This window comes from Pelmatolapia mariae, linkage group LG16_19, assembly GCF_036321145.2.
Source record: "Pelmatolapia mariae isolate MD_Pm_ZW linkage group LG16_19, Pm_UMD_F_2, whole genome shotgun sequence".
Taxonomy (NCBI): domain Eukaryota; kingdom Metazoa; phylum Chordata; class Actinopteri; order Cichliformes; family Cichlidae; genus Pelmatolapia; species Pelmatolapia mariae.
In genome coordinates this window covers 23,506,198-23,578,286 of record NC_086241.1, presented here as the reverse complement: position 1 = coordinate 23,578,286, position 72,089 = coordinate 23,506,198, and the positions used below count along the sequence as shown (strand labels likewise).

The 72,089-nt window shown below is 40.4% G+C and overlaps 1 protein-coding gene across 1 annotated transcript; it reads left to right on the top strand.

Moving 5' to 3' along the window:
• Window positions 1-28,751: 28,751 nt before the first annotated feature.
• Window positions 28,752-38,868, top strand: tmtc4 (transmembrane O-mannosyltransferase targeting cadherins 4). The gene is made up of 18 exons (XM_063499585.1): window positions 28,752-29,168; window positions 29,266-29,467; window positions 29,555-29,670; window positions 31,446-31,662; window positions 33,134-33,221; window positions 33,407-33,507; window positions 33,716-33,808; window positions 34,009-34,170; window positions 34,475-34,677; window positions 34,931-35,105; window positions 35,466-35,597; window positions 35,747-35,826; window positions 35,919-36,026; window positions 36,123-36,264; window positions 36,709-36,823; window positions 38,083-38,195; window positions 38,338-38,407; window positions 38,615-38,868. The coding sequence occupies exons 2-18, from the start codon at window positions 29,306-29,308 to the stop codon at window positions 38,761-38,763; spliced, it is 2,226 nt and encodes a 741-aa protein (XP_063355655.1). The 5' UTR covers window positions 28,752-29,168; window positions 29,266-29,305; the 3' UTR covers window positions 38,764-38,868.
• Window positions 38,869-72,089: the final 33,221 nt, after the last annotated feature.

Here is a 72,089-nt window from a genome sequence, read left to right as displayed (position 1 = left end):
GGCCGTGTGATGACCTGGCGACCTGTCACGAGTGCGTCTTGCCGGTGTCAGCTGGGGTGGCCTCCAGAGCCCAGTGACTAAAATATATAACAGCTTTATTCAAGAACCAGAAAATGCTGTCATTTCTGGCATTTGCACTCACTGCCATTGCCATTTTAGAATAGGTCACTGATGTCTTCAGTGGAATTGCCAAACAAGTTAAGCTTTGAGTACATGCTGTACAGTATGATGTTAAAATATATTTAAAATTTCAACCTTTCAAACTTCAGACTCCAAAAAGCATCCAATAAATTGAAAACCTGATCTTTTAAAAGATCATTTTAAATGCCAGTTTAGTGTCATATGATACAAACTCAACACTGAAACAGAAATGTTGAATTTTTATTGTTCTGAACATTTAATTATCAGGAGCATACATCCCCTCCCTTCCTATCATGACTTGTTTTTAATTCCAGACAGTTCACTTTATAGGAAAATTAATTAGCCTTCTATCTAACATATGATTAGACTAGCAACGAGGGTAATTGACTGAACAGATGCTGTTTAATGATTCTCCTCATATGGATCTGCTAAAAAAAAAAATGGTCTCAACACTGTCTCTGGATTACACTGCCCTCTCCTGGACAGAAGCGGTCCTGATGAGCCATACTGTGCAACTTTGATCAGTCTGGCGAATTCTACAGCTAGGCTGACGGGAGGAAGCGAATGCATTATTTACTCCTTCTCGCTTTCTCCTTTGCATATCACCCCTGTTGAGTTACTGCTTATCCTGGTGCTCAGCACTTTCTCCGTTTCACAGCGATGACCTATGATGACAGCCCTGTCGTCTGCTATAAGCAGCTTGCTGTGGATCTAGATGAGCTCAGTTTCTAGCCAACCATCCAGGTCAGTGTGTGTCCACAAAATGAAAAGTAGCCGGTCTACTGTGAGCACAGGAACCAAACAGATAAACAGACGTGAGCGTATAAGCCTCTAATTTATTTCTTGTGTTCCTTTGATGATGTATAATGACTCTGGGTCATACTGGAGCTAATTGACTAATGCTCTCAAATTCATACTAAAGTATTTTCCCTTAACAAGGGTCCTTGTTAGACACAGAATTAGCCTATTAAAAGAGACTGGGTCTTCATTTGTCCATTCAAAAGCCCAGTAAGTTTCACAGTTGATGGAGTGTGTATGGGGTTGGCTGGATAATGAATGCAAGGGAAAGCAGAGAGAGAGCAGAGAATCAGCTGCCTGTGGGACGCCTACTTGCTCTATAGAAAGCATGACTTACTCACACATTCCACTCTCTCAGTGACTGAGTGCTCTCCCCGACATATGGTCCTGTAGGGAAACAGTGTGACATCAACCTTCTTGCCAATCAACTGTCTTTATCTTTTCTCACTCTTTCTTCTCTTCAACCATCACCTCTTAAGCTCCACTTAGCTGAAAGCTAGTTCATCAAAGGTTTTTTTTTTCCACTTTTTTTTTTTTTTGCTCATTTTCGCCCTGCGTGGTAGAACTCTTTTTTTGTCTTTTAATTGCCTCTGCATCACACTGGCTCTTATAGGGCCTGTTGTTTTTACCCTCTCTGTTGTAATTTGCCCACCTCTCCCTTGTGCATGTCCACTGCTTATTTAGGGCCTAATTGAGGCACTTTGGTAATTGAGGAGGAAGTTCTTAAGAGCTGAGGGAGTGGACGAGTGTCTGTGAGTTGAGATTACCTGTAATTAAAGTACATGATGGCTTTGATAGCTTGGTTCCCTCCTGTAGAGAAGCCGCATTCAAACCCTGGCACTGGCAACACATAGACTAAAAAAATTCCTTCCCTGTCTGTACTACAGTCTTTGAGTATTATATATATACACACACACATACACAGATGTGAACACTACATGCATGACAGTCAATAAAACAGACACATGCGTACTGTATAGCATGATAAAATTGTTGATGATGCTTCATGAAATAATTAAAAACTGGTTCTAAAGGAGGAAACTTTGGAAATAAGATAACATTTCTAAGATACTTGTCATAATTCCCACCTCACAAAGGCACACTTATGAATATTAACCAAAAATGAGGTGAGAGGTTCCTCTCAAATGTGCTTAATGCTTTCAAACAACAAACAAGTGAGTCCTCATAAACCTTTGATCTGATCTGAGGAACCTCAGCACATTAATGCCTCCTAACACATCAGCTACTGTCCAGCTACTGGTTTTTACCTCATTACTTCTCCGGTGCAGAGTTGGAAACACCAGAGAAGCGAAGGAAAGCTTCACCCGATTTGAAGTGGAGTGTACCTGAAGATATTGTCATCTGCATTTAAGAGAAACACACAAAAGGAAAGAATGCCAAAGATGCCATACGCTGAGCAAAGAGGTGAGACCATATCAGAGAGAAGAGCCGTCTACACAACCAGGGACTTGAGCCTCAACTGTAAGATTCATGAGAATAAATATGAGGTCAAGCTTTCGGTAAAAGCTTTCGCTGATCTCCTTGTGACTGTTGTCCCTTTTAGGCATTAATGAAAGCATCTGAGTGCAGTTTTCACCAGTTAAATAGACAAAGATGGGTTAGAGCAGTTTGAGCCGCAAAAGGAGCCCATTGTTGTTATTTAAAAAACATTAGTGACTGTTCATTTATCATTATGGTACAAAACTACACAAAGAAGCGTTATGGATGGAGGACTATAGATATGTATATATTTTATATATGCACTCTTTGCTCTTCATTTTAGGCTCTCATTGTGACGATTTCCTCCATTCGACACATTCTTGCCCTCATAAATAAGGTGGTGGCGGTGCAAATTAGCCGCCTGTATCTCATGTCAACATCCACCCCAGGTCTAAGCCTGATCCTGTCCTTGTGTTTTGAAACAGATGGCTACTACTACAATAAAAAAAGTAGCAAATTATTTTAGCAGCAGGCGGCGAAAGCAATTAACAACTGGCATAATGTGTTGATTAAAATCCAATCCAGTCTCAATGAAGGAAAAAAACCCCAACTTTTTTTCTTTTTTTATTCAGTCGCTTGGCGTCTATCCACCCCTCAAAGTACGCTGACCTTGACCTGATCACAGCTGTTGTTCACTTACCGTAGAACTGAAATATGATTTGTTGAGTTCATCCATCACCACTGGTGTAACTGCAGCATGAGAAGCTTACCTTATGAAAGAAGTTGTCTTTCATGTCATTTTATAAAGACTATACTGTTTCTGCTGAAAACCAAAGTCAAGTTACGGCTCACCTTCCCACACAAATTTTCAAGCTACCATTTTTTTCTTGATTCTTTTTACTCTTCTCAGCCGATTCAAGAGTCTGATTTCTCCCCAATTAAAATAAAGACCTTCCATTTCATCAAAAACACTTCAAATTAAAAATGCTTGAGGTGTGTCTCTCAGATTTACACTCCGACTTTGACGCCGCGACTCCTCTGCTCCAAATATGATGAATGCACAAAGTCATTTTCAGGCTTTTACCTCATGTACCTCATCAACAGCAGTCAATTGCCACCCCACTGAACAGTGAGCACCGAGTGAGAGGCTTTACTTTGTCTTTGAGCCAGAAAATCTCATTTTCACTAAACACCTAATCAGTCCCATTCATCCGGCTATGGTTCCCTAGTTCCCCAGTCCTACACCTGGCTTTGCCGTCTTTAATTACTAGGAGAGTGGCTTTGTCTGATCTGGAGCCAAGATTAGAATATGAGTGGCAAATTCGGAAAGAAAATCATACAGGGTAAAACCAAGTCAATTACCCACCAATCAAAGTAGAAAGGCCTGTAATTGCAGGGAAACAATGAGAGCCTCTGCTTCAGTCTGAGCGTTGAAGGTATTATTAGCAAGAAATAATGCCCACCTGCAGGGGGTGCTATGCTCAAACTATTAAATTTCACTGCAGCGAGCAATCTTTGAGATCACTGGAAAAGCATTTTTTAAATGCGACTATAACCCTCAGTGAGACCTTGCATTATAATTTCATGTTTTTACTCTGCTATTATGTCAAATTGTGCATATGGCACTTGTGAGCAAGGATGCAGAAAATGGTTGAGACATTATAAAGAGGCAAAGCTTTTAGACTGCAATGTGCAAAATAGTCAGGCAGAAATAGTACATGGAAATTACTTTTGCAATGTACTAGCAGAAGCGGTGTCATTGTACAGAAAGAAACCGTCTATCACAAGAAAGATACGACTGTAAAATCAAACGATTCCTTCATTTCTTTGTTAAGTTCGATGTCTTGTCCCGTTTTTCTGTCCCAGTATCCTCTCTAGGGATTTTTGGAGTTCTGTATCAGCCTGAGAAAGTCTTCAAAGAGAGGAAAAGAAAAACAAATAGCAATGCAATGTTACACACTACAGTGGGTTGAGCTAAAGAAATCTGGCTCAGGAATATTGTTCACACAAAAGAACAACATCTGTGTAAGTATCCATATGTAGGTTCTTACTAAAATACAAAAGAGTGCATATATCATTTCCTCTGTCAATGATTTTAATGCTTTTATAATGTATTTGTCATGTGCCCCTTAATTTTACTGTGCAGTCACTGCAAGCCCAGACCCTGAGATAGAGTATATAAAAGCCCAGGAAAAGAAATGGAGTGGCAGTGACAGATAGGCTGCCAGCTGACAGAAACCCCCACCAGGCTGCAGAATGGGATAGTTTGGGACAACTCAGGTACAAACTGACAACTTCAATTTTGCCTTTCCTTTGTTTCTTCTCTCTCTCTTTTCACTTCCTCTTTGTGTGGTTGCATTTGAAGATTCCCAATTGCAATATCAAAAGAGAGCGCTGTTGTCATACAGTTTGTTTTCCAAATGTAACCTTTTGCTGCTCCGCAGTCGCACTCAATTTTTCAGAATTCAAAAAAAAAAAAGGAAAAAAATCTATCTCATGTGCAGGGCATGCAGATGCACATGCCTACATACAAACAGACGGGTACACGGACACACGCTCCAAACAAACAAAATCAAACAACATCAAACGGCATCAAAGTGAAAATCAGTGTCCTTCATGGATTGTGTGATGTTACAGATTATTTTCTGCTTGGCTTGGCATGGCTCTGATTTTTTAAGACAGTGTAGATCTGATCTGAAAATAACATTTTGAAATTGGCATGACAACTTCACAGCAATTAATTTCACACTGGGGACAGGACCTGCCAGGAAGTGAGAATACTTAAATGGCTGACTACAAGTTTTTTTTAAGGGTAAATACACATTTTAATTTGCTTATTTAATTTGCTAAATACTATAACATAATATATATAATATATATTTTCTGCTTTTTTTTTCAATGTCATTAGATTTTTCGTGCAGCTCTCAAATGAGATGATTGGATCTCATTCTAAGACACTACCTCAGCATGCAACACACTTACTTAAATTTCATTGAGCAAACCCAATTATCACAAAATACTGTTGTGCCCATCAATATTGTACTTAAAATCTATATGTATCTTCCAGAGGAGGTTCTGCCTTATGTACTAGAAACGGTAAAGAAGGCAAAGAAGCGAGTCAGTGAGTGTACCATCAAATGGTTTGTTAAGCTTAACCCAATCCTTGAGGATAAAGTTGGAGCAGTGTTCACGCTGCCAGAAACAGACCTCTTCAGTCTCCACACAGCTCATTATTGCTGATGTGAGTCGGCAAAAAAATAAAAAATAAAAAATCGTGGGATTAGCTTGAATGTTCTGTAAGTTTGCTGACTTTGGGCGTGCTGTATATGAATGACTGGACTTACCATAAAACAGTGCAGGAGTAATGGAGACCAAGGGATTGAGGCTCACTGGAGCGCAGACAAACACAGTCTCCGGGTGGGAGAGGGTGAAGCATCTTGGAGTTCAGACCGGCTCGCTTTTTCCTGTTTGAAAACTTGAAATCATAGGATAATGATTGTAGAAATATTATAAAATGAAATAAATGTATCTCTCTTTATAAATGGGTTCAAAAAGAATTGAAATTTAAATCACATATAATTGATTGTGCAATCATTTATTTCCTATCGTGACCCTGCTGTAAATCAATCATGTGACTATTTTTCTGTCTTTTTTTAAACTCACATAGAATAGAAATACTCTGCGCACACTATTAGTCCTGTAAAGTGCTCATATTTAAACTGACTGTTTGCAATAGCTCGCTGGCAGTTCATGTTTACACAGTAACTTACCACAGTAAATATTTTATTGGCATTTCCCGAGTTAGGGTTAAACTACCAAAAACTTGAAGCCTGCTTGTTACAGTATCTCCACTGTAAGTGAAGGGCAGGTGTCTGACCGCTGGCCACACTGTACAGGACCAAAAATGACATCCTTTGTACATTTTATATTTTGATTTATGTGGAACCTGTGTTGGCCCTTTTTGAAATAAACTCAGTAGAGTGATATTTTTTGCTGGGAAGTATTATATTGTATTATATTTCCTCAGAAAAGCTGAGCGCAGAGGCAGAAATATGTGAAAAGTGCTGATTGTTTGTCTTCCTGTCAGCAAGATTATGCAAAAACAACAAAAAGTGCAAAGCCATAAGGAGGAGACCTTTAAAATGTTCTTTGCTTTATTACCAAGTAGCTCAGACTGCTTTTTAGTTTACCGTAACAGATTTCTCTCTCCGGTAGTTTTGCTGCTGTTCAACTTCTTCAAATGTGAAGTAGGTCGGTAACTTTGCTCTTGCTCTTCAAGTACTCCCCTGAATGCTGCCTGCATATAATCAGTTTGTGCTGCTTTTTCTGACCACACAGTGAGACCTTCAAATAGACCCCCCCAAGAGTGAGAGAAGCATCTCAACACATTACCCAACATGTTATACATTTGGCATGAATGGAATGATGATAAGAACACACAGTAGTCAGTCCTCTCTAAAGTGACATTTACTGTTATGTGGTTTGTGTTTCAGTGACTTGAATCTATAAATATTCTCATTACCGGTCACTTTTTAATATCGCTTTCTTTTGATTGACAGCAGTTCTTATATATAGTAGAATATAACCCTGCAAGTTGATTTGGGAGTTATGTTTTGGCATTTTCCATTGAATTCTAAAATCCACAGTTTTTATGTGTTCCACTATTTCACCGTAGTAGTATTTCACTTCTTTTGCAGTTTCCATTTTCCTGGTTAGTTTTCCTTGTGTTTTAATGTTTTTACATTCCTTGTGTATGACCTCTGCCTGTTCCTTAACTCTGTATTTGCTTTTTTCTCTCTTTTTTTAAGTTTTACTTTTCTGCCTACGTCCTGTCTATTCTGACTGCACCGCTGGCTGCCTACCTGCGTTTGATCCTTCTGTGTGCATCAAAACTTCAGATTTTGGACTTTTACCTGCCCCTGGTGTCACGTGTTTCGATCCTCTCCTCTTTGAACCATCACATCGCATATGGATTCATTATCAGCCGACATATTCCGCATGATCTTGGTCTGCATGCAACAAAGAATACTTTCTTTTGTCATTTTTTTCCGGTGTGACTCTGCTGCTTTTGAATAAAACATGATTGCTAAAATAATGTGCAATGGCGCTCTGAGCACTGAGCTAGCTAGGGATTCATTAGGATGAGTTTGAAGATAATCCAGCAGTGGAAGTAAATGCCAGCATCTAAAAAGTGTCTTTCTCACAGACAGTGATTCAACCACAGAACAACCAGCATCAATCAAAAAAAAGAAAAAGAAATAAATCTGTATAAACAATGTTCAAAACCACTTACACACATAAACCCTTCAAACAAACATCCAACTCATTGTTTAAAAAAAACTGGAATTGGAACATTTAGTGTTTCAGATACCGTGTCTAACAAATTTATTCAAATGTTTGTAATTAATCTACAAAATTATATTTGCCTAATATATTGACTATTTATCAACCAAAATACCCCAAAGTAACATTAAATGTGTTATCATTTAATTTTTTAGGGAAATTATAGCACATGTAAGTAAAGTACTACATAGCACAGCACATAAAAACATAGAAGTTTTGGTATAAAAGACCTTAAAGATCATTTCTCAGTCACTACGCCTGATGAGACCCCGATAAAGTTTTATATCTTTGAGCGCTGATGTGCTTAAATGTGTCCTTTCTGATCTTCAACATTGTTATCTGTTTATTAAAGGATGTTTAATGTTCATGTTTCAAAGACATCCATCCATTCACTTCCGCTTATCCTTTTCAGGGTCGCGGGGGGCGCTGGAGCCTATCCCAGCTGTCATAGGGCGAGAGGCAAGGTACGCCCTGGACAGGTCGCCAGTCTGTCGCAGGGCTAACACACAGCGACAGACAACCATTCGCACTCACATATTTACACCTAGTGGCAATTTGGGATATCCAATTAACCTATCCCCACAAACTGCATGTCTTTGGACGGTGGGAGGAAGCCGGAGTACCCAGAGAGAACCCACGCAAACACGGGGAGAACATGCAAACTCCACACAGAAAGACCCCGGCCTGATGTTGGAATTGAACTCAGGACCTTCTTGCTGTGCGGCAACAGTGCTAACCACCGTGCCACCGTGCTGCCTGTTTCAAAGACATCATACTTGAAATACTCAAAGTTACGTATGTCTGCTTGCTAACTCCTCCCAGGCACGTGAATCGAACGGGATGAATCTTAAACCATATAAAGTACCAGGATTGTTATCGTGTGCGTAGCTTTTGGAAATATTTCTATAAAACTCAAATCCTTGCAAATTATTTATACTAACTGATTACGTCAACAGTTCAGCACATCTGTAAATTGTCGTTCTATGGCAACATTTCGTGTACGTCACATGTACTTTGTTGGCATAATGTGTACGTTATGGGTATGGGTATATGGTACATGTACGTTGTTATTTGTAAATAAATTTTACTGAACGATTTTTAGTGCAGCAGCATTTTGGGGTAACTGGAATGTGTTGCGATGGATGTCTAAAAAAGTATATAAATATAAAAAAGTGTTCGTCAAACAGTGAAACTGATTACTTTGTCTTATACAATGAATATGTAGCTTGCGAAGAAGACGTACAAATATATGTATTGTTCATTTGTTTGGTGTTTATGGATAGCTATTTTTGCCATCTGGCTATATACGGTACTAAAACCAAGATAAAAAGAATAACATTAAATCACGTGAGCGAAGCGAACAAAGCGCCACATGCCTGGCAAAAAAAACTGGGCGGGTTTTTGCTAGTGTATATAAATATATCATTTTTAACTCTTGTGAAGGAAACATAAAAAGCGTCCATGGAGAATGTAGTAATGAAGACTTTCTTTTTAATAGACACTATGGTCTTTTATCTACATTGTAATGTCTCTGATGTATTCCCACTACATCATCGTTACTGTTGTTCAAGATAACTTCAAATAAGGACGTTCTTCAAAACACAACTTTCAGGAGAATAAAAGCAACTTAACAAGGAAATGTCATGTCATATAAGGATAACCACACATGTGGTATGATGCTATACAACACTTTCTTAAATCCAGTCGTGCCCCATGAGTCACTTCCCCTGTATATCTGTGTAGTGGTTTTAACACTCGTGTACTGACTGCACACATTATGAACACCACGCTGGAAAAATCTTTTTTACAACTCAAGCTTTTTTTGTGATAAACATTGCAAAGAAGAAATGAACTGGAATTGAACTCGATTACAACTTCCATATACCAGTCACTCATCCTTTGCGAATAATACTTAAGACTCATTAACCCCTAATTTTATCTCCTAAATGTATGATTTCAGCATCTTAGGTCTGTTTTCAGCACGACATGAAACACCAAAAAACCAAAGCATAGCTCGACACAAGTTCTGTCTGAATCAAGTGGTGATTTACACCATTGTGTAAAAGATTTTTAAAAATGCAGGTCCAAGACCGATGGCAGTTTTTGATGATCTTAACAAAGATTTCTGCCATGTACAGTAATAGACCTTTGTGGCCAAAGCAACTCTCAGCTGTACGCTGAACACTAATGACTCATAAAGCCTCACCGCCACCTCAACTTGACAAATGGCAAATGTCAGCGGCATATTCTCCTGGTAGGCATAATTTTATTAAGTGCAAATATCACTGTGCTCCTTAGGAGACACTCAAAGGTTAGACCAACAGCTGTAGCAGTTTCATGTGTATTAGCTGGGATTCTGCAGCAAGTCAGACTCCCCTGAGTTGATGGACACAACCAGTCAAGCATGAGGACGGATGCTCTAACTAAATGCAATAAGGAGAGGCTCGGGCTACGATCATGTTTATTTAAAAGTCTGGGACAATAACGTAATGGAGGACAGTAAGGTAAAGGGTTTGGGCGGAAGAAGGGGGGCTAGTGATGAGAGAAAGGCAAAGACAGAATATAAAAGACTGGTGGTATATAGAGGGGCAGATCATTTTTTCCCCGTTTATTGGCTGTGGTAATTTGTTGACTCACTCATCCATGAAGAGTCTTTATGTTTAATGCAGGCCTCCAGAGGGGGAAGGAGGGAAGTAGGGGGTGTAGGAAATGGAAAGACAGGCAATAGGGGGTTACGGGGTACCCTTAGAGATTAGCCTCCACCTCTTAGTGCGGGAGACGAAGGTAGATGAATATCAACCCTTAAAGTGGGCCTCAGATGCTAATCGGGGGTTTCATTTTGGCCTGACCCTGCTCACTAAACCTATCTAATAACTGATGGAAATGCCCTGAAATAAATCTTCAGATTTTGTGCTAAAGACTGGTCTGACCTTGCAGGTGTGTATGAACAAAATAAACTAAACTAATTCGACATCAACGTAATACCAAAGCGCAAAAGATGGAACCTTTGTTGAAATAATATATATCTATGGTTTATGAACAGCATTCACTGATAATAATTTCTTCTTAACTTCCAGTTCAATGTCATCCAGCTGTCAGATGTATATCTGGACTTTGACGTGTGCTGTGGTCTGACATCCATCATCCTTATCCAGCTGTTAACGGCATGCATGACCTGACCTGGCCCTCGGAAGGTCCATGCCTACGAACATTTGTGGCCCACTGTTGGCCAAGGATCCCTGTGAATCCCATTTACAGAAGGGGCTACTATTGTCTGTTTTGCTTAAAGAAATGGGAATCTCAACCTGTCCTTAACATCTTCTGACGAATGCCAAACCCTAAACCTATCGTATTTTTAGTGTAGTTTCACACTGTGAGGTTTCATGGCAAATAAGTGTTAAAATAAGTTACTTTCTGTGGCAGTTGTTCAAATCTGCTTACAAAAGCTGTCTGTTAAAAGAGAAAACTAGCACCAGTAAGCAGGATATTGACACTTGATATATAGGCAACAGAACAGTTTAGGTCTGAGGGTTGAAGTGTAAGAAGTTTTATGGTTGAGAATTTCATACTTCCCGAACTGTCCCAAGTATACACAACAAAACACTAAGAAGCAAAAAAAAAGACAAAAAAGTTTTGTTTGCAACAGCAAAAACCAACAGTTTTGTGTGAGATGTTTGTCATAACATAAAAGTCCAGTGTGCAGCATTTGATTGAAAGTGGAAAATTATATAGGAGGATTAATAGAACTGGGATTTGATCTTCTCACTTCTTCATCCTAAGTCCTGTTAGACCTTAGTGGCAGGATTTTGGCAGGTCAAAAACTTAAACTAGAAGAAGACTCCCAAGGACAAGTGCAGGTAAACTACTACTAGGAGCAAAAGTTCCTGGAAAGTGCATATTTAGATAACCGGCATTTACTGGTGAACATGGAGAAATATTTTTAGGTCAGGCATCATCAAGTGATGCTAAGCAAGAACGAGCTAAATTTAGAAGATCTCCAGTTAGGTTTTTTATGAAGCTGTTTTTATTGAGAACAGAGCAGAGCAGTTACTTGAAAGGTATGACCATTATAAAGGCTGTCACTAAATGTAATCTGAATCAAATTAACCTCTATTTAAATGTGTAAAATTATGAGGTGGACCTTGGAAAAAGTTGTAAGGGGTCCTTGTCCCCCAAAATAATGACAATCCCTCATTTACATGAGGACTACATATCAAAACAGAAGTTACAACTGATACCAACTTATCTGTATTGATAATCGTACTGTACTGCAACAGAATCCAGCAGCAATAAAAAAAAATTGGGTTTTTTTTTCGTCTTTCACTTGCTACATGCTTTTTAAAGAGTAAGCTTTCTGTCATGTTACTCCATAAACGCACAAAGTTAACAATTCAGCTTCTTCTGAGATTCGCATCATATTAACTTCAGAACAAAGATGAGACTAACATTTAACTCCTCTTTTTTGACTTTCATCTATTTTGGTCCCCTTTGTTGATTTATCATTCCTTGATATGTATGCTAGAGGTGTTACATTGCCACGAAACAACATCTCTTGGGCATCGAACTACATAAATAAAACTCTGAAGCTACCGGCTATAGAAACTGATGCTCATAAAGGAATCGGTGGATTGTTCCATATACCCTGTTGCCTAAAATAGCACATCTCAGGAGCATGATACATGATGTGCAAAACATCTGTGGCCCTGTATGAACCTTCTCAAGCGCTTGGTGAATTCTGCCTCTAGAGCATGAGAATCTACACATGCAGACACATCAAGGCCGAGATGTATTTTCATTACCCAGCTGGTGTGTCTTGATGCTCCTCAGGGCGTGTTTCTGTTTACTGTATTTGTGTGTGCATGCATGCATTTGCACCGGCATGTATGTGTAACCATGTGCGTGTGTGTCCCAGTATCACTTCTTAGCACTCTCTCTCTCTGCACCAGTGCTGTCATAAGATAATGTGACAGGGTGTCAATCATACCAGGGCCTGAGGTACCAGGGCGACAAGAGGGATTTTGGCAGAACACTTTTGTGAGCAACACCAGGAAAGGGGCAACAGCAGGGTCCGCAGTACATAACAAATCAACTTAACCACAGCCACATCACACACATCCTTTCTTTTTTTCCCCCCTGCAATTTCCCTCTGGCCACTTTCAATTCATGCGGTCATTCTCCTGCTCTGAATCCTGACCCCTGTAAGAAAGAACCTGGTGGGAGTCACATGCAGACAAAGCATTTTGTCATGCCCTGAGAGAGCCATCCCTGGCATCAAGGGAATGATCTGATCCACCCCATCTTCATGCCCAGGGGCCTAGATTGTACAGTAGACTAGCTGGGTGCTGCCACTCTTCCACTCTGAGCCGTGATGTGTTATGATAGCTCCGTCATTCTATGAGGCAGGGCTACAGACACCTGTGGAGGCCCTGGATAAAGTTGATGTGGTTGGACAGGACTTAATCTCTGTCGCTGTCCATACAAGACTGTTGGTGACTGCAGGTGTTAAAGAATTGTGGCAGTTGTGGATGTTTTGATTTTATTTGGTTTAGTAAGTATTTATGTTGCTGGATTTCATAGTTTTGACAATTAAGCAAATTCCCTGATGCTAACATGTTATAATATTGTTGTGACATAGGCCTCTAAAAATCTGATGTGGCCACTCTGACACCACCCATTGTTTCTAAGAATGGGCTTTTTGTTTGTTTGAAACAAGTAATTAAGACTAAGTTGTAGATGAGAAAAAAATACCAAACTCATCCTGTCAGAAGGATGCTTTCATCCTTTGGGTGGCACTGTCACTTGGTGTTCGCTCTCACTTCCTGTTCCAGCACACAGTGGTGTTTTTGTGTAGCTTGTCTGCGTAGCAATTTAATTAAAACTTCTTATATCAACTTCTTATATCTTATATAAGATTAGCTGGAGACTCGGCTTCCACCCTTGAAAAACCCGTAGCTAGCCAGGCCCCTGTAGCCGATGCAACCGAAGGTAGCGTAGGCCCCAAAGGCTGTCCCCCGGCAAACTGTCCCAAGCAACCGGGGAAACAGGATGGCTGGGTGATGGTGAGGAGGAAGCATAGTCTTAAAGAGAAGCCACTGGTACACCACCAACCCAAAGCACCTTGAGGCAACTGTTGTTGTGATTTGGCGCTGTATAAATAAAACTGAATAGAATAGAAGAGAACCCCAAGATACTGCACGCTTAAGCTAAGTCACTTGCAAGTATGGGAATCGAGAACTAGTAGTTCAATTCCTTGGAAATGTTAGCACTTAGAAACCAAACATTCGTTTTGAGAGAAACCTGGTCTGTTTTTAAGAGCATTTAATATAACCAGAGGAAGCAAAAGTGGTTGTTGGATTGTTTGAAAGTGATAAACTAATAGAGAGAAGTTATATAATAGTGGAGATTTTTGAAAAGAAAAAGAAATGCGTGCTTATGCATATCAAAAGTGTCTTAACCTGACAGAAGTAATGACATTTCATAGAGACCGTTTTGCACAGATATTCTCCTTAGTGTGTTTTGAGGACAAATTGTATGAAAACCACTGTTTTAAAAAATGCTTCTTTTTTGTGATCAAGAGACTTACCTCCATTTAGCTATTAGTCCATCTTTTATATATAATCTTTGCTTTGAAGGTTTCTATATCATCAGTAATATGAAATCAGTGCTCACCGTTATTGTTCAAGTGCATTATTGATTTGCCTACTAACCACGAGCCTAATGATTATGTGGAATATGAAAGAAACCGCCTGCACCAAGCTATATGGTCTTACTTTGATTTAACGTGATAAATCATCTGCCCCAATGAACAATCCAGTTATCAAGGTAGGTAGGTAAAAATTATAACTTTCTTGTGTGGACTAAACCACAGCTTCAAACACCTTCTCAAATTCGCCAGTGATTAATATTGCATTAGGACTGCATTATTTATTATTTACAATAAAGAAATACAGCCTCTCACACATGAATGGGAAAAGCTATTTTGCCCAGGAGTTATCAGTGCCCCTGATGAATATCAAAAGAATCAACCTGACCAAGGAAAATGCAGTAAGTAGTGGTACTGTCAAAGAAATAAGTCATGTATGTAACTGGGAAAGTGACCACGGAGAACTTTTCAACCTTTTGCCTGATCCACCGTAACTGTAACCCTCCCATTGTTAGAAAATCAAGTTCACATTTTATCTTAAAACATCAAAACATCAACTTCACTACTGGATCTGGATGTAATAACGCCTACTGAATATTGATTTTTGAGTTCCCTGAAGACTCTGGGCTTTCCAACTGTCTTTGTCTACTTCCACAACAAGGCTCTTTTTTTCTTTTGCTGGGTAGAAGTTCCACAGATATTCTCATTATGCTAACAATTACAGAACAGGACAGTGCTATCTTCTCCTGTTTTGTGAGTGCGCTCGTGTCTTCACTTATGCTATTTCATACCCAGTGGCAGATGACTAAGAAAGCAAGGTTTATAGGGAATAAATTCACGCAGGAGAATATTAATGACTAACCTCGCATTGTGGATGGATTATCTCAGTTGTTCTCCTGACTGAAGTTTGGTCCGTTTACAACATCCTGCCATGTAATTGCATTTGTCCCAAACCATCGGGAACCCTCACGTTAACTTTTATCAAGTGAAAAAAAGTTAGCGTTCATCCTCCAGCTTCAGTGTGTTTATATTATGCTAACATAGCTGTGTAGCTAGCACATCGTTATATATCAGCTAGCCCAACTTCAGTAACCCTACAAAAGTCACTGCTGTTTAGTTTCCTGTCTTCATTTATGTCGGAAGTGACAGCAGAGCTGTACGTTTTAATTTTTTCAGAAATCCTTCAGTCAGAACATGCTATATTGTGTTTAGGTGGAAACTAGCGAGCTAACTTTAATTTAATAAATTCTGTTTTCATGGATGCCTGGGTGTTAAACTTAACTGTTACACCTGGTAAAGCAGCATCACTGATCATTTTATTAAAGATAAAAGAATTTAGACAGTTTTTAACTCTCAGTGATGCGGCAGTGATCGTTTGACTTTGGGACCTGAAGCAGAGTTTGGACCTGGAAACAACTAATGACGTCAGACTTAAAGACTGGACGACAGTCTCCCAGGTTCACATCTTGATGTAGAGCCCTTGTCACAGAGGTCCACCATTCCCCTGAGTTGTCCCTTTGCTTTTTGAAGAGAACAAAAGAATTCACCTTCAGCACCAACTGTCTAACAGTGCTCAGAGTGTGACTTTGTGAAAATACACATATGCACACGTGCTCAATATTTAACAACTGTGTGTAGAAAGCTGAATCAGTTTTATTAACTCAGATGTAATAGATAGAAGCTGCATGAGATGATTATTATTTAGGCACATGAGGCATGTGCTGATGTTAAAAACAATAATATAAAATTATCCATGCTAACACACTGCTTTAGACTAACAGACCCACAAATTCCTAAATAGGAAAAGAATCAAAATTCAAATATTTCTAGGCGTGTGCATGATCCTTCATATAATACATCCAATATAACCCATGTTGCCCTCAGCATACAGAGCAATAATAAATACAACAATTAAATAAAACAGGCGTGTTCTCACATTTGTCTGGGAATCAAGTCCTAAAGAAAAAGATGTGAATACTTTCCAAAAAGTCCAGGCATAAACTTGAGTCACTGAGATATTTAAAAAAGGAATTTTTTGCTTATCTTGCTGAAAGGAACCATCTTGTTGTAAAAATACTGAATTTATCTTTCAACCTTTGAAAAAAAATCGACGTTTGACATGCGGACAGTCTTATAATGAAGCTGTAAACTTTCCATCAGAAACAAAAATCGCTTAAGAATCAGTTCTACTGCATATTTCCTTTATGAAGAAATTTACTTTGTTTCACCATAAAATGCTTACTTTGCACTTGTGCATTATTATAATGTGTCATCTCATCCCTTTTTTCTGTAGGCAATGGATATTAGCCACCATCTTAGCTCTTTAAGTGATAGTTTCTTGCTCCTGCCTGCTGTGTTTCCCCTCATTAATGGAAGCTATTCTCCATCACCGTCCTCTATGAAGGGACTCTCCTCATGCAGGCCAAAGCACTTTGACAAGAATAAAATTACTGTTAGCTTACACACCTAATTAAAGTGTAGCTAGTTCGCTTCCAATAGAGTTGATGCCATTCCACGGGGCTCCGACTGGAAATAGCTGCACTTACAGTCGATGGATGGATGCCGTATATGTTGCCTTCCTCCAGCTGCATCTGTCAGACAGAGTCCAGCTGTTTTCCATTCAGCTGTAGAGCACATCCATAACCCAATAACTGCAACACTTAGTGTCAACATCATGCCCTGTTTCAGATACTTTTGAAGTACATAAACTCATCCCACATCCAACTCCAGAGAGCAAAAAGTATGGTTTTGTTAGAATTTGTTCACGTTCATTATGAGAACATATTTGTCCAAGCTTGTTAACTGAAGTGAAACTGAGTAGCCAAGGCTGAGAAAAAACAAAAAACACTCCTGCTCAAGAATAGCAGGTAAAAAAATAAAAAAGTTGGCCATCTATTTAAATACTATGCTTTGTGCAATTTTGCACATGCGTATGTGAGCGTAGGTTTTGTGTGCTGCATATCTAAGTGAGTGACAAAAGGTGAACAAATTAGCAGTTCTTACATGCAGTTTGGCAGGGGGAGGTTTAGAAGAGCCTTGAACATCAGCAGCTACTGATGAAGAGCTTGGAAGTGCTTGAAACAGTGTTTGATTTTCCACGCAAAGTCCCTGTGGCTCAGCTCAGATTTGGATTCAGCACCTTTGAGGTGAGCATTTCAAAAGGAAGCAGTTCAACTCCATCGCATCAATAGTCGCTTACAAGAAGTTTTTGAGGAGATGAAACGCGTATAACGATACAGTGCTGTCTTTAAGGATAAGTTTGGGGATTGTGATATTAAGAAACTTTTGATCAGAAAAGGTGAGGCTTACAGCTGTATCAAAATAATGAGTGAGGAGCGCCTTTTAAACAGGTTCAGATGGGGCGTGTGACAAGTGATGACTCAGTACACAGTTTTAAGTCAATTAAATCTCCCTCACCTTTGTTGTAGATGTCTGTTAAACCTCTGATACTCAGACAAAAATAGGAATGTTTTTCAAGAACGCTTTGGAGTCCAGTGACTTTAATAGGGGAAAGATGTAGAAAATAAATGGCTGTTGCATCTAGGAAAAAGACGAGAAAACTTTAACAGCTGAATACAGAATACATTTTATGTTACTGACTAGGCTTAAACATAAAAAGGATGAGCTGTGCAAGTAGTTTTCTTCGAAACATGATTGCACTCTACCTTTAAAGTCAATCTAACCTGTTTAGTCTGTCATTGATGTACAGTATCCAGTCACGATGAAAGAAAAAACACCCTCCGTCAGTATATAGTTGATGCACTGCCACAATTATATCAGTCTAGTTAAGGTCTGGTCATCGCTTCTCACCGCTGTGCTTGACAGTTGGTATGATGAGTTTGTACTGATATCCTGTATTTGTTTTTGTTTTTTCCAAAATGGGCACTCTGCATTACGGCAAATCAATCTGCAAATGTTTGCAGTTTGTTCAGATGCATCTTAGCAAACCTAAGTCGTAATGCAATGTCATTTAAGAAAGAAGAGACTTTCGCCTGTAATCCTTTTAAACAAGCCGTACTTGTTTGGTCTTTCAGTCTTTTTCTTTTGCAAAGTCACGACCTTTTAACCTAGCATTTAACGTGTTAACTGAGCCCTGCAAAGGGATCGACTAAAAGCCTTAAGTGCTAAGTTATCAGCTAACGCTAGCTTGGTTAGCTAGGTAGTGTTATCCATAAACTGTTGCCTAGCTGCTAATTGTTTAAAGCATCAAAATATTAAACTGCTAGCGTTTCACTAACCAAAACTGAAGCACAAAATTCCTGCACAGTTTTTACATTATACCCAGTAGCACCAAAGAGGTCGTGTTCAGTGACAAAAATGGCGTTCATTTTGATTAAAAATGTGATTTAGTTTTAGTCATAATTAAAGTATTGAAATTGTTCTAGTTTTAGTCTAGTCTAGTCTAAATATCATAGGATTATAGTAGACAAAGTTTAGAGTTGATTCAGTTGACCAAAATATAAAGCGTAAAAGTTTGTCATAGTTTTACTAGTTGGTCCACATGGTTTAAAAATTGTGTTATTTTAGTTTATATCAAATGCAAAATTTATATGTCTGCTCTTCTCTTTGTTGTGTTTCCACACGTTTCGTGTTTTACATGACAAACACAGAGCGTGAGAGCTAGTTGTATCCCCCTCCCCCCTCAAAAAAAAGCTGTGCTGTTTTCTGGGGCAAAATATCGAGTAATCTAGTATCACTATACTTTATCTTAGTTCTTGTCCTTGTGTATTAGTGTTTATTCAGTTATCATCTTATTTTCATCAGAAAAAATGGTTGTTAATGTAAACTATGACAAAAATGTACTGGTCAATGAAATTAACACTGCTCCAATGAGAAGATGTGAAGGATAGCTGTTAGCAGCTAACTCGTAATACCAGTTATTCATAAAGGCCAAACCTGTATTTTGTACCAGACATTAAGCATAAGCATTTAAAGACTGAAGTCTATGGGGACTCACTGGTCTTTGAGACTTCTGCATTCATGTTACAAGTATCACTCCCAGAAACAGTAAGGGTCAGGCAGAGGATATAATGTGGGGTATTTTTCAGGCCCGGAAGTAGGCACAGCAAAACCATGTTAGTGGCAAAGACAACAGAGATACTTACCTGCTCGATCATCTTGATTTCCTGCTTTCCCGTCGTTTCTTTAGTGACTTGTCACCATTGTCTTTGCTGGCCCTGCTCCCAATGTTTGGGTAAAGCCAACATGCAGAGATTCCTTGTATGTGTTATGCATGGCTGTTTTTTTTCTCACATTGGTGGTTAATATTAATTTTTCTGGAAGGTGCATATATTTTAAAAGTAACCACAAATGAGTAAGCACAACCATTTTGCAAGTTGTGGCAGGGTTTCTTTCAAGGTTCTTTCCGTTTTTACCCTTTAACTGTTTGTATCCTTGTAGAATATTTAAAATTAGCTTCAGGACTTTCTGGATTGCACGTTCACAGTGGGATCCATAGGAACTAATATGTGCCAGAGCCTTCCTTTGCTCAGAAAACAGTCTCAAATCTTTGAAGCATGTATTCCACGAGACGTTGGAAGCACTCCTTTAAGTCAGACCTTTGTCACAGCAGACATTTTGACATGTTATAGCAGGAAAAGCACAGGTGTCTTAATGATGGCTGCATTCAGCTTATGAGAATTCCAGCTGTGCGTGCTGGCTCTCTGTCATGGCTTACTGGGGCACTTAAAGAAACTGAGCCATTGTTAATGAAATTTATTTCACCTGTGCTTTTCTTGCTCCGACAAGTCAAAAAGTCTGCTGTGAAAAAGCCCTATTCTGTTCCATGTTGATATGATTGCATCACGTAATTTCTGCAAACTTGTCAGGTGCACATTGATGCTGTGAATCCTTTTCCACACCACATCACAAAGGTGTTCTATTGGATTCAGATCTGGTGCCTGGGGATACCACTGTAGTACACTAGTGTCATTTTCATGATGAAACCAGTTTGAGATGGCTTCTGCTTTGGGACATGGTACGTTATCATGATATAAGCAGCCTTTACGAGATGGGTAAATTGTGACTATAAAGGGATGCCCATGGACAGCAACAATACTCATACAGGGTGTGGTATTCAAATCATCACTGACACACTCATTTCCACCTGATAGGTTTGCCTTTTATGGCAAATTCTGACAGTAATGTCTTTGTCAGGACAAAAAATGTTACTTTCAATTTCATTAACATAGGTCAACACACATCTACCAAAACATAGAAAAGACTAGCTCAAAATATGACAGACAGAGAAAGTGTGACTTCATTACTAAACTGCTGTTGCCCAGCAAATAGCTGCTCACTGCTATAATTATGTTCCAAGTGTCATACATAGAACCTTTAAATGGACAGCCATACTGGGTAGATGTGTTTTGCAGGTTAAGTGGAGAGTGGGTGTGTAGTGGTTTTTAAGCAGGGGTGGCATGTCATGGCATTTGAAATTACCTGACAAATAAAGTCTCTTTGTCCTTGCTTCTCTTCTGCTGCGCTAGGGTTAAGTACTGTAGCCACAACTTATGGACATCTGCACCAAAAAACTCTTTAACACTCGAGTATTTTTGCTATAAATGATGCATAAATTATGTAATTTTTTTGCTCTTTCATCTCTTTCTGTGTGATAAGCAGTGTTGGGAAGGTTACTTTTAAAATGTATTCCACTACAGATTACAGAATACATGCCCCAAAATGTATTTTGTAATGTATTCCGTTACGTTACTCAATGAGAGTAACGTATTCTGAATACTTTGGATTACTTAACCCTTTAAAACCGGTCGGAGCGGGCACGCTCTGTTTTGCGTAACTATTTTTAAATCCCGGTAGCACTGCAACCACGTGAGCTAGCGCAATAATTTTTTTTGCATATGAAACCGGAGGAGTTGTACTTACATCTCATGCCATCAGCTTGTCCTAGGTCACAGTTTCCTTCCACATATGGCTTTGCAAAAACTGCATAAAAAGCGCTTGCAGCAACAAAAACATAATATTCCAGAAACACGCTTTGCCGATCTGATCAGCTGTTCATAGCACTTCCTAGGTTGGAATAGATGTCAGTCCGAACTTTCGCATGTCCGCCATGACCTGCCCGAAACCCGAAGTGACGTCATTTTCGCGGAAATGTAGTTTTTTTTACCATCAGGGCCTCTTGAGCCTGTACTGGTGTTTTTAAAAGTTATCTTTGACTTTATGACTTTCTGTGTCGTTTCTGGGATGCTTTGGATTCATATTGCACTGCTGGAAATAGTTTATTTTGATGCATATGCTGCTTTTTTGCAAATTTGCACTATAATATTTATTTTCGTTTTTCCTGCAGTATATAAAAATTGGTGTATTTTAAAAATAAAACTATGAAGACACTCAAAATAAATTTCCTGTGGTGGGAAACTATTTTGTGCAACTTTTTTGTATTTACAGTTTTGAGGGATAAGCCTCTTACATTTCTCTAACTAGAAATATATGTTAAAAAAACAAAAACGATTTTCAATTTTTTTGTAGTTTATTGCACTTTTTGGCAATTTATGTAATTACTATGCACTTAATGCATACATATTATTAAAATTTGGGCTATAATGGTTGTATTGATGTATAGCAACTTGAAATGCTCCCACAAATGGCACTACAGCATGTAAAAATAGAATATAAGCTCTGGCGGACTTGGTTCTATGGTAGGTCTTAAAGGGTTAATATATTATCATGCTTTTTACAACTACATGAATGTACTATTGCTGTGTGATTTATTACTATTACTGAAGGTCCGCGGCTCCTAACCATAGTAAAGGGACCTCTGACTAATACGTCGGGTTCCGTGTCGGGCTCGTAGCCGAAAAATAGCTTTACTTTGTTGTCTGGGTCAAGTTTGAGACAGAGAGAGGCGTTGAAAGGCTGCTCCAACGCAACTTGTTGTTTCGGAGGAAAACACGAACACTGTGTACAGTCGAGTCTTAATAACTTACTTACAACTGGGCTCGTCAGGCACTCTTCTTGGCTGCAGTGGTTATTATTATATTTACATGCTTCCAGCTCCCGTTTCTGCTCAATGACAACTTGTACTTTTCCACTCTCCTTTTTCTCCCTCCTCGCGCTCACAGACACATAACGGCAGACCATTCTCCCTGCAGCACGGACTACACTGCCCATGAGGCTACATTCTTTAGGGCTGTAGCATTCTGCCTATTAGCTTAGCACAACAACATCAACAAAAAGGCGCTCTCTCTCCCAGGAAACACACAGTCGCAGAGAGGGCGTCACCCTGTAACCATGGCAACCGTAACGCTGCGGCCTGGAACAACAGAACGTAGCTGTCAAACAAACCCAAACAGTCCTGACCCGCGACAATATGAAACAGGAAAATACCGCCGTGTAATCCATTTATTTCAACAAAGTAACTGTATTCTAAATACCACCTTTTTAAACGGTAACTGTAACGGAATACAGTTACTCATATTTTGTATTTTAAATACGTAACGGCGGTACATGTATTCCGTTACTCCCCAACACTGCTGATAAGCACCAGTAAATAATACATCAGTAAGATTGTCTTGTGTGTGTTATTAAATCAGTTTGACTGCACAGTGATAGAAAATAATAACTCCTCTCAAATGTCGTTAACCTAAAACAAGAAGCTTGTTTTGAAAATGTAATGAGTAGAAAGTTGAGATAATTGTGTTAAGTTGTAGGGAGCAAAGTATATGTAACATGTCAACTGGTACTGCCTGCACACTAAATCATCTCCATTTGAGAGTGGGTTTGTTTCCTTTTTCTTTTTTTTCTTTTTTTTGGCCTGTCCTGTTCGGTACTTTAGCAATCCGAATTGTTGTCTGAAGGCCAGGAAAGAGCCCAACGGATTTATTTTTTTAAGTGGAGAAATACCATATTGTTCCACTTGATTCATCTATATTATCATTGATTACTTATTTTATTTTATTTTTATTTTATTTTAAGCTATTACAAATTGGACAGACAATTATACAGAAAGGGAGAAAGAGAAAGAAAGAAAGAAATGGAGAAAGAAAACAGAGGGGAAGAGGGGATGGTAAAAGAAGACACTGCGAAAATCCATTGGATCACCTGTTAAAAGAAGAAAAGAGAAAACAAACGACAAGAGAACAACACAATATAGAGAGAACAACCTAGATACGTGTAAGTAACAGTAAATACAAAATATTGAATGTTATTGAGCAGCACGCAGGACTGACAGTACACAATATGCTTTAAGGTAGCCAAGGAAGTTATAGTTTCTGTATGTGAGCACCCGTGTGTACACCTGTGTGGGTGAGCGCGCTTAAGTTCAAAAGGTTTCTTCATGTAACCATCTGCTAGAGGGTGTGGGGCGCCATAGCCCTCTCACCCCAGAGCCGCGGAGGAGACCCGGGCCCGGACATCCATGGGCTCCCCAGAGTGTGAAAAACCCGGTCCTCCTTGGGTTTGTTTCACAATTGCTCTGAGCCAATGACCGTGTTTGGGCTTGGTTAATTGTATTTGATTGCTCTTACACTCTAGTCCACTGATATGCCCCACTGCAAACACTGCTGTCACAGTTTCTCTGCGCATGTTATAAGATTTAAGATGGTTTATATTAAGAAATATTTTAAAGTAGATGTTCTTTTTGTTCTCCTGTGAGTTTTACAATGAAGACCACATTGTGGTCCCTAACGCCCATGAATAATGGGGGTCAACTGTTTGTGCTACAGGCTGAAGGAAGAGTTGGCTTGCTGAGACTGGGGAGGATTGCCAGCCTACCCCGTACAGTGTGGTGGGACTAGAGAGTGTAGCTGACCTCTGGCACAGCTGGCCCTGGCCTTTGACTGTGTGTTTTGTCCTTTATGCAAGTGGTGCACTGGTCTGTTTTGTCTCTTAACTTTTATGCTAATACTGTAGCTGGGGCTGTTTCCATTTGATTTCAGTTTTTTGTCTGATAAATTATATTTTAAATTATCTGATTCAGACGGATCAGACTGTTGCTCAGACATAGAACATGTCTGACCAGGTATCTGGTACGTGTTGCATACAGATAACTGAAAGTTCTACTTAAGTGCCTGGACTTTGTTACCTCGGCTGTTGAGTTGACTGATATGCAGTCCACGCCCCACGTGGAATTTTGGTTTTGTGCCACACGTTTTACAGTGTGACTTGTTTTTCATTTACAGACGGATGGCAAATTAAAGGAAAAGCAAGAACCAAGCAAGAACCTTAGATTCCTACTGTGAGGGGAGCCTGAACTACACAACCTAAAAATTAGTCTAAATAAAAACAGATTTTTATAGATCAAACTTGAGAATACTTTCACACATACCTTAGGGTACTTACTACCAACTGAAAACATCGTATTCTTTGGTGAGTTACAGCAAATAAATAAGCAAAAGTAAAACTATGTATTACGATTAATTATTATTGCCTGAAGCCAATAAATATTTGATGTTTGAGGTCTACAGGGGAAAAACACATACTGGCTCAAGATATATTTTTCTACATCAAGAAAAACACATTGCATCTTTTGCATCTATTTTTACCATAATAATGCATGCTTTTCTTACATATCTAAACCGTGTCTGTCATTAGTAAACATCTCCTTAATAAACAAGACTTTGGAGACTATCACTGTATGTCACCCACTGTGATCAGAGAGAAGAAAACAGCGCCAACTAACATTAATAGTTAATGATGAAAAACACATGCAGGCTACATTGTTCATCTAAGGACATTGCGTGCTGCTTAGTCAATTTATTTACTTTCACGCCATTTGACCCTGACCTTTCCTCTCTGCTGTGATTCTGTGTCAGACTGCACACAATCAATGTCTGTCCCCTTCTGCGTGATCACAAAAACACTAGACGCTCCCTGACAGGGACTCCACTGGCAGCCCTGTCTTCTTGCATTTGGGCCACTAGATCATCCATTGGTGGTACTGGGACATCCCCCTCATTATCTCCTCCGCCCCACCATTGCCGTTTCTGAAAGCGATGCTAATAACATGAATTCCAACAGATTGACATGGGTGAAGAGCCAGGAGATGAAATCCATACTTCATGCATTTTGCATGTAGAGGTAATTAGAGAATTTGGAGGGTATTAAATGCTTCTGCCAAAGTATCCAAGTTCCTGATGAGATGGGGAAAACAATCATTTTGAAGTTTATAGCATTAAAAATAGATGTTAAAAGAAAAAAGGGAGTAAATAAAGAATCATGCTAGTACTTTAAAGTGATTTTAAATGCTTTAGTTGACGAAGAACATAGGCAAGATAGATAAGGTCATGTACATGTAATGCAGTGATTTGCGCCTTCGGTTTTAATGTAACCTTCAAACGTTGAGGTTTAATCCAACTGGTACAACCCATAAAACTCCCTGTGACTGTACCAAGGGCTATGTTCTGAAGTGTAGCCTTAATTATGCACACTTTCTTGCTGAATAAGTGTCTGCTTTTCTAACTATCCTTGAGACCCATGTTTAAAGGTCTAAGAATGTGCCCTTGACAATCTTTCTCCCCTCTCATCTCCCAGGGCCCCTGACTCTAGCCATTAGGGAGATTGCTTGCCTTCCCTAAGCAATGACAGGTGAAATGGAGCACAAAATCCCAAAGCTCGCCAAAAGCTCTCTCCACAAACGCAGCACCTCTGATTCTTACATACACTTATCTTCACACGAAAACACAGACAAACCAGTGTTTGCGACACGCATACCTATTATCCTATAAAATAAACAAAACCAAATAAAAGGTGAATAAAAGACCGCACACTTGTGCTTTTCCTACATTTCTAAAAATTGTCACTAGGTGAAACTTAAATATAATATACTGTGTTTTATATTGTGTATAGTAGAACATATAATAGATTGTTACCCATATATAATGTCTGAGGTCAATGTGAACTTGCTAATTCAAGGGGGGGAAAGTTACATTCTCTATACCCCAAAACATTAAAATCAACCAACCAACAGATCAGAGTGATACTACGTGATTTTGAATGCGTCACAATTCCCTTGCCTTTCCTTCAGTGAACTACGGTATAATGTCACACAAGAAAATAATTTCACCATTATAGGGGGATATGTGCATATGATGCTTTTCTTTTTAAAAAAAACTTTTTTACTAATGCAAATAAAAAAATACTTGAATATATTCTGTTACACCTTTCAATACTTATCTCAAAATGAAATCAAAACGCATGCATAATGCTTTGATTGAAAAACACATCACATGCAGGAATGATTACCCCTTCTTCCTGTTATTGAAGCCACTTCATAATTTGCATGACCAAATCACCCAAAAACAAATTGCCTTCCTTTTCAGTCCTACTGTAACAAACCTCTGGATGAGTTTGCAGTCGAGTGCTTTAACAAAACCACAGTTTAAGGTGATAAACAAGTTACTAAATTACAGAAACATGGCAGATTGTAAATTTTTTTTAATGTTTTTTTAACACGCATAACTGAAATGCTGGCAAGACTGTTTTGCACTGGTCTCTGATCTGATGTTTCAGCTGCTCTGCAAAAACAAGGATTGACAATCAATGACTGGATTATTACATTGTGTCAAAGGCTGAACCAGCGGGAGTTGCTAAACTGAGTAAGAATGTCAAAGGAGGAACACAGATATATTCAAAAAAAAGAAAGCAACAAAAAATAATCATAGTTGAAGAAAAAGACAAATTTAACAGACCTTTTCACAGCAAAAAAAAATAAAAAATTGACTTGTCACAGAAGAAAAGAACATGAATTGCTAATACCGTTTAAAATGGTGCCGTTCTGTTCTCAGACATGACACTGCGACAAGAAGCCAGTATCAAAAATTAGATTATTCACATGCTTTTCCTAATATAACATGTGTGATTGGTAATGTCTTACATAAAACTTAAATTAAACCAGGTCTCTCCAATTACCAGGACAGTGCTTCCTTTTTAAAGGTGAATCCCAACTAAAGCCCCCTTTGTGTGAACCAGGAAAAGGGTTTGGTGTCATCGCTGCATGACTCCTGAGCTCGATAGGAAGACCTGATCATGGATACTTTTATCGTAATCCAATTAATGTGAAATGCTTCGCTGTGTGGAGCCAGTCTGTTCTCCTCAAGGCAGTGTTCGCATTAGAAACAAAGATCCAGTCCTGTGGCCAAAATACAATCAGTCTGAACTGTAGGACAGTAAAAGAAGTTTTCTGTGGCTCATGGCAAGATAGATTGCTAAATGAAAATTTGAATATTCTATGTTGAATCAACATTTTTACAGAAGTTACAGCTTACGTAGTGAAATCAACATATGTAGTGCATCAACATTTAAGTGCCTGAGTGTATCGCAGAATCCAAACATATGTAAACAGACCCAAAAATTCTAATTGATAATCAGTAACTTTTCACAATGGTTCTAATGAATGCTATTAATGGACAAAAGTACAACTGTGGACTTCGCCTCAGGAGATCTTGAACTGTAAAGTGCTCTTCCTTTAGAGTCACAAACACAACTATAACTCCATTTTCACCACAAAAGTATGAATGCAAAGGGGCTGGTACTAATACAGTAAAGCCACTAAAAACAAATTCAAAGCCAAGAAAGACGATACGCAAGGACTGAAATGTTCTAGTATAACTGGACAGAGCCCTTTGATAAATTGGTGACCTGTACAGTGTGTACCCTTCGTCTTTAGCACTATGACAGCTCAAAGAGGCTACAACCAGGACCCTGAACTAGATGAGCGGAAGAAGGTGGATGGATGGATTTGCACTTAGTTCTCAGCACAAAACTGGAAGGCTATTATGACCTCTGTAATCAGCTAAAGAGAAGCCAATAGTGAAATCAGAAAGGTCAACTCCAACTGATCATGGCAGATGGCTACCCCTCCCTGCCTGGTTCCACTGGAACTTTCTTCCTGTTAAAAGGGAGTTTTTCCTTCCCACAGTCACCAGGTGCTTACTTAAAAAGAGGTCATCTGATTATTGGGGGTTTCTCTCTATTATTATAGGTTCTTTACCTTACAATATGAAGTGCTAAGAGGCAGTTGTTGCAGTGATCGAATGAACTGAATTGATTTGAATTGAATAGGACTTTTTTCTGTCCTTTCTTTAAGGCTCATTTACATACTTTACTTATAAACTGTTGGTAATATAAAATAGAGCATCCTCTTAAAAATTATCTCCAAAGTTACCCAAAGCCATCAGCATAAAGCTTCAAAATAAAATGGAAGTTATTCCAGGAGGACAGAGCATTTTGATAACAAACTTTGGCCTACATTCACTGTTGTCCACCTGTTGATATTATTGGAACATGTTAAGAAATGTTTCGTGGCTTTAGAGAGCCTTGTACTTCTACACCATAAAGGCGCTCTCCTCTGCTCAACCCTGCACACTCGTGTATCATTCATCTAGCAACAAGTATTGGCTGACACTGAACACGTGACTCTGACGCTAAAGAGGAAGTCGTTTACTCTAGCGTGCACATTTGTTTACAGCCTCGAGTACTCTGTCCGTACCTTGGCAGGACTGTTCTGTGCGATTCAAGGGCTTTGCTGATTAGTATAATAGTCAAACTACTGTCCGAGTGCCACTGCAACTGCGCGCCTGTCATTTGTTTAGGAGCAGCAGAGACCTTTTAGCATGTCTCAAGACATGCTAGCTGGCTACACTGAAGAAACCTTCCACGTTATACTGTGATGTCCCAGTGACCGCGTCATCATCGTACCTGTACATCGCCGCATTTGCATGCAGGTGGGATTCTCCTGTCTCTGAGTGAGTCAACGTGTACTAGCCGTTAGCTATCTGACAGACAAGCTAACATGGAGGTAACACAAGACACCGTGACCTCTCAGACAATGGACTGAGACGACAAGGTGTGTATGCAGCTTTTGCACTGTGTTGATTACGCAGTTATCAGTTTTTACAACCTGTGATTTGAATTGACTTCCTGCACCCATCTCTTCTCCTCAGGGATAATGAAACTGAATGACCAAAGACCCAGCAGTGCACTATGGCATTGACTGAAGTATACTGGGACCACCACATACCCCTGCCAAAGCTTGCTCCTGTTCAGGCCAAGGTCACTGTTGCCCTGGTGGCACTCCTGTGCTTCATTAACAGTTATGATGGAGACTTTGTATTTGACGATTCTGAAGCAATTGTTAACAACAAGGTGAGTTTTTCATTCATCAGCAGCTTGACTCCAGTTACACACTTACACTGGCAATAACCGTCACTCATTTTGTTTTTGTGGTTGCAGGATTTGCGCCCAGCAACACCTCTGAACAACATCTGGAGCAATGACTTCTGGGGAACCAACCTGAGTAGCAACTCTAGTCACAAATCCTACCGACCTCTCACTGTCCTTACATTCAGGTAAGGAGTCCTACTTAGTGTCTGAGTTTATACACACTTTATACATTCACAGCTAAACTAGTAATCAGATTCAGATCAGTTTAATCTACAACTCAGTTAGAATAAACAGGTCCACACTGATTTATGTTTTGGTTGCGGAGGGGTGTCTCAAAACATCTGTACATGCTCCCTTTGTACATTGTAAATGTGTGCAGATGTGCACTTGTCTTCTTTACAAAAAGCCAAACTTGTTCTCTGTTGAGATTTTTTTAATACAAATTTTTGGACTTCTAAAAGGATTAAAAAAGCACTACACAATAACAGGCACTACTGCACTTGAAATACCTATATGCACTCACTGGCCACTTTAATTTTACTACCTTGTTAGCACTATTCTGGATCCCCTTTTTCCTTTAGAACTGCTTATGTTCTTCATGGCACAGATTCAACAAGTTGCTGGTAAAATTCCTCAGAGATTCTGGTCCATATTGACATGATTGCATCACACAGTTGCTGCAGATTTGTCAGCTGCTTATCCATGATGTGAATTTCCCTTCCCACCTTGGACCAAGTGATCTGATGACTGTGGAGGCCTTTTGAGTACAGTTACCTCACTGTCATGTTCAAGAAACCGGTTTGCTGGAAGCAGCCATCACAAGACGGGTGCAGCTGACGGGAGTGGCACCTGGTGTGTGGTATTGCACCGAGTTTCTGCCGTGTGATTTGTTCTATTAGAAATTGCATTAATCAGCAGCTGAACAGTAACTAATAAAGTGGCCAGTGAGTGTATATTAAAGGATTTGAATAGACATGTGACTAAATGTTAACACAGCTGTTGAGAAAGATAAAAGCATAGCACATTCATAATTTTTGCATGTTGCATTGATTCAATAATCTGTTCTATCAATCTAATCATTAGACCACATCGCATGTGCACAGTTGACCTGAAACCTTCAATCCAAAAGAGTTCAGTCAGAATTTTAAAAATATGTGCTTGTAATTTCAGCCACACACATTAGAGGATCCTTCTTCAAATACTTACTCCTCTGTTAATTGCCAAAACCTCTACATGGTTCCTGTCAGTAGTTTAACCACAATAAGGACTTGACTGAAAAAGCATAACATCATACTGTTTCTGTAGGTTACTTCTTACTGCAGGAACTTGCACAATATTTTAGGTCAATCAGCACCTGTGTGCATGTTCTGACAGCAGGAAATCTCTCTATAGTTTCTCTTTCAAAGATGTTTTCAGGGTGGAAGAAAGGTACTTGATCCCCTAAAAACTGCAGGGAAGAACTCGACAGCAAACACAACCACTGGAGTCTGGTGGATAACGACAGACTTGAGTAACAGTCTTCTCCAGTCAAACGTTACCAACAGCTGCTTAAAATTCACCACAGGGAAACACCAGAGACGGCATCACCACTGCTATATCAGTCTGATTTTAATGTATTCATCACTTGCAGTTTGAAACTGTTGCAAATTGATTACATCAACTTGTGAGGCCAGTTAACCTTACACTGCAGTGGAAACGGAAAGGATGATTAGGAGCCATTGCTGTAAACGTTTGTGCCATTTAGGAGTTCTGTTGTGTTTCTACAGTGGGAAGGTGCCTTTCCTCTATTCTCTGCATATAACTGTGCAGTTGATTGTGGTTATTGATGACCCTCACCATGTCCCATTGGCTTCATCATGTCACATTATGCTTTATAATAGCTTCCACCATCCTCACACATATACTTTCCTACACCTGCTGTACATTAAGCTCTAGTTTTTCTCTTGTCTCGCTGTTTCAGGCTGAACTACCTCGTAGCGGGAGGCCTTCACCCCGTTGGCTTCCATGTGCTGAACATCATCCTCCATGCTGTCATATCCGCCCTTATGATTGACGTGTTTGCAGTACTTATTGGTGGACTGGCCTACGATGAGAAGGGCAGGATACTGAACCACGCTCCTAAGACCTCTTTGCTTGCTGCCATCTTCTTTGCCGCACACCCAGTTCACACAGAAAGTGTAAGTAGAGTTGAAGTGTTTATTTATATGCATAATATTATAAGTAAAGAGACAATCAAATAGTTCAGTATGCATTAAAATCATCATACACATGAGTGTATAAAGATTCATATGTATGATTATTGTGTAGTTTGGACTTATTTGGGCAGTCGACGTAGTCTCAAAACTGAAAATACAGTTTTGCATTAAAACGCAAACAGTAAAGCTTAAAGAAAAACAATTATAGATAGGTACTTTATTGATTTCACAACCGGAATTCATGTGTTACAACAGCAAGATAATGAAAAAAAACTAGAGTCTAAATAAATATAATTAAAGTGGTACACAGCCATGATGAGCACCTTATTCAGTGAAATAAAAAGGTTATATATATCCAACAGTGATTAGAAAAACAAAGACTTGAGATTTTACAAGAGAGTAGTAAAATACCATTCATAAATATCTTTACGCTATAAATCTAAGAAACAGCTGCAAGGAGGTATAATACAGAAACATGTGACGATTTAAGGTAGGACTTTTTTAGGCTGTGTGGTTAGGAGTGATACACCAGTGAATCCTTGATTCTGTTCCTATCCTGAATTACTTTTTACTGCTTGTTATTTCCCTGCTCTTTCACCAGTATTTCACATTTATTTCTACAGCTAACTTCTAACAGATGACATTTAGCTAGTAGTGTTTGGCCATGGTGTGTTTAAGTATTTCTTTTATATATTTACATCATTTTCTTTCTTTCTGCATGCTGGCGTATGAGCTGTTAAGTCAGCTCCAGGTTTCTATTTGAACTTGGTTGGGCTTTTACTGTTAGGGACCTGTGCACCTCAATGAGGTAGTTTTGATTTTGGGCCACAAATAAACCTTTCTTAAAAACATCTATTCAACACCGCGTCAAGACAAGCCAATCCAGAGCCTCCAGTGGTTCCGTGCCAAGAACAAATGCCCCATCTCAGCTGGGAGCGTGGGCCAAGGTGTGTGCGATAGTACGACCTGACTATTAGCCACGTTGGGATGCTTATTGACCTGCCCTCATATGTGTTTTTTTGCTGTAAAGCATGGCTGGAAAGAAGCAATTCCCTGTCCATTTCCCTTTAATCATGCAGGGCAAGGACTGGGTAAGACCTGGGGGGTGGGAGGGAGGCAGACTGTCTGCTTGGGCCTGCTGTATGTATCAAAGAGACAACCACAGGATGCCAGCCATACTTTACACACACACCGTATAGAAACACACACACACAACCGTGCTACACGGGTAATGAGAGTTTCTTCTCACGTCTTTTTAATAAGCTTCCTTTTGTACTTGGATGCACTATGCAAAACTAATATATGGTGCATGTGTAATAAAATGAATAATTTCTAAAGAGGTTTACCAGATAATGTTGTTTCTTCAAGTATTTTTTTGTAGTTTAATCCGTCCTTCCTGTCTCATGTATCATAGCTTTTATTTCTCTCTGTTTTCTCTCTCCATCTCATCAAGGTCGCTGGCATAGTGGGCCGAGCAGACCTTTTATGCGCCCTCTTCTTCCAGCTGTCTTTCCTCACCTACTGCAAGGCTTTTAACAAAGGTAGGTACCTGACACGAGTATTACTCTTTAGGTACACAGTAATTCTATACTGCACAAAGCACTTTCCATATGTCACTGGCATCAAAACCTTATCGATCTGCCAGCATTCGATGCATCTGTCTGAACACCTACATTTCAATCCTTTCCTGTCTCTGACCAGCGTGGTCTTGGCTTTGTGTTCTCAGGGAGTGACAGAGATGACAGGTTTTCTCTCCAGTGGGTTGTGGTCAGCCTCTTGCTGTGTGCCGCAGCAATGCTCTGTAAAGAACAAGGCATCACTGTCTTGGTATGAAGTCCTTCTGTAAGGTCATTTTTAGATCTGATGTTTTCATCCTGTCTCGCCATCCCACTGTAATTCTTGCTTACACAAGGAGAAGAAGTCTCACATTTTTTTACATACATATATATATATGAAATGAGCTAATTCATTTTGTTGCTGACCTATATACATTTAAATGCCATTTCTCCTTCTTTCTCTATGTATTTTCCTTCAGGGTGTGAATGCTGCCTTTGATGTCCTCCTGATCTGTAATGTTAATGTGTATGAACTCAGCCAGAGGCTACTCCTTAGGAAGAAATCATTTGATGTGAGTTAGGTTTGCACACCCTCCCCCGTTTTTCTGTCATAAATTATGCACTCCTTTGTATGATTTATGTCACATTTCATATACTGTCTATATAAAGTAGTTTGCAATTGAGTACATTAGCGATTAAACGGTGACTGAAAGTAACTAACAAGCTTTATATTTTTAATTGTAAGTGACAAGTGGTAATACTCTTGTGACAGGTAAGTGAGTTGGTGCGAATGGGATTGCTTACGCGACTGGGTCTAATGGGTCTTGGAGGCCTCCTGATGCTTTACGCACGCTGGAGGATCATGGGAACAGGACCGCCAGCATTCACTGAAGTAGACAACCCGGCTTCTTTTGCAGAAAATATCATCCTCAGGGTAAGAAAGATTAGTTTGTAGAGTTTATTTCACAATATTTATTCATGCATTATAATTACAGACAATTTTATCTTTAAATGATTCTGATTGATCTATGTAATTATGAATTGACTTTATTGAAGCATATATTCTGTTTTTTTCATAATTTCAGTTTAATTCACTGTCTAATATCATGTTTGTCCTGAGTAATTTGCATGCTTTTTAAACACTGTGTTTACTTCAGAATTTTAAATGCTTTTTTCCCCCTTTTCTCCGCTGGTTTTGTTGCTGCTCTCTTCCTTTTCTGTTCCGTTTTGATTGGCAGATAGTGAACTATAATTACTACTACTCCCTTAATGCCTGGCTGCTGCTGTGTCCCTGGTGGCTGTGTTTTGATTGGTCCATGGGCTGTGTGCCTCTCATTAAGTCAGCTACTGATTGGAGGATGGTCTGGCTGCTGCTGCTCTGGTGCATCCTGGTAGGCTTGATAAGCCAAGCCTTATGCTCACAGGACAGCCAGAGGAGGAGGTGAGTGAGGAAAGCCATCTCAGATTTGCTGAAATGAAAGATGAAATAAAGTACATGTTGACTTATAAAAGACATATAGTTGATTGTGACTATAAGAGCATATTCACTGCAGTGTCACCAGAGCACAACGCGTATTTCTTGCTTGGTTTAGCACAGACTGACAATTTTTTGGGTCCAGCATTCAGATTCTTAAGCTTAAATCTCAGTCCACACGTTTTTAGATGCTATGTGTGTGCTCTGTTTTCCTCACTAGGACTTTGACCCTGGGTCTGGTGCTACTGGTGGTCCCTTTTCTGCCTGCGAGCAACATCTTTTTCAGGGTGGGCTTTGTCATTGCTGAGAGAGTTCTCTACCTGTCTTCAGCTGGCTACTGCCTACTGCTGGCATACTCTTTAGGACACTGCTGCTGCCGTTGGTCCAAATACAGGGTACGCTTAAATGATGCCAAAAAGATCACAATAAAGCAAAGGACACCAAACACTGAAGCAGTTTCTAGTAAAGATTTATTTTCCAAAGTCGGTTTAAACTGTCTTGATTTTTAAACTCAAAATCTGTTTTCAAAACCAGCTTTGATAATTCAGTAACTCGCGATGCAGGGAAGGTACAGATATGAGAAATGTCTAATGACTTCCCTATAAAGGGATGATGACAGCAGGTGGTGTCCATGTGCTGCAGAAATACATTTTGCAGGTTATTAATTCTGTGTCACACATCATTTGACTTGAAGCTTAATATTGTAATGCTTTATAGCACTTGGCTGTTAAATGGTTCCTCTTCTCTTTTTGCAGAAGTTGCTGTGCGTCATGGTGCTTGCACTGTTGTGTGTGTATGTAGTGCGCTGTGCTCTCCGCAGTCACCAGTGGCGTTCAGAACAAAGCCTCTTCACCAGCGCCCTTTCTGTCTGTCCGCTCAACGCCAAGGTAAAAAAAAAAAACATAAAAAATCAGTGATTTGTGTTTTCCCGCCTCGCTTCAGTTTGTGCCAGTAAATTATTTTAGTGCACATTTGAAAATGAATTCTAGTCATAGACACGTCCTGATGCTTTAAGTGCTAATGATTGTTCCCTCAGGTGCATTATAATGTGGGTAAGAACCTGGCTGACAGAGGGAACACCACTCCAGCTATTACATATTACAGAGAAGCAGTCAGGTATGTGTCCTTACAAGCAGTTACGACCTATTACATTTCTGACAAAGAAACAGTCATTGACTTGTTTGTTGCATGTTGTTTATGGCTTTCAGGCTACACCCTACATACGTCCATGCAATGAACAACCTGGGGAATATCCTGAAGGAGAAAAATGAACTTGTGGAAGCAGAGCAGCTGTTGTCTAAAGCTGTTTCCATTCAGTAATGTTGTTTAACATCAAAGTTTACACCAACGAGTTCTTTTAACAGATTTAGACTCCCTGTTGATGGCTTTGTTTTCTTTTTAAAACCGTGCAGGCCTGATTTCGCTGCAGCTTGGATGAATCTGGGAATAGTTCAGAACAGCCTGCAAAAGTTTGAGGAGGCAGAGAAGAGTTACTGGAACGCCATCCGCTTCCGGAGAAAATACCCAGACTGCTACTATAACCTGGGACGTTTGGTGAGGTCCCGGGCTCAAACCACGCAATCTGTTTTTGCCCGTTACCATGGTCACTGTGTAAGATTAAGCTATTAGCAAAACAAAACAAGGATAAGACAAACTACACCTCTACATGAAGCAGTACTAGCTAAAAAGTGGCGTTTTTAACTCTGTACGCTGACTGTTCTTCGCCAGATTCACTTAGCTGTTCTTCTTTTGCCATGTTTATATTGGTCAGCCTCAGGGAGGACACCCCTGACAAAAGCCCCAAATAATTCTAACACGTTGTGAGGCGTCCCAGATGACACACTACACAAGGTCATGTGTAGTGTTGTTATTATGTGATACATGTTATATTTTTCTCTTCTACAGCTTCAATCCACAATTTAAACTAAATTTAAAAAAAAATTAGAAACTTGCATTGAATTCAAAAAGAGTTTTCTAACACTGTACCTCATATTTCAGTATGCCGACCAGAACAGACATCTGGATGCCCTAAACGCCTGGAGGAATGCAACTGTGCTAAAACCTGACCACAGCCTGGCTTGGAACAACATGGTCATTCTGCTGGACAACACTGGTAGCGGGAAAAGTGCACATGCTCGCACACAGACATGCTTTTAATACAACAGACACTAGACACTACATCTATTTTATTGTTTTATGTGATGCGTTTTATTGTAAGTGTTTGTTGTTAAAAACCAGTAACTAATAACATTCAGCCTTTTGTGAATTTACATGAAAATGAGTCACTTTACTTAAAAAGAAAAAAAGGAAAAAAACCCTCTTTTGTGGGTGCACTTTGTTACAGGATTCAGAGCCAAGAAACAAAGTGTTGTTATTTTTGGGAAGGCAGTAAATCTAAATGGCCAACAAGATTAGACCGGAAGAGCAGGAATCAGCAATGCTTGAAATTTATGTATTAAAGCTTTGTGTTCTGAGTTTTGAAGGCAGTCTTCCCTGCCGTGTGGAGAATGCTCTGATTTCCAAACGCTCGAGCCGTTTTGTCAGAAGCTGCTCCCGTGGGGGCGGAGTCTCCCAGGAGGGTACTGGAACTGTCCAATCAGGGCCCAGTATGTTCCTGATCAAACGTGGGCAAGCACAGCCAGAACAGCGCCCCCTCAGAGGTTCCCCCACCGCATTTGTTCCCCAAATCTGACAGAAATAATTCTACCCATCTCCCCAGCTCCACTCCAAACACACAAAAAAGAGAGGAAGAGAAAAGAAGAACAATAGGTGTCATTTTGAAAAAGTGAGGAACTGGGAATATTGTTTTCACTTTGGTCTTGGCCCCTCCTTCTTTGTTTTGATCATTACACAAACAAAAGACCGGATCAGTGTAAATTTAGGCACAGTCGCGCATGTAGTCGCGTGTTGGCGAGCTGTCTGAAGGGCATGGGCCATGACTCGGGACATGACTGCCATTGTTTTGCCCTCCGTTTCTCTGTCTGTCTGTCTCTCTCCATTTCTGGCCAGACATCAGACAGATCTTTGACAGAGATCAATAACCCAGTGGGCCTTGTGTTCATCCTTAATTAGGAGACTAAACCAATCCTCCATGTGTGGAGAGAGAAAAACTCTGCTCTAGATACTGCTGACAAATAAAGCACACGCTCAGACTCTGTGTTTTAGCCATATCTCTGAATTTGTGTTTTCAACAGTCTGAAATGCTTTCATGTTGGGCAGCGTTTTTAACATAATCCCCATGATTTCAATAGGCTTTGTCGCATAAATGTTAGCTGCCTTGCTGTGTAGATTACACTAACAAATACATTTGCTGTGTGTATATTTGAATTTTATTTTCTGACATTTTTAGTAATTTTTCGTTCTGTCTGCAAGGTAACTTGGGTCAAGCAGAGCTGATCGGCCGAGAGGCTCTGAGAGTCCTCCCAAACGACCACACCATCATGTTTTCATTGGCTAATGTCCTGGGGAAATTACAAAAATATGAGGTCGGTAAACATATTAGTATGCATAGTAGGCATTATAAGGATTTTATCCCTTACAGTACTCTGTGTCTGCTCTGAAATATGACTGGGACTAGTAAAGACAATTCAGGATGCGCTCTTTTTTCCCCCCTTTGTTTTATCTCAGGAGTCAGAGGGCTTCTTTCTTCACGCCCTCCGGATCAACCCAAATGCTGCTAGTTGCCATGGAAATTTAGGTAAGGCGATTTTGGTTGTGTCACATATTTTACAGTGTTGCTAAGAGCTTCCAAGCACTCAGAAGCAACAAATATATATATATTTATGCTTGCTAGTAAAAGTGTTATTGTGCAGTCTAGCTGTACCGAATGAGCTAAATGAATAGAATTAGAATCAGTGCAGCTTCTCAGCTTAAAGCAGCTTTCTTTCTCTTTTTTTCCCCTCAGCTGTGTTGTATCATCGCTGGGGGAAGCTGGAGCTGGCAAAGAAACACTATGAGCTTTCTCTAAAGTTGGACCCTGAGGCTCCTGGGACCAGAGACAACTACAACATGCTGCGACGCAAACTGGACCAACTTAAACGCAGCACACCCTGAGGGAACCCACTTTGACTCCTGCCTACTGAAGAACAAATTGTTTCACTTGATATTATTTGAGCTCACACTAATTCTGTCTTTGAAACATTTGGAAATAAAGACCACGATCTGTTAATAAAGCTTCTGTTCTGTTATTTATATGAAAAATATAAAAGAGAGAGGGGAAAGGAAAATGTAAAGCAATACAATGTTTTCTTTGCTAGTGTTAAAATGTGCATTGATTTCATCAGATGTGTCCAGGTTAGGACTGTCAGATGCCTGTGCTGGCTACATGGTCTGCTACACTGTGCTGTTTTGTTGCCCCATTTGAAGGCCATGTGGACCTGATCCATGTTGAACCCCGTTCTCTTTTCATCTTTGACCCCATGTTGTGTCAGCTGGATAGAGCACCATGCACGTGCAGAGGGTCTGCTGTAACATTTATTTGGCTTGGCCCTTTTTCAGGAGTTCCAAATGTCCCTACGCTCAAAAGCTAAAATAGTTTTGACCAAGAGTGCTAGTCTGCATGTGGTCATAGCATCAGTGTTTCTTAATGCCCATCTTTTTGGTTCTGACTGGGATTGCCCTATGAGCTATAACAACCCCCTCCTCACCTCCTTACTGCTCCTGTCACCTCTGCAGTTAATGGGGGAAAGGTGGGTTTTTTTGTTTTTTTTTAGCTTGGACGTTTTTCTCAAGTGTCCACGAGAAGATGAGAGGTCAGCTGAGACAGGAAACCCATGGCCGGTGCTGTATGAAAACAGCTCTATAGCACAGAACCTTCAAAGGGAGACGGAGATTATCTCCCGGGGGCGGGGAGTATGCGTGCACGCACGCACATACGTTCTCGCACATGGGCCTGCTTCTCTTGAAGAACGCTGAAGAGGGGAAAGGCAACCCCAGTGTGGAACATCAGTCAACAAGTGTGCACCCGGGGTCAAAGTTCAACCCACTTCTATTTTTTCACCTGCTTCCTACAGCTTGCAGGAAACTTTTGAAGCCGTGGTGGGGTGGTATGGCTTTGCTTTAGGGGCTGCTAAGTTTGTTTGCACATAAAGTACAATACACCAGTTGATGCTTTGATGCTTGAAAGATGTTACTGATAACATTGTGGGGGTGGGGGGCACAGCACACACGACCATCAATATCCTCTGAGCTCTTAAATATGAGACATCACGTGAAGAAATGTCTTTGTTACTCGCCTGTTTTTATTTTCCTTTAAGTCAGTGGTGGACATATAAAGCATCTGCAAGTCCCAACAAAGCAAAAACCTATAGTGTATACACAGCACACTCTTAAGCATTGTTTCGTTTGAGATGAAATGCGTTTCAACAAGACTGGCAAAGGTCAGTGCAGTGAAAAGACTTCATGCTATGGAGCGAATGCAGACGCAAGAAGATCAAAAAACATTTGGATAGTGACATTCAGCACTGAAAGCGCTTCCCTCGTATTATTTTTCATCACGCCGTGTAACGCGCAGCGCCGCCGATGTACGATTGGCCACACAACCATCAGCTCTTCGCTTTATGTACTTATGGATCCTTTCTTTACTTTCTGTGTGATCCTTTCATTCAGTGCCTGCAGCTGACTGTCTAGCTGCACAGCTGTGCTGGCACACCAGTGGGGGAGCCCACTTTTATCATAATCATTCTTTGAATACCTTTCATTATCATAAAATATGTGAGTATTAAAGGGATGGATTCACCGGCCCCGCCAACATCTTCATTATCCATTCTGACTGACAAAAACCTGCTGTCCTAGGGAGTGACATTAATAAAAGATGGGATACTACAGCCTTATGAAGTCTTCTCCTTGTTCTGTGGGTTTTTCACTGTACACCTTTTAACTGCTTGGATGCTCCATCACAATGATATAATGAAATCGTCTCCCAGGTGGGGTTCTTTATTGTGTTCTATTAATCACACTGATGACTTTTGATCATTATAATCAATGGATTAGGCGGAATCGCGTCCGATTGTTCAAAGCCAAAACTGCTCAAAAATCTGTAATGCCAAATTCGACGAGGCATTTTTGTTTTGATTGCCACGAAACTTGTTATGAAAAAACTTATTGTCACCCTTTTGTCGCCGCGGCGTATTCGACAGGGGGAAAAAATGGAAGCAGGGGAGCACTAATTTGAACCCAGTGAGGGTGTTTTGGAACAGCAGGTGTGCTATTTTGCATCTGATAAGCAACCCCCCCTCGCCCCTCACCACCAAGAAAATAAAGAATCACAGGGCTTATCAGACGTGCTGCATGACAATGTGCTGAGGTATTAAATGAAGCGGCGATGGGAATAAATGTGATGGTCACCCTGAATGTTGATAAAAAAAATGATTTGGAGACTCCCTGAATTGGAGTGGAGTTCAACTATGCTGTATGTGCGGAAAGGAGCACACACACACACACACGGTTGCAAACATGCTCTATAGCTATAAGAGGGGTTTTGAGAGAGTTCTCATCAATGTGACAGGATGCGATCAAGGGCAGTCCTGTGATGTGTCTGCTGGGCCTCTGTAGGGCCCTCGCTGTCCCTCCCTTATACTCCCCCCAACCACAACAATCCTAATGGGCTCTGATGGGCACCTCCATCTTGCCTGTCTAATCGATGTAAATACTGCGCATTTGAACCACATCCTTCCCACCATCCCGGCCGGCCCCTCCCTCTGTTTCTTATAACAGTAGGGGTCAGAGGTTAGGCTGACTGAGTGGTCATTAGAATGGCAGTCCTTATTAGAGGAGCAGCTTGTCTGACACCCAGTCCGCATCCTGGAGAGGGACCCACCCTGTCCGCTTCATCTAGATCATATTACATGACACGACCTCACAACAGATACTACCAGTGCACTACAGCACTGTAGGCCACTAGGGCACAGTGGCATTTTCAGAGGGGTCTCCTCGCCTGTCACAGCGCTTCCCTGACAGCACTCTGTCTGTCTGGCTTGGATGGACTCTGTCATTTTAAGGAGGGCTACTGTCAGTGGGCATTGGGACTGTCGCGTCTACATGCCCTGGCATTTTCAGCAGCGCTCTCTGTAAGAGAGCATCCCTGCCATCCTCTCGAGAGTCTGTGATGTCGCGGCCAATGATTAATAGTTAGAGATGGGCTATAAGTGTCCAGTGTGGCCAGATGCTAGTCGGGGCTTTGTTGTACTGATATAATGGACAGAGTCTGCCAATTTGGCTCCCTGACAAAGCCTGGAAGTTCCCCAAGATTGATTCTGTTTCTATGTAGTGGTGCCCTGGGGGCTGAATTTTGAGGATGCGCTCTTGTGAAAAATGTTGCAGTGTATTATCTTCAGCTGAGAAAAGCGCTATGAATGATCACGGATTAAACAAAATGGTCAATATACCAGCTTACAATTATTTTATCACTTTTTTTCTAAGCAAGGAAAGTCTCTCTGGCTGTGTATGAATTGGTGGGTGGGTGGGTGGGTTGGGGGAGGACTGGGATAATTTGCAGCGGGAGCCCTATGAGACTGTTTTGCAAAACAAAACGAAGCAGCCAGACCCTTATTGAAAAATATAGTGCAGTGAGACGGAAATTTATTAACTGGCACCAGTTAATGTGTGCATTATTCATTTCTGGTGAGCATGAAAAATGATCTAAAGAGGTTTGAAATTGCAGACGCACAGGCTGACTGCACAGTGGCTGGGGTTGCTGGTTCGTTTCATCCTCTTGCAGGGGTGTTTGGGCGGAGAGGTGGAGGGCTGGAGAGACAGAGGGATGCAGGATGGAGGGGAGGAGTGTGGGCCCCTTTCTCTGGACAGTAGGGCTTTCCAGTAACAGCTGTGCTACTCTCACGAGGGGGCGGCAGCAGCACCGGGAGAGAGGCTGCTTGGGACAGATGGATCAGCACCACCTCCCCTCTAACCTCCCCACCACCACCGCTCTTATTAAAATCTCCAATACTACCACAAGGTACTGTCTCTAGGTAGACGAGTATATGTAAATAAATATGCACTCATGTTGCACGGGGGTGTTTAAGTAACTGAGAGGGTTTCTCATCGCTTTATTTATCTGTATAAAAAGTATGGCTCATATGAGTAAAGTAACTCTTTAGGGGAAAAAAGACTTGTGTGTTTTGCGAGTTTTTGGCTCCAGTATTTCTTCTCTCCTGTCGTTCCCACTACTTTCTTTCTCTCCTTCTTCTCTACAGTAAGAGTTGGTGGGCAGGAGTTGGTGCCAGTGGCATATGGCTCGCCACTGTGCTAAACATTCATACAAAAGACAGGCCCATCAGTCATGGCTGTGGCCGGATGAGGGGAGAGAGCAGGCCACTGATGAATGGTGTTTAGGACTTACCTGCTGTTAAAACATTACCTCCCAAACATCAGCTCCCCCAAAGCACGCTGAACATTAAGGACTGTATCACACTGTATTTTAAAACACAACCCTCGTGAGCGCACATCATGCACGCCAGGTTATAGCAAATAATAAATTTGCTTCCTAAACCCTTTGCACAGAACCCCGGGTCAGGCCTTCATAGACCAATTAATGCAGAGCATCTGCTGTATAGAGGCTGCACGGAAAAGAACTTTTGAGCCATTTTAGGCTATTAAATAAGGAGGAGAGCCGGTTCCTGCTTGCTCCAATAGCTCTCATTGCTAGAGTGAGCATGGAATGGGTCTCCTCGATTAGACCGAATTAATCCATTCTTTAGGGATTCTTTTTCTGGTTCTATGGCGAAACCAGCACGCCTTTGTTCTTCCTTGAGCCCCGGTGTTTTTTCTGCCAAATTTAACAGAAGGCTCGGAGGGTAACAGGGGTCCAACCCAGTATCACCTTCTGGAGCAGAGCAACTAGCAGAGAAAGACAATCAGCCTGAACCCTGCTGTCTCCAGCACAAAGTGAAAAGACTCTAATTGGGCTTTTTTACGCTGCATTTTCCTGCAGGATTGCTGGATCATGAAAAAGCAATTAAACCTCAGAGACGCAATTCATTCATTCTCATTTTTATCCTTTCATTGGAAAGAGACAAATTTGAAATCACTTATGCGAGTCAAGACTTATGCTTTTTGTGATATTTTTTCATTTATGGCTTAGAAGGATTCCTATCTCATACTTGGACAAATGGAAATACAGTTAAATGACAAGAAAATGATGCTTCATCAATAAGCAGGTCTGTGAATATAAACATATTATATATATTATTTAATTTTTTTTTAAAGACTTCACAGAAAGGATCTTAAAATTTATTACAAATTCTGACAGGACTGTAGTTCTTGGTGTTACACCTAGAGGCAGTGCTGCCCACAAAACCCCGACCTCAGGACCCGAGAGAAAAAAGTGAAAAAACCTTCTACATGCCCTTTATGGGATATTGCTCACCGTGTACTTCTGAGGGGAAGAATACATGCCTGATTGGGGGTCACAGATAAAGAATCAAAGGAGGCTACATGTCTAAATAATAGTTTTAATGTCTGTAAGTGGAGGGGGAAGTGCATGGCCCATTACTAACATAAATGTGTAATACATGTCATGAGTGAAGATTTAAATTTTTTTATGAATTACAGATTGCTTTGCTGATATAGAAAATTCAGTGCCTGAAGGGTCAGCCCTGTAGAAAAGGGATAAAGTGTAATATCATCTGAGAGACTCTGTTCCTAAACACATTATGTGACTAAATAATTTGTTGATATTGAAGCTTAAATTAACTTTTGATGTCTCTGTTGTAATTTATGCAATAGCATTTTCCCCAGAAAAAAATAGCTGAAAAAGGTTTTCTCAAATACAGAAACTGCATTAACTTCAGATTATTATCACACAAATAAAAGATGTAATCAAAATCTGCAAATTGAAAAAATGGGAAAAAGTTATAAAGAAATGACAACATATTAAAAATAAAATTAAAAGTTGAGCGTATTTAAAAATTGAGACTTTACTAATTATAGTTAAATTGTATAATACATTTGTTTTTATTATTTGACACAACTAACAGAAACAAGGTGTTTTTGAATCTTTAATTTTTAAACTTATAATGTGAAACACACAAAATGACCGTTAGCCTCTCGCCCTGTTTTCAATCCAAGCAATTTAAACCAGGCGCTCAAATATCTAGTAACTACAAACGTTCCAGTCCGCAGAGTCCATACATTGTAAATCAGGTCTGTTAATGCACTCTACTCTGCTTGCAGACACAGAGAGGGACAGTGGTGGGTGTAACTGCACACACGCACGCACGCCCACACAAAGCACACACACACACACTCACAATGACTATGCTGTGGGGTTGGCCTCGCATGCACTTTTGTTTTCCCACCATGCACAAAGTGATCAACTATCACACCCCAGACGGTGAGATGTCAACATGAAATACCTTCATTTGCATCAGCTTTAAAAACTGCCTGGCTTCTTGTTATGCCAGCGACCCACCAGTGTCTCCATAAAATTCACTTTAGCCACGGGGGTCCTGAGACCTTGCTAAATACTGCCCCAATACTGCTGTCAACAGTCCGTCAATCACATGACAAATCCTTGTGATTAAACAGAGCTTCACTGGCTCCTTCACAATGGGCTGGAATTAAGTCTGGATATGTCTCTGCTGCAGAATTATGTCATTATGCAGTTTTCACAAACTGAACCCAGTTTTACGGCACGGAATTTAATCAAATCAAACTTTTAAAATCTTTTATGTAAGCCTTTAAAATATTAGTGATTTTTGTGCGTTTCTAACTTTGGTTTAGATTGACATTTTTGGATATTTAATTAAATCCCTGCAAATGCAATGATCTGCAACAGGATAAAAAGAGCTCAAGACCAACAATCCATGCACAAACACTCACATAAAATAGTCAAACTTGTTGCTGCATTTGTCCAAATTATTTTTATACAATTACTTTAAATAATTGTCCTTTTTCAGATTTTTAATACAAAATATACATATTATAATAAATTATACCTCTTTAAAAAACTTACTGGGTTTTGTTCTCTTTTGTTTAGATTTGATTTAATAAGTAAACCAGCAAAAAAAAAAAAAGAACTCGTTGCTGAAGGAAGCAATGAGTGGACTCGTACAAATCGAAGTGCAGTGCTAAGAAGCATCTAAGCAGCCTGCAAAAGCTTCAGACAGACAGCCGAATAAAAAGGCAGCTCAAAAGATAAGAGACAACATCTAATCTGACTCAGATAGCTGATACAGCCCAGCCACATCTAAATCCTGGAGGTTTGGTCTGAAGAGGAAGGACTTAACTTAAAGCCCCTTTCAATGTGCTAAATGTGTTTTTGTAATTAAACTCATACAATTAACACTGACAAGCACAGGTCAAAAAGAGCACAGATCCTCTGTTCAAATGAACCTCTGTGAGTGAAACGGGACATAGAGGGAGGACAAGAGGGAAAGACAGAGAAAGCCCGAGAGACAGCACATGCTGCCGCACTACACAACTTACATGAGCTGCTCGATACAGGGACGGAAAGAAAGCAGTGAATGAATGAAGGGAGAGGTGGGGAGAAGAGTGAGGGAGGCACCGTCATTCAAGCGGTATGGATTTCAGTATTCAGGCTATATAGTGCTCTGCAAGTTAACCTCAAGACCACAGTGTTTATTCAGGGACTGTGTTCCAGATCTGGGGGGATATCCAGTTCCCTGACATCAAAGAAACAGAGCTGTTGGAACAAAGCTTTTAGCTGCTCCTTAAAGCTCGACATTAGGTGAATTGGAGCAGCTGTGGCAATATGTGACAATATTTTTACTGTAAATAAAACTCCACATGGCCCGGGGTAATGCATAACCAACAGCAGGATAATTGTAATTTTATTGTTAAAAAAAAACCTTCAGTGGGACAACAACGAAACAAAATTTAAATTTGTTTCTAAGTATCACTTGAGACAGAAACTAGTGTAAATGCAAGGACACTAACTTACACACTTAGACTTTGAATGAAAGTTCAAAAACAAATAAAAGGTTGGAAATGAATACAGTGAAACCAGATTCAAGGAGTTATGTAAAGTTTCAGATCTCACAGTGGATATTTACCTGTATCAATTTCATTGAAAACATACCAACTGCATTTTCTTGAAATCTTTAAAGAATGATGTTTGCCTGTTACATTAATCAATTATTAAATTTTTCAGTTGGATTTTTTTAAAAACTACATTTTACAATTAAATTTATTACTTAAAGTTCTGTATTATTTTAATTTATTCCTGTATTAATGCTTTTGTATTTTTTAATTGGACCTAAACAATTATATATAAAAGCTATAACGAAAAGTCATATGTTGAACTTTTTACAGTATTACATTACAGAGTTTTTACTATGTTTTATATATATATATATATATATATATATATATATATATATATATATATATATATATATATATATATATATATATATATACATATACATATATATATATATATATATATATTTGTACACTCACCATAAAATCATAATATATCCAATTCAGAGGGGACTGATGGATGCTTATTAATGTGGATCCATTCAAAACATTGATACTTACACTGCTGGCAGCACCATAATGGAGCATTTGTCAGTAATGAGTGAAGCAAGGCCTGTGTACTGAAAATAAATGAACAGAAATCTTTCTTCAGTCGTTGTGTTGAGTTATTTGTTTATTTACTCACAATCTACATTTTATTTTCTGTGTAAATGTTTTTTCACAGTCATTTCTTTCTTTTTTTTTGTAAAGTAACACGCTGTTCACAATCTCACAACAAAGCAGCAATTTGTTGTTTTTTTGTAGCACACAATCGCTTTTACAGGAATTTTGTTAAAGCACAGGATATGCATGTGTTTATTCTCAGTCTGAATATGCTGAATGCAGAGCTCTATTTACATGTGAAAAAATAATAACTGCAGATGCGATAATGAGCATATTTTTATATTTTCCTAAAATCACAGAAAGAAGCAGATTTTCTGTGTGGGATGGAGGGTGGGGGGGTGTTCATGAGGGAGCCTCTGCACATCTTCTCACTGCACAAACAGCTAGAAGAGCTGCTTTGCTGCCATGATCTTAGTAGGTTCTTAGCATGTGACCCATGTCACAGGCATCATGGCCTGATGGACACAGCTGTCTTGCCGCAGGCAAAAAGGAGCAAGGAGGGATACTGGGAAAAGACAGGAGAAAAAAAAAGAGAGACAGACAGAGAGGGCAATAGATTGTGTGCGTGTGTGTGTGTGTGTTTGGCGGAAATGTTGATTGTCCTCTGGCACTTTCTGGGGCATGTGCCCACACAGCGTGGCATCCCGCTCATTCGGCACCCCACGCTGACCCCACCAAAAACTCCACACAATGGACAGAAAAGCAACAAAAGTAAAGTCAGACAAATGCTTTGGACACAGAAGGAAACAGTAACTCTCATGTCTCTGGTCCATGTACTGCGTTAGAGCACTGAGACACATTTCCATGAACACTTGGGGCTAAATATTCAGGCACACACTCAGGTGCTCGGCATGGACACGTCACTTGCGACATGAGGAAACAGAACTGGTGAAATTGCCAGTCACCAAGGAGGAAGGCACACAGTTAATCCCACGAGGCGTCCTCGTACAAGAACAATGGAACGAATGCAAATACTGCAGGAGTTGGCTGGGAAAGTCTGGGAAACAATGACACTCATGTAGAGTAAAAATTTTCTATTAAGCTGTGCAGGGATTAATGCTTGTTTTCAGAATTCAGCTGAGACTTAAACGATTATCACAATGTAAGTGTCAGTGTCTCCAAATACTTCTGAAACAGAGAGCTGGAGGGAAGCTTAAATTCGCCACTAATTAATTAGAATTTTATTCTGATAAGGACATACATGGCAAATACGAGGAAAATTATCTGTTAAAAATGTGCAGCAACGGATAACTGGCGGCTTTTTAATTTCAGTGTGTTTGAAATCATTAGTTTGGATAACTGAATTTTGTAAATGAATAGCATAATATTAGAATTTCCCCATAACAGCTCTGCTCTAAGCAAATACGTTTAAAGTACAGAATTATTTAAGTGTTTTATAATTTAGCACACCCTCTTAAGCTTGGTGAGGCCCTGTGTACGGCGGGCAGACAGGGCCTCACAGAGCCAAGCAGGGCTGGACAGGGAAGGGGAGGCACAGCGCGCATGTTAGCAACAGAGGAAAGAGCCACTCAAACTGGAGGAGAGCCACATGTGCCGGGCCACGGAGAGAGGCTCCGACACTGCTCATACTGTCAGCGTGCTGACATATACATACGCAAACATTTGTGAAGAGGAACAGAAGCGCACACATACACACACCAATGCACGCACACACTGCAGGGCCAAGCCAATTAACACCCTGCCACAGCATAGATCATATTCGAAGCAGTCGTGGAACAGGAGGGCATATGTGGATAATCATACATGCAAATTAGATGAACAAGAAAGGCACCTGAATTCTGGCAACAACTCGTGAAAACGCGTCAAATACAGCGTCCTGTCAGAGTGGGTATTCAAAGAAGAATACATGTATTTGTGATTTACTGGAACATTTTGACACGTTTTTAATGAAACTTGTATAGGTGAACTTATTTTGGTTGAGTTAACCGGGGCAGAGTGGTGATTGCTGACTAATTTGCAACAACATTTTCAATGTCAAATGAGGAAAATAAAAAGAATATACACATCTCTTACATTTAAGCCACAAATATAAGATGGAGCACTTAAGGGTCTCAGGAAGGAAAATGACTGTCTTCCCTGAAATTTGACTCCAGAACCAGAAGATGGCAACATACCTCTGGCTGAGACCTTGCCTCCCTCCTTTAGCTTTTTTTTTTATGCATTCACATGTTCACCTAGTGCTTCATTAATTTATTTATTAATTTACTTGCACTGCAATACAAACATTATAAGTCTTGAAGAGAGGAGCAGGTAAATATAGTGAATTATTCACCGGGTTCCTGACTTGACTACTGGTGGTTAGGCAAGATAAAAGCCAGACAGACAAATCCCTATGGTTGGCTTTGAGTATGTGCTGTACATACATGTGCGCATGCATGCACGCACGCCTGTGTGTGTGTGTGTGTGCGTGCGCGCGCGTATATTCACTGTATATTCACAGCCTGTAGGTAAAAGGAGATGGATTGGTGATTGGATGATCGGTGTGGTAGCTGCAGCTTTCCCCCCTCTACATTTTTAGCTCTGAAGATCAGTTTACTATTCTTCACTATTCCTCACTGTTTTGCTTCTTCTTCCTCTCATCCTCCTCCTCCTTCTCTTCACTGTATGACGTTTGTTACGTAAGCCTAATGGACGGAGACCACTACGGGGTTCCAACATTAACACCCAAAAGCAAAAGAAATCAGAGTCAGCCCTGACTAATGCAGAGTGGGTGCCTTTCCAGCAAGCGTGTGTGAAAAAGAGACACAACTGAGTGAATGGTAAATGAGCCTCTCAGTTACAGTAGTCGGTCCCCACTATATGACAAGGGCTGATCCACTTTACCCACTCCTCGCAGCACTGACTGTCACTTCAAACAGACTGCGCTAAGATGAGTCTATTTGCCATAGTAAACAATTTAATATTTGATGTATAGTACAGTAAGCAACCCACCCCTTGTGTTTTATACCCCTCTCCTCTGTTTGTTTTCTTGTGTGTGTTTGTGTGTAGTGAGGTGGGGGTAAGGGTAGGGTGTGTGTGTGTGTGTGGGGGTGGGTGAGGAGCGGGGGGTTGCTGGCATAGTCAGCAAGGGTAAATGAGGCAACAAGAGTATTTGAGTGCATACATAATCTCTCAGAGAGATGACGATGGAGAAATCGCTGCCTGCTATCAAACACTCAGACAGCAGTAGGATCTGTTCATCCTCACTGAACATGATAAACACGTATATTTTCCAAACTCTCGTCTTTTTTATCCAGGTCTGCGGTTTAGAATATGCTCCGGTTTAGTCACTGTGTAGACTTTTGACAGATTTCTGTTCAATAAAAAATTAATAAATAAATAAATAGAATGAAAAAAGAAGGATCGGCAACACCATGTCCAAAAGAGACTTTGTAAAGATGATTTTCTGAAGAGTGAGGGCACAGTGAACCCAATTCTAAGCAGCACAGAGTTATAATAATTAATAAATCTGTATTTTCTGTAAAGACATTTCACATCAGCATATCAAACTGCGCAGTTCTATTTAGTCTTTGCGCTGGGGGCGGTTGGTGGTGGGTTGGGGTGGGGTGGGGGAGTGTTGTGGGTCCATGCCAAGACAGCCCATGAGGGCAATGTGGCACAACCAGGAGGTAGGAGCCAGTTGGATGGCTGAAGAGTAAGAGCTACAAGCAGAACAATTACAGCAGTCACTTAACATCACAGTGTCTGGTTGAAGCAATGGCACAGCAGGATGCCGCAGGGCAAGAATGAAGCTTTCATCCAGCTGGTATCACAAGATCAAACTGGTCATGCCAGAAATGACAAAACAATATGCTGAGCCCAGTAAAAGGTTTTACAACATTTTTTTTCTCTATCTTTCCATTGCTTGCATTGATTTTTTAGGAATAACTGAGACTTAAAGATTCACTCACCTGTTACCACTTATTTGATAAGATGATAAGTCCCTAAAATAAACAAATTAAATTAAAAATCTCTACTAATTCTGTACTCTCTTCACTTTTTTTTGCATGCTTGCCCTCAGCATTTGTCATATGACACCTGTCAGCTTAGAGAAGGTCCAAAAACATACGTGATAAGCATTAAGAGTCAAACACTGCTGATATTTTGTCAGCTTTCAAAGTAAAATGGAACATCGTACAGCTAATGAAATACTTTGGGTCCAGATGGAGACTGTGACTGGAGCGAAAAAACTAAAAAAAAAAAAAAAAAAAAAAAGGAAAAGACTTGACTACATGTGCCAAGATAACCACCCACAGACATGGCCATTCAACGGCATGTGTTTACACAGACATTAACATATCTGCATGTAAACACTCACACACAAACGGGAGCGGAGGCAGCTGACCGCATTTGCCCCTCGTCCTCAGGTTCAGTGGTGGCCGCTCCTGCAGCCTCACCTCCCCCTGTCAAGTCTGATTCTCCTGGTAGGATCCATCATTTGGTTGGCAGTCTGGGTGCCAGTCAGCAGCGTCCCAGGGGACTCCCAGGCAATGGGAGCCTGGAGGCACTGGGCTGAAGCCTCCACAGCTTCGGCAGCAGCTGTGTGGGAGACAGAGAGAGGTGCGGCACAGATGTGGGAGTCTGGAGGCAACAGAAGGTATGGCTGATTTCAGCGTCGGCCATGTTTGTTATTATACCTTTTCCTGGGAGGAAGAAGCAGGCCCTTGATCTGGCTCGCAGCTAAACACTTAGCCTTTGTTCCCGAGATGAATAACTGCAAGGAGAACGAGGCAAGAGGGAAAAGAGGGAGAAAAGGAAAAGAGACTTGGGGCCAAAGGAGAAATCCGGTGACATGGTGCAGAGTGAGGCTGGTCATTCTATACCCCGCTAAAGCTGAGCCCCTTTTACAGAACGAGAGCCACTGACACATCTTTGCCATTAAAGCTCACACGCATTATTTTACAATGCCTAAATTCTAACAACATGACAAGCCAAGCTTCACTCTCCTGAAAAAAGAAGTCAACATAACATTAATTTGCAGAACAAAGAGGTTCGGATGCCTTTTTGTATGTTAATTCTCTTTATTAAAGTACAAAAAAAAGATGTCTCAGTTTTCTGCCTCTCCACTTGCATTTACCAAAGGTGGGAAGGGATCCAGCCCACCATAAACAAACTTGCTCCGCTGACTCTCAGTGGACCCATGTGATGAATAGTATCAGTCAAAATCACTGCTAATGCTCATAACCAGATTTTCACAGGGAATTTTGCACAACTTCATTTTGTAGTAACACTATCCACCTTGTAAAAATGAACACTCTCGTCTAACAGCACAAGTGAGAAATGGGATAGTTTTCCCACTGAGTTCCCAGATGTAGGATTGCCATTGTATTCACACACCCGGTGTTAGCCCAAGACGGCACCCTCAAATACAGCTCTGTCTTGGCTTTGCAGAAAAAACAAGGCTGTGATATGGAAGAGGTGGCAGTGTGAAGCTGTCAGTACAAAAAGCTTATTTATCCGAGAATGAGCCCAAAAAGCAGAATGGCTCTTCTCACGTTGCATTTAAGAAACCATTCTCCTAATAAATATTTGAGTTCCCATGATGTGCCTGATGCTGGAAAATGCCGTGCATGTGCATGTGCACGTGTGTGTGCAGTACAGCGGAGCAGAGTACATCTGCAGTGGTAAGGAAACAGTCTGTTAGCATACAGCTTTGACAACTCCATCAGGCCAGTCTCAAGGTAGCTGTCAATCACAACAAATCATCTCATCCCTCAGCGCTGCGAGGACCTCTCTCCACTACTACACACATGACAGGCCCCTACAGCTCTATTTACCCATGCACACCCTCCCAGTGCCAATTGGTTTGTAATTAGAAAACAGTAAAAAGAGAAAGGGAACGGGGGTTGCTGCTAAAAAGTAAGTCGGCAACAAGTTTGGACACAAAGCGAGTGAATGGTGCCTTTCAGTGGCTACATTGGCATTTGAAGAGTGGGTTGGCGCTCGCATGGTGGCGGTGCATTGAAAAGCGAAGGCATTCTTATTCACTCTCTCATTTAGGGGACAATGTAAGTGTGTGTGTGTGTGCGCAAGTGTTGGGGGTGGGAGTGGAGAGTAAGGTTGTCTCACACACACACACACACACACACACACAATCCTGATTTGCAAGACTCATTTTCAGCTACCTATAATTAGATTAATGTGGTGATGGCATAGCACAAAGCCAGGCTCACACCACTTCTATCCGAGAGCATATGAATTAGGGACTAAACACATCTCTATTCCAAGCAGAGAAAGCGGCGGTGTGAGTGTTTAGCATACCCTTTATGATGGGGAAAGATGTTAATTGTGTGCCATTACCTCTAAACTGTTTGCTTGTTGCATTAATCACTGTGCTAATTGATGCAGAAATAAAATTGTTGCCACAGGCGAGGAAAGGGAGTGAACCAGAGTGCGGGATGGCAGATAAAAGATTATCGTGGCGAACATATGGAGATGGCACTGCTTTGAAAGTCTGCTCTATATGCCTACCCACGCCACATGGACTGGTGAGTGGAGTGCCAATAGCCGAACCCGGTGAAAGGTTTAGGCAGAATGACACAAAATAAGTGATATGCAGGTCCACATATTTGGGGGGGGGGGGGGTTAATTAATATAGCAACTTTTATGGTACAATAATATTGACTATGGCTTTACTGATTTTATCAAAGCATATCTTCAAATATTGAACACTTAATAAGTCAGGCGCTTAATAAAAGATTTTAAGGAGGGTACAGAAATACTGTTTTCTAATATTCATAATTGTGTCACCATGCCTTTATGCAGCACATAAAAATAGCTTTTGTTTCCATATATTATAAATAGCTAATAACCCGTGAAGTTGTTAATCAACTGCATATTTAAGGGTAATAGGAAAGCAATGGGAAGGATTTATATTATGCTGCTGCGTCAGAGCTTGAAGTATCCTTTTTCCCTTTCAAAGTCGGCTTGAGAAAGTCAGGTTTTGTCGTGCAGATAATAATTCCACAGGCTTTTCCAAACATCTTCAAAATTCAAGAATTTCCAGAGAGTCTACCTGACATTCAGCAGGTAAAAAAGATGTGCAGGTGCCAACCGCAAGCACAGAGGTTTTAATGTGTGGCTGCATGCCTCGCTGCCTCCCTGACCGCCAGTGCTAACAGGGAATAAACAGAGGCAGCCATTTAAAGGGCTGTGAGTCCATAAGGAACAGGGAATGAATGAAGAGATTCAGAAAGCGCTTCAGAGGCCCTCACCAGCGGACCAGCCGCCGCCTCCAAACCTGCTGTGTTTTTGTATGCAGATTCCCCTTGTCAGAATTCATTTATTCAAAGGAAGTTATCCAAGAGTGCGGGCTGCGAGACCAAAATAGTTGCATTCACATTCGTCTTGAAAAACATTTTGGAATGGTAATGCCATGAGAACATGTCATTTATGTGCCTGTGTTTGCGTAAGAATCCGATCCAGCGTTCCCCTCGGCTTGCTGGCCGGGAGGCACAGTTCACAGAGACAGGAGAGCACTGATACCACTTACGGGGTTCAATAGCCTAAATGTCTTCTAGGAACACTTTTTATATTGCCAGGAACATGCAGCATTGGCAGTCACTATATGCAGCTGTTTGATCCACTGGTGAAAAAAAAAAAATCTATATTTTTTTTACACAGGTCATAAGATCATTCTGTTCGCAGCCAATCTTCATAAAATTGCACCTTTGTTTATCAAAATAGATGCTCTTGGTGATGATGACAAAATTGCTTGGCCTAAACAAAGAAACGACAAGTCTCTGGCGTTTTTACAATAGCTGAAACCACGGCGTCACAATCTTGTTCTCTCTGTCTGTCTCTCGTTTCTCCCTCCCTGCGTTTCTCTCGCCCTCTCTCTCTTCCCTTCTCTCTCCTGCTCTGCACAGGTGGTAGAAGCTTCCTGGTAGAGTCTTTTTCATTCCTTTTTGTTCCCCTCCAATTGCTCTGATCGGGAGCTGTTGATGGTGATGACAGTGTTGGCCGTCCATTGATTTGCTGTGGCCCCTAGTTGCGAGTTCACAGCAGATGACACTCTTCCTTTGGCTTTAATTAGAGCTGGCCCCATCTTCTCTTCTTTCGGCCCTGGATGTGGTTCAACACATGAACACAAAAAGCTCCTACACACAAAACTCCCTGCTAGGAAATAGCCAACACTTTGCTACTGCAGCTAGTATTTAGTGCCCTTGACTATGAAACCTGTATAGGTTGTGTTTCTTGTGCTGTAAATAAAACCATACTGTGAGCACACGCAGACCTTTCTATTCTAGAGTACAGAAGCGATGTAAACTCTTTTGTCCTCTTGTGCATACATTAAACTGCAGTAGATGAATAAATTGAGATACAAAGTGTACACATTTAAGCATTCACTGTACACTTTTATTTTCCCGATCCACAGGATCTACATGATAGAAAAAACAAAAGCAAAAAATCTCAAGAAACTGGCTGGATGGGAAATTTTGTTCATCCCCATCTCACCCATGAGGCTTTGTCCTACCCCCTGCACTGTCATGAGATACAAGGGCCTCAACTTACCATCTGTCCTGGATATGAGCCACTCCAAACCTTGGGTGGAGCGCAGCGGAGGAGAGAGTGGACAGAGAATCCGTGGTCTGGGCAGGGGCTATTATCTCAGTGGTCACGGGTCCTTGCACATATTTCATGCCTGCTCCCAGGGTGTCTTCGCTCAGCTATTAGCACACTGTATTCATTTAAAGTGCTCGTGGGTCACTTGTGGCCTGCATAAAGCTCTTTTGCTGATAAAAAGCAGATGAGATAAGAAGCACAAAAGGTGAGATCTGAAAGACAGTCACAACACAAAGAACATTCAATTATACTTCTGTGGCGTGTCCAACACCTATTGCTTAATTGTAACATTGTGAATTTGGGGGCTTTTCCCTCCTTTTCCCCCATTTTTTTCTTACTTGCATGTTTAAAAAACAATGAGGTGACAACTCCAGCGCAAAACAAAGCAAAGCAAAATTTTGCATTCCATGTTGCAACTTTATAGCAGACATGTTCCTAATTTGTATTCCAAGCATGACAAGACTATTAATGAGACTCACTGGCAAATATGTTGTCTTGGTCTTTCTTTGACATACTTAGTTCAAAAGTGCATACTGTTTATTTCCTCACACTAGGCTGCAGATTACATGTGCCGGGGGTCAGATAGCTGTCACCTCATTATGGTTTTGTAGCATTTTCCAGAACAAGTTTTGATAGATAACATGAAACATAAGAAGGCCCTTTGTCTGTTCTAATTATTTTTAAAGTGAGGTTAAAGGTACTCCAGTGAAGGTACTCCTCATTCTAACTGTAAGTCTGTGATAAAGTTAACAGCAAAAAAGAGTTACATTGTTTCACATCACTGAAGATCAAACCTATCCTGCCTCGTGGGACAGTTGGTTTGAGGAATAGTCTCACCCAGCTCAACACTTTTTAAAACCCCTGAGCATCAAGCTCATAGAGGGCAGATGAAAATTCACTTACTAAAATGAATTTTCTGCTCCGCAATGCAAGTAAATAACTAATCTGGCATCTCAAGCAAAAATAAATAAAATAAAAATGTGTTTTGCTATTTTTTCTGTTTTCTGTTTTTTCTTTTTTTGTTTGCATTAAACATGTCATTTTGCAAGTAAGTAAGTAGTAAGTAAAATTGATTTATATTACACTTTTCACAGATAAAAATCAGGAAGTGCTTTATAATAAAACCATTGTGGAGCTTCAAAAAGCCATTACAGAAAAATAAAAATATGAGTTTGGGCAGAAATTATGTTAAGCATTCTGTGTGCTAGTTATCCAGTTTTTTTCTTCTGTTAGTTTAGTGTGATATCTAAAAGAGCAGATATTCTTAATGTGTTCATCTCAGACACACAGGTGTTGCTATAAGCATAGATGCCCCACCCACCTGCTGTTAAAATCTTTTTTCCACAGGCAACCAATCAGAAGAATGTGGCCTTATCTGCATAAGTATAAGATCAGTACAGTACCAGTAAAAGATAAGATAAATAAGATTTACTCTGACTGTGACTCATGCAGAAGTACTTCTATGGAGTTGGAAAAGAGCATATTGGTGCATAATGCGCAAGGGTGATGTTTTTAAGGAGCACATGCTAACCAAGACTATGAGTTTCCCCAACTAAACTGTGAGTGCAAGTGAAAACCACAAAAAACTTCTAGTTTTCTAACTGTCTCCTGGTTGACAAATTTGTTCTTTGCATCACTGCCACATGTGCTGACTCCTTATGGAGATGCTGTCAAACCCGACACTTAGCTTTCAGCATCCAGTATTGCCGCTGTCAGTACATTGGTACCGTTGAATGAGAACACGCTGGATGACAACACGATCCTGTCAAACGTCCTAAAAATACTGGCATGACTTTGGTCTATGGACACGCCAGTTTACAAAAGCTCGCCGCAAACACAGACAAAAATCTCCGAACACGTGTCCACATGTTCAAAATGCACATGCTTGATCGCATGCTTGCAGACAAGCACATAATCAATGCAGCCTTTCAGCAAGCCTGACCAGTGGGGGAGCATGACCTGCCAGGTGACCCATGCATGTCTCCACCAGTGCCAGAGCATGCCCATGAGTATGTATGTGTCTATTAGTGTGAAAGTCAGCTGTTCATCCAAGCGAGTATTGTGTGTTTCAGTTTACAAGTTTAGCAGCGTCACTACATAATGAAGCTGCAGCACGTACACGGTCATACAGAAAAAGGTGTACGGTGTACTTCAGATATTCTTAACTCATTCTGTTCCCACAACAATCACACCTCTCAACACACTAGATCGATCCTCCAGTAAATCTTTGTCAACCCATCCTCTACAGTCAAGGGTTAGAGTTGAAGACATCCTGATGACATTACTAGGGAACAGAGTGGAAGTCCAGTCATAAAGCCAATCAGGGGAGTCCTCAACGGGCCTCGTAAATCTTTTTACTTTGTAAGGTTACTGGGAGGTCTGGGAAGTGGAGATTTCCCACTTATTATTCTCGGGAAACCACAGACAACCTCCCCCTGAACTCAGGTCAACAAAGGTTATGACCTTGGGATGATCATCATTGTTGTTTCAGTTACCATGGCACTAAAGCTCCCCAATGTGAGATTCATTCACTTACATATACAAAAAAATCAGTTACTATTTAGACCTTCATACATGTGGTACCTGTAATATTTTAGACAAATGATCCATTCAAATAATGATTCTTTACAAGCATCATCTGTCAATCAAGTATCCTGGTCGACTCAGAGAACTGTTCTAATGATACTGCAAGACCTGCCTTTCAAAGTCAGTACAGTTCTAATAAGATTATGACTTTACAAATCAATTTAAATTTTTTTTTTAGATTTAAGAAATCAAAAGTTGCTTTATGTTATTAAAGTATTATTAGTATTAGTAGCAACTTTTTTTATTAGAGAAAAATTACCAAAACATCTAAATTAAACATAATACTTATATGTTTTTTTAAATGCCTTAAAACACCTTACCACAAGATTTGCAGACAAGTTTTTCCATTTGCAAATATCTGTGTCTGCTCTGTGTGTGTGTGTCTGTGTATAATTTTCCTTTTTTTCAATTGCACCTATCTACTAATATTCTTGACACCTTAACAGGCATAAAGACACATTTCCTGTGAAAGATCAATCATCACCACCTCCAAAGTGCGGTTCTCCAGGACCAGCCCGGTGGCATCAGCACATGGTTAAGCTTTATGAAAGAACTCTGACAGGCTTTCAGAGTCACCTCAGGACATTTCAGACCCCGAGAGGATCAGCGGGCTTCCAACAAGTGGTCTTCAGGGCATCGCAGGCTTTCATACTGGGAGAGTCTCTAACAACTGAACCACAAGAAAGCAAGTGACAGGAGCCAAAGAGCAAATACACTGCAGCAAATATATCCCTGCATCTTGTTCCCGTATTTTGTGGTACATACTCTCAATTCAGACACAAACACAACTTTTGAACTGCTTTTTTTGTCCAAAACGCAGGGCCAAAATCTTAATTAAATTAAATATATATTTCTTTTCTGATGGGTCTGCATTGTTTAGACAGCAGGATCATAACTTCACTATGTGTCATTAGTATGTGAAACAAGCAGCCCATTTCCCACACTGAACTCAAAATCTGAAGCGAAAGGTAGACAAAGCGCATCTTCCACCTCACCTCTAGCACTTAAAAAGTTTCCCCCAATATATCTAAACGTCTTTTTATGACTTCTGTTCCACTTCTAGTTCTTGTAACAGCCATGTAGGCCATGCCAAATGTGCCCAGAAATAAGCTGGGCCTCCCCACTGTCTCTGAGATTGCCCACCCAGGAGTCTGGCACACGCCACAGTGAGCAGGAGGCCCTCTGGATTACAGTAATACACACTATCTCATAATGGAAAGCTGCCGTGCACATTTCGCTCTCTCTGCCCTCATTGTCCACACTACCAACTGCACAATCAGGATATGAGACTGTGATTGCACCCGTTAGCATGTGTGAGTTTACTGGTGTGTTGCTCAACCCCCTCCCTTTTTCCGGGCTTGACGCTGCTTGGCTCCAACAAGGTAAAAAACGAGTTAAAAAAAGGTGCTTTATACTGCTAATAATTATGTTGTGACAGGTAAGAATCTAGTTCATCACATCATGGGCTCTTCCAGCTAAAAGAGCTACTTCAACCTTTAGACATAAATAGCTTGATTAACTGAAGGCAGCAGAAGTCAGGGGTCACGAGGAAACAATGGCACTTAACCCGAGATAGAAACATGGTTAAATAAACAGTCCGAGTCCAAATAGGGACGGCATTTGGACCCTCCACAGGTTAGGCAAACTTTGCCACTTTTCCTCTCACCCTGTAATCATCAGAATGTGTAATTAAGTGGGAAGCTGACCTACAGTTTGGAGAGGAAATCCAGACAAAGTTGAAAGCCATTAAGGAAGGGGGGGGGGGGGGGGGGGGGGGGGGGGGGGGACAGAGGCAGGCATGGAGGACGTTGCACTTTGTTAGTCAGCCTTCCCTAGGTGACTAACAAAGGTGCAGGTGGGCCAGGAGGATGGAGACCTATTTTACCTTGAGTTTAGACCACAAGGCCACCACAGACTGTACATAATTACACCGCAGAGGTTATTTACTCCACTAAGTGGCTTGCCTACCAACCCCTGCACACTAATCAGGCCGGTGCGCCAAACAATGGACCATGTGTGCCTCTGAGTGTTGTGGGAGGAGCAGAGGTGACCATCAGACCGCCACTGATCAACATGGGCAATATATTTCAAAAGGACTCAAAAAGCTCTGAAAAGAGACTGAGGCAGACAGACAGACGGACCGGTAAGGGTCCGATAAAGTTGCAGATTGGCATGTCTTCAAACCTATATTTAACCAGGAGGTTCAAGAGGATAAAGGCAGATACAGTGACACTTAGGACAAGCATAGAACAGATGCTTTCTCACACAAGGACAAAAAGGATTTGAAGACTTCAGTAACCCAAAGGTCTCAAATAACCACTTTATGGAAATGGTTTTGGTCTATTATTTTCTGTTACTGCTCACATTACTGTATTATATTTCAGTGATAGACCTTAAAGGTAACAATTGTATGTGAAAAGTAAATTAAAGATACAAAAGAAATGGCAGGAAAGACTTTAAAGGATTCCATATATCCAAGTACAGGTAGCCTTAAACCAGGACCGTCAAACATAAGGCCCGGGGGGCCAGAACTGGCCCTGCAAAAACTCCAATCTGGCCCACTGCATGAATTTGGGAATAGTGAAGGAGAGCATAAATTTTGGATTTTTAACTGTAATTCCTTAAGTTTTATAACTTCTTCTACATTCATACTGCATCAGAGTAATTAAGTAATAGCAAAACAATTAAATGACAGAAATGTTCCTGTTTTTTCAGTATCTATGTTTTAAAATTGTTTTGAGTTAACAAAATCCTTTTGTTTTATAATTTTTGCAGAATTTATCTGGAATTTTACACTCTTATTCCTTACAATTTAAGACCAAATAGTTAAGTTGACAGATTTCTTTCATTCACTACAGCAGCATTTCTTTATCATTTACAAAAAGTGAGACGTGTGGTTTAAATTGTACTTCTTTTTCTCATATTAAGACATCTATTAAATGTGGGATGTGGGATTAAATGTGTAGTTCAACTTCTTTACACTGACACTGACAGAAAAGGGCCACAACTTGAGGTGATAGTTGATGTGATTTGGAGCTTAATAAATAAAACTGAAGTGAACTGAGATCAAAGTGGACTGTATGGGGCTTTAAACCATAGTGAGCGTCACCTGGTCAATTGTGGTTTGTTATACGATCAGATAGGATATCTTTAGAAATGGAACGGAACAATTTAGTACTAGTACTGCACGATTATATCAAAAATTATAGTCAAAATTATTATATTATGATTATATAGAATATCATATCTTCACAGAAATTAAAAACTGAGTCCTTGAATCCTAAAGATATTTTAGTTGAAAACCAAATTAATAAATGAAAAAAGGGGTTGTGGGAGGACACAGGGTCTCCCAGATGAGAGTTAGAGGGTGTTTTTCAGTGAAGCACATTGTATCAGAGAAACTGGCAGACCCCACTGGCCAGAAGCCTGTTATAGCTGGCAGCGGCCTCCACCATAGGAGGCCTTGTGAAATGCACAGGAGGCACGGGAGAATGCATCACTGACCCTCTGTGATCCCGAGACAAAGGAGTGCACGCAGCAGGCAGCCATTACTAAATCTTCTACAGGTTTTCCTATGCAAACCTTTCACAAGTTTGCTTCCTCTAGATGGAGCTTGCCGAACAAAGACTCTCTGTCAAACTGACTACACATGATCATCATGCTTAAAAAGCATTCCTGTTCTTGTTACATGTCAAATTTTGGATGCTAACTGCTAAAAATTTACAGCAATGTTCTCACTGTTTCCCTTTTTATATAGCAGCCATAATCACAACAACTGTTGTCTTAAGACCCAATATCGTTCACTTCACATAACATAAGATAACATAAGATAACATAAGATAACATAACATAACATAACATAACATAACATAACATAACATAACATAACATAACATAACATAACATAACATAACATAACATAACATCCTGATTAGAGCTATTCTTCCCACCATTAGTATGAGTTTACATATGAGTTTCACTGCTCTGCTATGATATATGTATTGCTAACAAGCCAATCACTCCTGCCAACAGAAGCAGTGGAAGCACAGAGAGCCATTAAAGGCCTGGCTCCAGCTACAAAAACAAAACCTATCCACCTGAGACCACAGAGGGACAGGATGCAGGCTACTTATAGCAACCCAAAACCAGCGCACAAGAATAGCAGGAAAAAACGGCTCTGTACGGGAGCTACACTTAGCCTTTTGAAGTGCGCCACCTCTAAACTATTCTGAAAAGGCACCCCAGCATCTTTGAAGGCAGGTTATCCTCCATGGCCTTGTGTCCTGTTGTGGACGAATTGTTTCCTCTTTCACTTTGTCTCTATTTCCCTGCAGAAACTGACACTGTTTTATTGTTCTCCTGGGCTGAACAGTTGTCATGTGGCACATGAGGGACGGGACCTCTCGCTGGTCTCTTGTTGGTGCAGGAGGACAGTAGGTAGCCAACAGGTGACGCAGGAGTGGTCATCCCGAAGAATCGGGAGAAGGATGGCCCCCTGCTCATGGCTACCGTTTCCTCGGTCCTCAAGGTTATGACCTTACAATGGCCTCTTGCCTAAGAATGGACCACTTGAGTAATTAATCAGTCAGCAGTAAATGATCTCACTGCACAAACATGGCCCAAAAATACGGAGAACACCGGCATGTTTTGTTGTTTTTCTTGTGGTTTAAATGGTTGTGGTTGTAAATACAGAAGATTTATGGTACTCCCAGGGAGGGGGAATATGCACCTGCTAGGCTGTTAAAGGGAAAAAAAGACAGCTTTCAGACTTTTACAAGTTATTGTGAGGTAGCTTGAAGTGAAGTGATCTTTACCGATACTTTATGGCTAATATGTGGCTTAGAAACAACCTGTTATATTTATTGCAGACTGAATGTGCTCTATAATGCAATAAAATACATGTGTTTGGTTTTTCATACTTCAACAGAATAAGTCAAACTCCTGCGGTGTAAGAGAGACAATGCTGCAAGGAAAGAAAGAAAGATATTTTCACCTCCGAGCATTTAACCGAGTATTATCTGTGTAATCTCAGGTAGAAGTACAGTACATGTGCTTCCCTTGACTCCCGTGGAGACATAGAGTTTGCTTTAACACTCAATATCAGGGAATCTAATTGCACTTACAAATCATTATTCGTTCCTTTGGCTTGCTTCTCTGGAGAAACTCTGTGGTAAATAGTGTCTTACCACACGCCATCAGGTTTATTACAGGCACCAAACTAGAGGCTCAGTCCTGGCAATATGATGCAGAACGGGATGTGAGGTAAATCTTTCATCATCTTTCTCTATCATTGAATGTTTCTCCCAGGTAACGGGGTTATCTGAATAATCTTTACATTTGTCTACGGCAGTGTTCGTGTGTTTGTTTGTTTGTGTTTCTGTCTCAGCCATGAGCTGTTTTCACACATTGCCGCTCTTTTTCTGGACATCGCCCAGCGGAGCTGTATGTCAGAAAGCGAACATCCAAATCAGTAATCAGACATTAAATGGTCTTTTCGTTGCCAGCTCCTTAGCAAAAAATTGTGATATCTGATTGAGAACAGAGTGGGCAATCGTCCACAGAAATCACAGGGAGCGTGCTGATATCAGTATATGTTCTGCCTCCTGCACACTCTAGCCACGTCCCATTCCTCGCCTTGGTGGGGGAAAATTGTCTTGATTCTGGAGTCAAAGTCAAATCAAATTTTATTTTATTTTATTTAACCTTAAGTATTAATAATTGCTATCTTTCTCAGTTATCTGACCTACCTGCCCTGCCCCGTGAGATTCTTCTCTTATACCCTCTAACTCTCTCTCATTCTAAATGCACGACAGTGAACATGAAAAATATTATCAGCAGACAAGTAGTGTTTCTTGCTGTGATGATCTGGAATGGATTATTAACCTGATCTGAATGGCAATGAGTATTTGATCAAGAAACATTGACTCATGTCTTGTCCTGCTGTATCACACCTGACTGGCACACATTTCTCCCCGCTTAGCTTTTCCTCTGCCACTGTAATAGAAATGATCGACCGTTTACTAAGACTACACAGGGCTTTCTGACAAATAATCAAAGGAGGAAGGGATTAACCTTTGTTGAATGCGACTATGAGAAGAGGCGTTTGTAGTCACTAGGTGAGGATAACCATGCATGGTTATCTGTGGCATTTGATCCAGGGTAGAGGTCAATATGTCTGACTGCTGGCTTACATTAAATGCATTGTGTTTTTAACGATTTCTGGTTCTTGTCACACAACCACATAGAAAACAGTTCAAAGAACATTGAACACAAGAGCAGAAATCAAGTGCACATTTATTTTGTCAGTCTCAGTTTTGTTACTGAGACTGAAGAGTCTGTTGTTGGACAGTGTTGAGCAGGGGTGTCAAACATCTGGCCCCAGAGCCAGAACCTGGCCAACAAAGACTCAAATCAGGCCCACTGGACAGCTTTTGAAAATGTAAAGGGATGTATAGATTTTATACTTTCAACTGTGTTTGCATACATTTTATAGCTTTTTCTATTGATGAAGACTGCCCACCCCATTGCCCTTCATACTACAGCAAAGTAATTAACTTGCAAACAATTAAATGGCAGGGAAGTTCCTGTTTTTATTTTTCCTCTATTAGTGAGTCCACAGTAAATTAACAAAACATTTATAATTACAGGGCAGTGCCACGAACTGAATGAATAACATTTATCATGTAGTTTTAGTGGTCTGGCTCATTTAAGATCAAAGTGGAGTGTATGTGGCCCACAATATAAGATGAGTTTGCCATCCCTGGTTTAGAGCATGACCTGTGATACAGATCAGACTGGAGAATTTTAGCCAAAGTGGCTGGTGAGAAGGAATCTACAAACCTCTATGTTGACATAACTGTCTTTGGTTTACTACTATTTTTCAATTGCAAACGTGAGCTTATAATTTTATATCTATACTGGAACATATTTCCTTTTAAGGTATTTTATTTGCAGCACGAATAAAAGACCCCTTTACACTGCTACATTTTGTTGACTGGATGAGGAGGTTTGAGAACATCACATTTTAAAGCACACGTTTGCTATCTTGAAACTGATTTGCAATTTTGGCATTTGTGATTTCTCAAAACTTGGCTTTTTGGCTTGTTTTCCACATTGCACATGGAGCAAATGAAAGCCTTTGTGCACATACATTTTCTTTTAGTGCCAAATTGTCATTCACGAAAATTAAGAGAGCTAAACAAGAGAACTTAAACTATGGAGTATTTCTTGTAGTAATGACAAGAAATGAGGATAATGGATTGTTAGTTCATTTCATAATGATGCTAGATATCCAGGGAAGTGTAGATAGGCACATTAGAAGTCAAAGACGGTTCTAGAATAATAGGAAGGCTCAGAGATAATGTACTCTCACAAGGGGGCCACGACATTAGCAACAGCCCAGCAGGACTCAGCTCGCACGTGTGCCAATGACGCATTAAAATCTTCAATGACAAAAGATACAAGAGAGGTATTTTTGTAGGCATATTGTTTTGCCGCCATCATACATCAGATGCAATACTGTACATTCTCCTGGTACACAACCAGTTTTTGAGGTGGTTAGTGGTAGCTGGTCAGTATGGGTAAGGAGAGGGCAAGGAGGACACACTGACTGGAACCAGTGAAGGTTTATTATATGAAAGCTGCCCTCCAGAATGCCCCAATTATTACTAGACTGTTAGATGTCTTAAAAAGCAAAAACGAAAAAGCGATGGAAATTATTGCTCTGTATTTTAAAAATAATGATTTAAAAAAGACTGTGTACAGGAGTCACAACTCTTTAATCAGCCCACTGTGATGAAAGCTGGGATCCAACATGAACCATGAACATGAAAAGACGAAAACACAAATAAGACAAAAAAAGAAGTAGAGATGACATTAACTTCTGCTCAAACGAGCACAGCGGGAGAGAACCCAAAGTATTTAGCACCACTTTTTCTGTCTTTTTGAAGTTGTTTGTCAATTCACGGCATCCAGTGCAGTATTTAGTGCCTTCAGCCTCTATCTTCCCCCGATGGCACTAGTGCAGGGTGAGTGTAACAGTGGACCTCTCTTTCATTAAATATTAATTTATTCATTACATGTTAACTCTGTGAGACCTTGGAAGGAGACGCCAGGTGACTCTTCTTCATTTGGTCCCCACTGCTCTCCGCTGGGCCCAGGAAAACCACAGTAATGCCACGCAGCTGGGGAAGTACAGAGCAAATTATTCAGCTCCATAGAGAGAGACTCTTTGTGGTAAACACGCGGTGGGACACTAGTGCTGTCATAATTAAATCTGTAAATCCATAAGAGCAGGGTGCCTCCACTTGGTACACAAATATGTAGTGTGGGAATCGCAATCAAGCAGAATCCCACTTGAATATTATACAAAATATAGCTTTGTGAATCTCTTCTCTAAAATTTCAGATCATTTTATACTCTTCTGATTGGTATGTTTTCATAGATTATAAAGTATATGGCACAAATAGCAATTGTTTTAGAAAAACGGTGGGAAAAACTGAGCAATGAGAGTGGGGAAAAGTTAGGCGTGGTGGTTGGGCAGCAGAACTTTCTAACTTCCTCATAGGAGGGCAAAAGACTGCTCAATCTTCGACCGAGCCATGACAGATCAGAGAAAAAGACGCCAGCGAGCATCAATTCTTTGCTTCTCTCGGTGGCCCATCAATGGGGGAAAATCCCCAGTGAACAGGCAGCCTGGCTAATCCACTGCTAAATGACACCTCCAGACGCTAATGCCCAGACTGACCACAGAAGCAATCCGCGGCGACTCCTCCACACATGTACCCACTGATGCTTTTCAGCCAAGGGAACTTGAAAGGGCCGGGGCCGTCTCTGTCTCTCTGTGTGCCACCTGCTTAGCATCCCCGCGCTGCAAGCTGCTATAGAGAGACATCTCCGGCAGAGGAGAAAGGCCCATTGTGTCCAGACGCCTTTGAGGGCATTGTTCTGCTTCACTGAGGCCAGGCCGACATCTGCACCATTCACGCCGAAGGAAGTTGTAATCACTCCCCTACTCTTAGCTCTCTGGCTCCAACTTCATACCAAGAAGGCTTGTGAAGTTGGGCCTGCGGTAAACAACGGGGCGAGAGGCGAGGGAGTGGTTGCATAGGATTTGGAATGGTGGCTGTTTTTGTTAAGCGGCATCAGTTTAAATAGAAACTCTTACACAGCCCCATACAGGCCCCCTGATCCCCACCCTTGCTTCTAACCCCCCACCCCGCAACTCGCCCAAGTGCTCCGTCTCCATAGCACAAAGCCGAGAACTGATTTGGGGTTACCTCTCCATCAAAAGCGCTGATTAATTGCTTGTCTTTCACAAGTAGGCCAAGATATTTGAAATGTGTCCGCGTGAATTATAAAAAGCGTCAGGCTGCCACGCTTTCAAAATACTCTTTCACTTTCTTTTCATCAGTTAAAATAATGAAAAGAAACGGGAGGGCTCTGAGGGCAAGGAATGTTTCAGTGGTCAACTTGCAAAGGGTTTTTTATGTAGTTTTCATTTACATATAATTACACTTTAATAGAAGCCTGACTGGCGTGGGGTACGAGAGTGACCGTGCGGGCTGCTGAGGAGACCCCCTATGATAGAGGATGACAAGCTGTAGTGCTAGCTCCATCTCTGGCTAATTAAACGAATCAATTAAGAGACTTTTGTTGTAACTGTGTAACTGATGTTCTGTAGTGGCAAAAATGGTCTCTTGGGGAGGCCTTCCAACCATATTAAAACTGCTATCCACTACATCTCTATCTGATACCAATATAGACACTTATTTGCGCCTTGCTGTCATGTCATTGGAGGCAGGCACATTATGGAAATTGAAATGGAGGGGTTGAGGGGAGCAGGACTGAGCTCAGTGTGAAGCGGCGGGGTTCACTTCCCATCACCCTCCAAGGAGAACTCGCTTCAGCAAACTCCAAAGTCCCTCAAAGTTCCCTAATAGCAGAGCTAGAGCCAGCACACCCAGCTGTGTGCATCCAGTCACTAGGTAAGGGTCGCGCAATTAGCATACTCCTCCCTGCCAGGCGAGTCGCGTTGATGCAGATAAATTATCATATTAGATTTACCCTCCTCAGTTCAACTGATTGGCTCCCAAATTGTTTTAGATGGCCGTCATTAATCCTTAGCATAGGCTAAGTGCTTTGGCTTCAGATCTGATTGCACTGAGGCGCCTAGGGTCAAATTAACAGAATACTAATGTCTGAACTCTATCTCATTTGCAGTTTCACAATGCTGCTTCTATTATAGGCAACAGAAAAGAGTCAATTGCCATTTGTCTAATGTAGGATTTAGAAACTCTCAAGATGATAATTGAGGTCCAAGGTAAGAGCAGAGACGACGTTATTGAGTGAAAATATGTATATAAATGAGAAGCAGGGAAAAAAAATTACCAGGAAAATGTCAAAGCATAATTTCATTTCAAAGATGCGAAACGTTTCAAATGCAGCACTTATTATTCTATACGTTCATTGCAAAAAAAAAGTAATCACAAGAAAGACAACAAATGGCACTTTAAAGCAAGCAGTGCTGGTGCTTAGATGAAACAAACGCCCACCCCATCCTCAACCCCGACTGCTTTGAATGTGCCTCTGTGTTGAGAGAGACTGACAGATTTATGAATAGACTAAATCAGAGTACTTGACTGAGAGTCCAGTGGATCCATGTCCAGTCTTTGTCTTTGAAAGCTGACCCTGTTTGTTTAAGTGCTGGCACCACATGAGTGGAATGAGACTCCCTTGGCGCCTGAGCTGTCCTGGCTCTTCTAGCCAAAGTCAGCATTGGCATGTTGCTGGGACCTTCTGAAGGAGATCAAGGGATTATCCCCACCTCACACAGAGACATATATTCAGTATATATGTATATAGTTTCAATGGACCTGTAAAGTTTCAAACATCATATCATGGGGAAAATTGTACCTGATAGTCCTGCAGTATCAAGCCTTGAAAAATCCCACAGGAGGACAGTCTGAACAGGCTCAGCTGAGGATGTCAGATCCTGGGAAGCTCCCCAGGATTGCACAGACACTGTATAAATAAAACTCTAAAATATCAGTTGTTAGATCTGCAGATCCCAGGCTAAAATGCAGACCAATATTTGTGGTTAAAATCTTTCCACGAATGTGAAAGTAATACATTTGTTCAGCTAATGCAGTGTCTTTTAAAACTGACATGCTTAAAACAAGCTGATCGTGGCTTGTGGCTGGTTGGAGTATTGTCATGTACCAGAATGCACAGCTGATTCAGGCTACCAGCACAAGAACCATTCTATTTTATACACACACACACACACACACACACACACACACACACACACACACACACACACACACACACACACACACACACACACACACACACACACACAGAGCATTTTAAGTAATAATAAATACATCTTCAAAGAATCCTGCACCCTAAAATGTCCAGGATACCACACTATCTTTAAGCAAAACTGAGCTGATAAAAGTATTATTTATGTAAATATTTTCTTCTCCTTTCATGCAATAAGCTGAACACTAAATTATGCAGTGAAAGATTTTGATAATCTATTCCATCAACTAAAAAGTTTTCTCCAGTTATTTCTATCAATTTAAAGAGCAGTAAAGAGATAACCTCTTTCTGAAGTTATAACATGGTATGATGCAGCTGTTTGGATGAACATTTACATAGGTACTAAATGGCAGATGGGTGATTTTTTCCTCATAAATCCAGTATTATCAATCAGCTTAAAGAAGCCCTACACATCAAATGTCAAAATATAGTCAAAAAACTCATATTCCTTTAAAATAAAATGGATTTACTTGTTGTTTGCATGAATTCTTATTGAAAATACACTTTTACTTTACTACTATATACATTTAATTACTTTCTGGACTCCAGTTTATTAAGATTATATATTGCATAAAACTGGTGACAGTGATACATTGGAAGGTTGGAGTGGTAGGCTGTCATTACACAATTTAAACATGCTAAAAATTGAACTGTAAATGGTAAATCTTAAACATAAAAGCAAAATCTTGTTTCTTCAAATGTATCCCCTACCACACGAAACACGCCCACTCAGTATACACTTTGTATACTGTGACTGTGTAACTGTATAGTTAACTCTATTTATTTATCTAAAATCACATTGTGTTTTTTCCCTGTAATAATAATGCTGAGCATGTCTGCACTGTTTACATATTTGGATATTTTCTCAATAAAGATAAAAAGCCACTCCAAAAACCTTTGTTAGCTGTCTAACCGGGACCGAGGACAATTCCAACTTCAAAGTCCAGATGTACAATGGGACTTTGATTCTGTGTGTGTGTGTGTGTGTCTGTTTAAGTCTGCTAATAAAAACAGATAACAAATTGTCTGATGGGCAGAGCTTGCATGATCTATATTAGTTGCTAATATTTCTAAAAAGATAAGAGTCCAAAACATCTTTGTATAGAACTGCCGCATAACAAGGCGTCTTGCAACTAGACGACCATATTTGATGTTTTATTCCTACCATTTGAAAAAACCCATACAACCCTACATGGTGGAAAGCTTCCACCTAAAAGTCCGTTAAGAATTCTGAAGAGGTGACAAAGAATAACCTGACTTTCAATAAGGTTTGAGTTTAATTTAGAGTCTTGATAATGATTAGAAATTCTCAAATTCATTAACTCTTAAAAGTCTCTTGGAAGTGCTTGCAAAGGCTGGTCAAGAGACGCCATTAGGAACTGTCACCTGATGAAAGCTCTTATTAAATTTCTGACTCTTTAAACCTGTGGAAGCACTCAGCAGTGGGCAACTGACTGAAAATATGTTGGGGAAGGTAAGAAATCTATCAAAGCGACTCCAGCTTGCAAATTGCAGGAAAAAGGTAAAAAAGAAAAGCAAGCTCTGCTGACAGGCAAAGCAAAACCTGCGTTTCTTTGCAAAAGCAGAAGAAACAAGGGTTGCATCATTCCACTATGTGGCAATGCTTGCAAGAACAGGTTTATCACAAAAGCCAACACTGGAACTATGAAAAGCAACATCTGGATATGCCTGAGTAAATTTAGAAACACATGTTCTGTACAGATGCTAGTTAAAATGACCTGTTTGGCTACAATACGTAAAGAAATTTTCGGAGCAACATTTGATGAAAGCAAAACTTTCCAAACTTTCAACCGCAAAACAGAATAGTTTTCTTTGAGGGCTTTGGATGACATTTTGTGCAGGTTTGTGCTCATTGTGAAGAGATCTGCAAAAAATACCATAACTGAGCAACAAGTAAAATGCACAAAAAGTAAGGAAATTTGTGTTTGGTCGATTATTTCTTTGTTATAATAATGCTTCTTAGCAATAAATTGTATACCAGTAGTCCCCAACCCCTGGGCCATTAAATATGTTTATATTGTTCATTCTGTAAAATAGTCAGATGTCTATTCATATTAATGTACAGAATTCACCTGCTTGCTGCTACTACTGCACATTCACCCAATGTATATACTATATATATATATATTTATAATGTTATTCCTCTACCCCCCCCCCCCCCTTTTTTTTTGCACATGTTGAGGAGCGTGTCAGGATACATTTCACTGTGTGTTATACTTGTATAACTATGCATGTGACAAATAAAGAACCTTGAACCTTGAACCATGTACTGGTCCGCA

What these genes read in the sequence shown, in the direction of transcription:
- tmtc4 (XM_063499585.1), top strand. Translation starts at nt 29,306, where the DNA reads ATGGCATTGACTGAAGTATACTGGGACCACCACATACCCCTGCCAAAG. An exon ending in CAGAAAATATCATCCTCAGG is followed by an intron (nt 34,171 to 34,474) that starts GTAAGAAAGATT and finishes TTTGATTGGCAG; the next exon opens with ATAGTGAACTATAATTACTA. An exon ending in ACTATAACCTGGGACGTTTG is followed by an intron (nt 36,265 to 36,708) that starts GTGAGGTCCCGG and finishes CTCATATTTCAG; the next exon opens with TATGCCGACCAGAACAGACA.